The following is a 72,089-nucleotide window of genomic DNA, read 5'->3' on the forward strand; positions in this document are numbered from 1 at the left end:
GGGGCCTACTATGGAAGTGGAATTAAGGAAAATCATCAGCTCAATGTAAATTTCCAGTCACGGCCCATATCACAGGTCCAAACCATCCGATCAATTCTCATGAGAAGGAACTCGGCGGATTGGATGCCTGCTAAGTTAACTCTAGCTAGTACATCTCATCAGGCAGGTCTACAGTAGGTGGGCCAGACAAGGATGAAAGAGGTGGATATTCAAAGAATTTCAACCAACAGACCATATCAATATACATTTGTTGGCTTCCTGATACATCTTGCTGTGTCCCTAAAAAAAGTGTCTGTTTTGGGCCTGGCCCACTTTTATGGGCTTTGAAACTTTGATTTGGGCCACGTTTGATCTTTGCAAATTGCATATACTTATTGGGCCAAATCTGGGCTAAAATTCCTGACCTGATTAGTGTATTGATGGGCTCAGCCCAGGCATGCAAGCCCAGACCCAGGGCATTGATCGTGCTCTTGATTGTGCCCAGTCTCACTTGCCCTTGCTGTATTTTTAGGCCCAGGGAACATTCGTGATAGGGAAACCCTATATATAAACTTGCCTAATGGATTTAAACCCATTAGTCAATGGCATGCAGCCTGTGTTCCAACGTTGAGGTCGTGAGCTCATGTATGGCCCATGAACCAGAGCAGTGAACGGCCCAGCCTACACATGTCCAAGTCTAGCCCATGAGCTATGGACATGTCTAAATTAGGGCTGAAAGTTGGCTGGGTTGGGCTGGGTTTGTGCTCAACCCAAGGTTCCTATACCTCAACCCTAACCCAACTCAACCAAACCTCGGGTTAGGAATTCTCAACCCAAGCTCAACCCAAGTGGGCTCAGTCGGGTTGGCCGGGTTGGTTGGGTAGATATATGCTGATATTTTCATTATTACATTAGTTTATTATATTTTCAATACAAGTCTTATTTTTGTACCTATAATTTTATTAATTATATATGTAATTATTTATAGTAAAGAAGTTTGTTTTTTCTAAACAGGTAAGCTAGAATATAAGACAACTACTCCTTTAAAAGTCATATTGTGTATCAAGCAATTTATTTGGGAGAGAGAAATCAAGCGTATCTTGTTGGCTTGAGTCATCGGAAATGACGTAGACCAATGAAACCTGACGGCATTATAATTTCCGGTGCCTTAAAGGAAGATGATCAGCACTCGATTATAATTAATTTATAAGGAACTTATATATTGATCAGGTTCGGGATGGGTTGGGCAACCCGTGACCTCGACCTGAGCCTAAACCAAGTTTTATTAGGTTGGTGTTTGTATGGCCCAAGCTTGAGACCAAACCCGATACATCCCGTCCAAGCCCAACCCAATGTTGGGGCAATCATGTATGGGTCGGTCGGGTTGAATCCGCCCAAATTTCAGCCCTAGTGTAAATGCCTAGCATTACCTGAATTGGGCTTCAATAACCATTTTAGTACATGAGGTTACGGGTTTGGCTACTCTAACATGATAGAAATGTATTAGACTGCTAATCTTAGTACACACCTGACCTTAGATTTGAAGTGGTGAACAACACAGAACATGAAATCAATTGAAGGGCATAGAGGCATCCTTTTAAGAAATCCATAGAGTTATATAACATTATAACCAAATCAAAGGACATAGTACAGGAAGACCTTCCTTAAAAAAATCCACTATAACTATTGAATAAGGTACAAAAAAGGTAGTTTTCGACCAACCATCATATATAATGTCATAGCATCTTAAACCTCTAATTATATTAACAGATGAATGGGTGTCCTGTTCATGTATTTGAGTAGACAATGTGGTGGTAGTTAATATCTTGCTGAAAAACATGTTGAAAAAGTTATAGAAGACTTATTATGACATGATTGCTACAGAAGTAACAATTATTGATTTTATTGGTATAACAAATGTTAAAGGATTTTATGGATTGAATTAACCCTCGGAAATAAGAAAGCATTAATGGCTTTCTTTGTAGTGTCGTTGCCATCAAAGTATAATGCTCTCCTCGATGAGACCGGATCCATGCGAAAGTCTGCATGCCTTTATCCTTTCATCAATTCCTTATATTTTGTAATAAAGGAAATGTCGAATTGGTTTTGATTAATAATAAACCATTTCGTGCAGAGTCCAACACATCAGAGGCTTACCTCTACGAAAACGATTTTGAACCTATAATTTTCATAAGTCGAGATTGATTAGGTCAACCAATTGGAGTTTCAGTATCAAAAAATATGATGATTAAGATAAGAGATATAAGTCTAACTTTCAGTAAAGAATTAACTGCGCCGAGAACATTAGTATAGCCTTAAAGAAAAAGCAAAAAAGTAGCTGAAATCATCCAAAAGCTTAAGCTGTCAGAGTGGGAACTCTGCATGAGAACATACTGATAAGGGTGGAGGGACGTGTACACCATAAATAGGCCGGGCTTGATTTCCCGATCCTTGGGCTGGACCTTATTTTCATCACCTGTGAGTTTTAATTGGCTTTCTTTGACTAGATGACTAGTTCCTCATGAGAGTTTTTAACCCATAATTTTATGTATGGCTTGTGTCAAACAACCATTTACTCCAAAAGCTTAAGTTGTCGGAGTGTGGTGTATCAATGTATATCAAGGGACTTTATTACTTTAACAAAGCGGACATCTAGGATCCATTTATCGAAGTTAATCTAGGAGATGACAATTGGCTGCAATCAACATACGTCAGTGGTTATTTATAATTGAAAGAGCACAAGGTAATGGTCGAATTGCTATAACTATTGTCTTGTGTGGGATTATCATGAAATGTCAAGCTAGTCGCGCATCGATTGCCGATTAAAGAAGGGTTCAGACTAGTCAAGCAGCCCTCACAAAGAATGACTATGAAGGTTACAACCAAATTCAAAGAAGTGGAAAGACTCCTAATTATGGTCGGCTTCATCCAGCTAATCAGGTTATCCGAATGTATCTCTAATATAGTTCTGGTGGTAGAAAAGAATGTAAAATATGAATATGTATTGATTTCAGAAATCTGAATCATGCCACCATGAAGGATGACTATCCCATACTCATTGCCGAACATCTAATTGATCGGACAATAGGCCACAAGATAATACTATTCATAGACGGCCATTTGGGCTATAATCAAATTTATATTATGGAAAAAAATGTTGCAAAAATGGCTTTCTAATGTTCAAGAGATAACAATACGTTTTTCTAGAAAATAATACTGCATAATTTGGACTTAAGAATGACGGAACAACTTATCAAAGAGCCATGAATGCTATATTTTATAATATGATCAGTCATATACTAGAAGTGTATATCAATAATGTAGTTATCAAATCATGTGATTTGGTTGACCACCTTGCTCATTTGCATTAGCCATTTGAGTGTATGAGATTGCACAAATTGAAGAACACCTTAAAGTGTGCATTTGGTGTCTCGACAAGAAATTCCATTAAGTTTTTAGTGCATTAAACAGGTATCGAAATAGAACGAAATAAGGCGTGGGAAATTTTTGAGGCATAGTTTCCAAAGAACAAAAAGAAAGTATATAGATTTATTGGTCAAGTTAATTATCTTCGTGTATTTATTTCAAATTCGATAGGAAAGACTAACGTTTTTCTTTTTCCATTGATTAAGCTAAAAATAGGAGAAACATTTGTATAAGAAGAATGTCACCAGCAGGCTTTCGATAAAATAAATGAGTATTTAACAAAGTCGTTAGTTATGATCTGTCATGTAAAGAAAGATCTCTTTGGCTTTACATATCAGCCGCCAAAGAATCAATTGGAGTTTTGTTGGCACAGGAGAATGATGATAAAAAAGAACAAATTGTTTAGTACCTAAGTAGATGATTGAACGATGCCGAAACTCGATATTAACAAGTAGAGAAGCTCTGTTTGTCTTTGTATTTCGCATTTATTAAATTATGGTACTAGTTCTTGTTCAACACTGTTCATGTAATCACCTCTACCGACGTCCTTAAATATGTGTTAACACAACTTATACTAAGATGTTGAATTGGAAAATGGATTATGACTTTATCAGAGTTTAGTTTTAGTTATTTTCCCTATAAAGCTGTTAAAGGACAAGTTATAATTGATTTCATAGCATATCTAGTTAAAAATATATATGTTCATTCCACAAGAGATACCTGAGATATGTCATATTAACATATTATCATGGAAACTCTTTTTTTGACAATTCCAAAAACAGGTTGCCGCGAGAATAAGAGCTAGATTAGGTTTTATCTAGCAAGTTGATAAATGGATACATTCGGAAATTCCGATCTCGATCCAGTGAATGGAGAATCGGTGTTTGACACGTTGGTACTAGGCTACCCATTCCTGTGGAGGTTTTGACTTCAATTGATGGATCTTATCTAGCTCCCAATATGTTCAATCAAGAGTTTCATGGTTGATTAAGAAATTTTCTTCCTTATCAATTGGAAAGAGCAAGGCGATGATGGAAAGATCGGGAGAAAAAGTGGAATGAAAAGTGGGCCTAAGATAAAAATAAAAATTAGAATCTTCAAAATTGGATGATAAGATTACCTCTGTGGAAGAGAAATGGAAAAGTGGCTTTAACAAAGTAATAAAAGAAGAGGTCGATTATATTGCACCATGCTGCTCTTAGCTAGGTCGATGATCCTGTTGTATTGGTAAGTTACAAATCTTTTTTACATCCATCTCCAACCTTTTTCATTCGACCACACAACTATTGTACATTTGAAAGTCCTTAAAATTTTAAGGTAAAAAAGAGCTCATTGGAGAAAGAGCCCCAACTTCCATCAGTCACTTGAGTAACGAGCACATGATCGTTAATTGAATAGATGAACGATCGAACTACAACTGAACACTCATTGGAGAAAGAGCCCCAACCTCTACGAGTCACTTGAGTAACGAGCGCATGATCCTTAATTGAATAGACGAACGGTCAAACTACAGCCGAACACCTCTCTATCTCGATGTTAAGGATTGGTGTTCACAGTTTGAATAAAACCCAATCAATTCTTGCACACCCATGAACCTCACATGTGTTCCACATGGTTGATTTTGAGACTAATAATGACATGCACAATAAGTTCATGTTATTATCTTGTATAAGTGGTCCCATTGTTCACTGACTCAGAGCATTAGTTTGTTGGGCCCATCATAGATGCACCACATCACAAATGTAATCTCAGTCATAAATCTTTGGCCATTTTAGCTGAATGTGGACAACAACTGTATTACTCACAACTGTTCATCCAAAGGCCACAAGCTACATGGTTAGCACTGTCTCAACGAGGAGAAGTTGTCCATCGATGGATAGTCAGGATGGAGGGATATTGTACCTTACATTGGTAGGTTCAATCCATACAAGTGGGGCCAATGGCTCATGTATCCTCACCAGTGTATAGGGCTGAAAGTCGGGCAGGTTGAGTTGGGTTGGGTTGGTGCTCAACCGATGTAGAGCGGGTCATGGGCGATTACATGGCCAAGATGGATCGAAAAAGGCCCGGTCGGACGACAGAAGTGATCGAGACCATCAAACCTTAAATCGGGCGTATCTCGCAATCCGAATGAGTTATCTAACGTAAAATATATGATTTTGGGGTAGAGCGAGCTATTGAAGCTAACCAACCCGGTTATGCCGGGTTGCGTGAATTGCGAAAAACCTCTGGATCGACGGTCGTTTTCTTGTTTTAATTTCATTTTTACTATAAATAGTAAGTTTTAGTTTGATTATAACTCTTCATCCGTCGGGCTCTAGGAGTTGCGCCCAACGTGAAAAGAACTTAGAATAATTAGGAAAATGGTTTGGTGAGGCCAAATAGGACACTTAATATTTTTGGCCAAAAACCTTGCGCACTAGACATTACGACCGTCTATAAAAAGTAAGTTTACTATTTATAGTAAGTCGCGGATTCTAGAAGTTTGAGTTATAGTTTGATTCTAATTTCTTTCCCATTGCTTGGTACCCCTATTTAAAGGGTTGTGAATTGGTTTTTATGGAGCAATTAATCAATTTCGAATATCTTAGAATTTATTTCTATTTTCTGCTTTCTTTCTTCGTGGATTCAAGAAGTGTCGTGAGGAGTCCAGAGAAGCTCTGTGGATTCGGAGTAGTTATCCTCATCGGGTTGATGCTCAACCCTAACCCAACCGAAGGTTCCTATACCTCAACCCTAACTCAATCCAACCCAACCTCGGGTTGGGAATTCTCAACCCAAGCCCAACCAAAGCGGGCTTGGTCGGATGGATACATCCAACCCAAGGTTCCTATACCTCAACCCTAACCCAACAGGACCGAACCCAACCTCGGGTTGGAAATTCTATGATTTTATTAATTATATATATATATATATATATATATATATAGTTATTTATGGTAAAGAATTTCAATTTCTTTTTTCTAAACAAACAAAGTAAATAGCTATTTATAGTAAAGAATTTCAATTTTTTTTTTTCTAAACAAACAAGCTAAAATATAGACAACTAGTTCTTTAAAAGTCATGTTGTGTAGCACCTAATTTATTTGGGAGAGAAAAATCTGACATATCTTATTAGCTTTAGTCATTGGAAATGATGTGGACCAATAAGACCCAACAGCACTGGAATTTCCTATGCCTTCAACACAAATAATCCACACTCAATTATAATTTATTACTAACTAATATATTGAATGAGTTTGGGTTGGGTCAGGCAACCCAAGACCTCAACCACAGCCCGACCCAAGTTTTACGGGGGTTGGTGTTTGTATAGCCCAATCCTGAGATCGGACTCGGTACATTCGCTCGAGCCCAACCGAATGACGGGTCGGTGATGGGTGGCTGGGTTGAACCCGCCCAACTTTCAGCCTTACCCGTGCATTGCCCATCTCATCAACTTTCTTGTCCTTAGCATGTGTCGTGGAGGGAAAGAATTCAAATAAAATGTGGGCCCCTTATTATGACTTTCAGACAGTCATGATGATCCATATTTAAAAATAATTAAATAAATCGAATTTCATGGACGCATCTTCGCGGATCATTTCCCATCTGTTGGATTTTTCTCTTGACGAGCTTTCACTTTAAAAAAAAATAAAAATACTGCCGCATGTATTCTCTGGTACGAAATTTGGGTTCACACGTTCACTTGGCCGGCTTAATGTGTACGTGTGAAGGATGACACAGACTATCGACTAAAGGTCCACATTCAAAGTACTTGTGTGATCCACAGGATGAATTCACAAGCTCATTTTTGGACCACGGAATCTGCTCGATGGGGCAAGCTTGATGACCGGCTTGGATTTCTCAACTTGGCACGTGTGGCCGCGAGTGGAGCAAGTGCACTTGGCATAAATGCCCTGCGATGAGGAATCATATAATACTCGACCCGAGGATGTACTTTCACACTACAAATAGGGAAGGTTGGATGAATATTGCAGCGATCAGAGCCACCTCAAATGTTCCGTTCTCTCTCAAATTCTCTACGTGTAGAGAATGGAGTTTCCATATTTGAGTGTTAGGGTATTTTGGTCATTTACACTACTCCATGCAATCCTTCTCAACTCCGCTTCACGGTCGGAGCTTGCTAGCCCTTCGTTGAGAAATGAGACCGATCGACTCGCATTGCTCGCATTCAAAGACGGTATTTCCGAAGATCCTCTCAGAGTCATGAGCTCATGGAACCATTCTCTCCATTTCTGTCAATGGGAGGGAGTCACCTGCAGTCGCCGTCATCATCAAAGGGTCACCATCTTGAACCTCAGGGGCCACAGCTTGGTGGGTCACTTATCACCTCACATTGGAAATCTCTCTTTCCTGAGAAGAATCGATCTCTCCACCAACAAATTCCAAGGCCAAATCCCTCAAGAAATAGGCCGTTTGTTCCGTCTTCAGATTCTCAACCTGACTGATAATTCACTCCAAGGAGAAATTCCATCCAATCTGACCCACTGCTCAGAAATCATAGCCATTCACATCGAGCGGAATCAGTTGGACGGAAAACTTCCCACTGAGCTTGGCTCTTTGTCAAAGCTCAGTGCTCTTAACGTCTACATCAACAATCTCAGTGGAAGCATCCCACCTTCGTTGGGGAACCTTTCCTCTCTCACCACTCTTGATCTAACAGATAACAATTTTGAAGGGCAAATTCCAAACCAGCTTGGTCAATTGGCACGCATTGTCACTTTTCAAATAGGTGTAAATCAGTTATCAGGTACGATTCCACCATCGATTTATAATCTCTCATCCATCCAAGTGTTTAGCGTGGCAGCTAATCGGCTACATGGAAGCATTCCCCCTAACCTAGGCCTTGCTTTTCCACACCTGCAATGGATTACCACAGGAACAAACCAATTCACGGGAACATTGCCAATTTCATTGTCCAATGCTTCCAGTCTTGAATTTGTTGATTTTAGCTCCAACAGTTTTAGCGGACCCGTGCCTATGAATCTAGGAAGTCTTTCGCGTCTCTTCCTTTTCAATATCGAGAAAAATCAGCTTGGAAACAGAGAAGGTGATGACATGAGCTTCCTCACTTCACTGACCAACTGCACCCGTCTAAAAGCTATAGGTGCAACTACTAATAATCTCGAGGGTGAATTGCCCAGCTCCATTGCTAATCTCTCGACACAGCTAAATATTCTGTTTTTAGGAGGAAACAAGATATTTGGAATTATTCCCAAAGGAATCGAGAATCTTGTCAGCTTGTATGCTCTGGATCTTGGTGGGAATTCCATGAAGGGTACTCTTCCGGACGCTCTTGGGAAGCTTAACAAGTTGCAAGCCTTCAATCTCTCTGTAAACAAATTTTCAGGACAAATCCCACCATCAATTGGCAATATCACTCGATTGAGCGCTCTATTCTTGAATGGAAATGATTTCCATGGAAACATACCGTCAAGTTTTCGAAATTGGGGATTTATGGAACAATTGTTCATTTCTCAAAATAAATTCAATGGTACCTTACTCAAACAAGTTGGCGCAGCTAAAATCAACATGTCTCGTAACTCATTCACTGGTTCTCTCCTGCTGGAAGTTGATAACTTAGAGAATATTAGAGAAATGGACGTCTCAGAGAATAAGCTATCAGGTGAAATTCCAGATACGTTGGGAAAGTGTCAAAGCATGGAGTTGCTTTATATGCATGGCAACTTGTTTCAAGGAACCATTCCAGAGTCTCTAAGGAATTTAAAAGGTATCATAGAGCTAGATCTCTCGCGCAATAACTTGTCTGGGCAGATTCCGAAATATTTGGAAGAATTTCATTTCTTACAGTATTTGAATTTGTCATTTAATAATTTCGAGGGTGAAGTTCCCAAAGGAGGAATTTTTAGAAATGCCAGCGCAAATTCAGTTGACGGAAATAGCAAACTCTGTGGAGGTATACCAGAACTGCAATTGCCAGGGTGCCTTAAGCAAGCTTCCAAGAAAAGAGGAAAGCCTCTTGCTCCCAGAGTAAAAGTCACAGTCATTACTGTGGTTTTATCTTCGTTTCTCATTTCGTGTATCATTGTAGCTCTTTATTGGAGAAGAAATTCTCCAAAGAAAGCTTCTTCTCCATCTTCCACAGAGAATCAGTGGTTACAAGTTTCTTATTCAGATCTCCTTCAAGCAACAACTGGGTTTTCTTCAGCTAATTTAATTGGTGTGGGAAGTTTTGGTTCTGTATATAAAGGAATTCTAGAACGCTTTGAAACACTTGTTGCAGTGAAGGTACTCAACCTCCTACAGCAAGGAGCTTTTAAGAGTTTTGCAGCTGAATGCGAAGCTTTAAGAAACATCCGACATCGAAATCTTGTCAAGATCTTAACAGTTTGCTCGAGCATTGATTTTAATGGCAATGATTTCAAAGCTCTAGTGTTTGAGTACATGCCTAATGGTAGTCTGGAGAAGCGGTTGCATCCAAAGGTAGATGAACAACCTCAATTGAGGAATTTGAATCTTACCCAAAGGCTAAATATAGCCATTGATGTGGCTGCAGCATTAGATTATCTTCATCATCATTCCCAGACGCCAGTCGTTCATCGCGACCTAAAGCCAAGCAATGTTCTTCTTGATGATGATATGGTTGCCCATGTGGGTGACTTTGGTTTAGCAAGGTTCCTCTGTGAAGTAGCAGAAAGTTGCTCTCAAAATCAAACTAGCACATTTGGGATTAAGGGATCTATTGGGTACATTCCTCCAGGTAAGTTTTTAAATCCTTTTTTTTTTTTTTTTTTTTTTGCCTTCGCTCGTTTGTCTTACAAAATGATTGGTAATTTTCTATATATTAATATTATATATGGTGAAGCCTGTGACGAATGAAATGCTTGAAAATAATCTAATCAATGGATATTTCTACATGCATTAATACATTCTCCATATACAAGACTAAAAGCAATAATAACAAAAATAAACTCTTAATATATAGGGAAGATAGCCAAAAAGATGGAAGAATCTGAGAAATGCGATTTTAGCTTGGTGATGTTAAGCTACAGTCAGTTACAAATTGAAAGGATGGATTTCTCTCTTGGGAGTTGGGACCAAATTAGAAGGAATACCCATTAATTGTACATGACCGGCCCAAAAATATCTATGATTGGGAGATCATACGATTGAAAGTATGCAGTTTTGGGAACGGCTGCATGATTTGATGGGCATCAACAATTCCTGGTAGACCCTCTTATCCAAGGCTATATACTATGATTAAAAGTTTTTTTTTTTTTTTTTTAACACATACTTCCAATTGTTGGAAGCGGTGATGGATTTGTGCAAATCCAAAACCGTATGAGCATCGTCTGAGCTAGCTTTGCTAGCTGTGAGATTGGATTTCCTTTCTAAAATTAGATTCCTAGCTGTGTGATCTTTCTAGCTGTTGAGATTTTTTTTCTAAGTTTACTCTGCTAGCTAAGAGAAGATATACAGTAGATTTTTTCTAGATTTTTTTCTTTCTCTAGCTGCCCCTGGGATGTATCTGGACAGGGATAGATTAGTCTTTTCACGTAACAAGAAAAGCCTATAACAGCACCGTGTATTCATCTCCGTTTGAATACGATTCTAACACAGCAGCATATCACTGTTTCTTTTTTAAAAGTTTATTTTCTGTTTTGAGGTGGCTGCAGCCACTCGTCAGCAAAGGATTGGGTTTACAACCCAACAAAGTGGTATCAAAGCCGACGATCCTTGGGCCTCATCAGCAAGAGGCAGATCCTGCACTCCCGGTTTTAAAAAAAAATCAGCTTTTTTCAAAAGAAATCAGATTCCAGCCGCAGGTCTTCAAAAAAAAAAACTGTTTTGAAAAAAATCAGATTGCAGCAGTTCTGATTGAAAAAATCTGTTTTTAAAAATCATATTTTAAGCAAAAAAATAAAAATAAAAATAAATCAGATTTCAGAAGATTTTTTTTAAAAAAAATTTGTTCTTTTAGTTCATCCCTCTCTCCTTAAAAAAAAAAAAAAAAAGATGGCTAGCACAATCCATCTGCGAGTTCCTAAGTTGTCAAAGGACAACTATGAAAAATGGTGCATCCAAATGAAGGCGTTGTTCGGGTCGCAAGAACTATGGGAGATCGTCACCGATGGGTATGAAGAACCCACTATGGAAGAAGAAGCTGCCTTCACCAACGAAGAAAAGACTGCTCTCAAAAATCAAAGGAAGAGAGACAATAAGGCTTTGTTTCTCCTCTATCAAGGGTTGGATGAATCCACCTTCGAAAAGATTGCCGAAGCAACATCAAGCAAGCAAGCATGGGATACCCTTGGCACCATCTTCAAGGGTGTAGATCGAGTGAAGTGGGTTCGCCTTCAAACATTGATAGCCGAGTTCGAAGCAACTCATATGAAGGAAGGTGAGAATGTTACTGATTATTTTTCGCGTTTGCTTGTAACTGTCAATAATTTGAAAAGAAATGGTGAAAAGATTGAAGATGTCCGAGTTATTGAAAAGATACTTCGATCCCTCACAACCAAGTTTGAGCATGTGGTTGTGGCGATCGAAGAATCAAAAGATATTGAGAAACTCTCCATTGAGGAGTTGATGGGATCGTTACAAGTTCATGAGCAACGAATGTAGAAGAATGCCAGTTCCATACCGATGGAACAAGCTTTGGAGTCAAGATTGACTCTGAATGATAACAATGGTAGACGTGGAAGTTCACAATGTGGTGGACGTTTTGCTAACAATCACGCTAGAGGCAGAGGGCGCGGATACCAACAAAATCATGCCCAAAACCAAGAGAAAAATACCAATTTCCGTGGAAAAGGAAATGGTAGAGGTAGATCTATGCATGGACGAGGAAGTACAAAGAACATCCAATGCTACAATTGCAATAAGCTTGGCCACTATGCATCTGATTGCTAGAGCAAGCCGGTGACTCAAGACGAGCTATCCAACTATGTCGAAGCATTAAGCCATGAACAAGAAAGCTCCACACTTCTCCTTGCACAAGAGAAAGGTAGTGATCAGCATGATGTATAGTATCTCGACACAGGTGCAAGTAATCACATGTGCGGCGACAAGAAACTTTTTGTGGAACTCACAGAAGGAGTTCATGGTGATGTAACGTTTGGAGACTCATCAAAAATACCTGTGAAAGGTAAAGGTAAAATCCAAATCTTTCAGAAGAATGGTGTTCCAAACTATATCTCCAATGTGTACTACGTGCCTAACATGAAAAGTAACATACTGAGTCTCGGACAACTCCTCGAAAAAAGGTATGTCATACACATGGAGAACTCTTCTCTTTCCATTAGAGATATGCATGGACGTTTGATTGTAAAAGTCCAGATGGCGAAGAACCGTATGTTTCCTCTCCATATAAACACAATGCTTGAGAAGTGTTTTTATGGAAAAGTAAAGAATGATTCCTGGATATGGCATCTTCGCTTTGGCCATCTAAATTTCAGTGGCCTGAAACTTCTGTCCTCATCAAGCATGGTGCATGGTTTGCCTACTATTGAAGCTTCAGAACATGTGTGTGAGGCGTGCACACTTGGGAAACAACAAAGGAACTCCTTTCCGAGTGGAGTATCCCGAAGAGCAAGAGAACCGTTGCAGTTGGTTCACACTGACATCTGTGGACCATTAGATCCAATCTCTCTTGGAGGTAATAAATACTTTATTACCTTCATTGATGATTTCAGTAGAAAATTATGGGTGTATGTAATCAAAGAGAAGTCTGCTGCTTTTACTATTTTTAAAAATTTTAAGGCCCTTGTTGAAAAAGAAAGTGGTCTTAAAATCAAAACTCTTCGATCTGACAGAGGTGGGGAGTACACCTCAAATATTTTTCGAGAATATTGCAGGGAACATGGTATTAAGCAACAACATACTGCAGCGTACACGCCACAACAAAATGGAATTGCGGAACGGAAGAACCGCACCATCCTCGATATGACGAGGGCTATCTTTGAAGGAGAAAAGTCTCCGCCAAAGAATTTCGGCGAGGCGATTGCATGTACTGCCTATCTACTCAATAGGTGTCCGACCAAGACTGTCAGATTCAAGATATCGCAGAAAGCATGGGGTGGATACAAGCCGAGCGTAGCACACCTTAAAATCTTTGGGTGTGTTGCCTACGCTCAAGTTTCAGAAGCGAGAAGAAAAAAGCTTAATGATTGTGGCGAGAAGTGTATCTTCATCGGCTACAGTGAAGAGTCAAAGGCATACAAGCTTTACAACCCACTAACCAATAAGCTGGTGGTGAGTTGAGATGTGGTATTTTGTGAGCAAGAAGCATGGAAATGGAACGAGAAAAACTCAGCCAAAGAAAAGTAGGTCGAGGTTAAAGAATACGAAGAAGAGAGACATGAGAAGCAAGAGCAGACACCCACATCACCCCCTTCGGATCGCAGAAGTCCAGGAGTACGCTCCATCTCTCCTGGAAGTACTTCATCAAATTAGAATTCATCCAACACATCTTCATCCGATTCTCCTTCACCCTTGGCTCCTATTAAAATGAGAAGCCTCAACGACATTTATGCAGAAACTGAGGAAGTGAATTTACTCTGCCTGTATGTAGACCACGAGCCTCTCACATTCGAGGAGGCTGTGAATGAAGAATGTTGGAGAAAGGCTATGGAAGAAGAGATTCATGTCGTCGAGAAGAATCGAACATAAGAGTTAACTTCACTCCCCAAAAGCCAGAAGACCATTGGTCTCAAATGGGTGTACAAAATCAAGCGAAATGCAGATGGTAAAATCGAACAATATAAAGAATGGCTCATAGCAAAAGGTTACAAACAGAAATATGGGGTAGACTATGAAGAAGTTTTCGCCCCAGTTGCTCACCTTAACACTGTAAGAATGATTATCTCCCTTGCAGCTCATCACAGTTAGATGATTTACCAACTGGATGTGAAATCTGCATTCTTAAATGGGGTACTTGAAGAAGAAGTATACGTTGACCAGCCTGAAGGCTTTGTCGTGCAAGGGGAGGAACACAAGGTGTATCGGCTGAAGAAAGCCCTGTATGGGTTGAAGCAAGCTCCCCGTGCTTGGAATGCACGGATCGACGGTTATCTTCAAGAGAATGGTTTCGTCAAATGTCCATATGAGCATGCCGTCTACACAAAGAAGAATGCCCATGGTGATATGCTTATCGCTTGTTTATATGTTGATGATCTGTTGTTCACTGGGAATAGCCAGCGATGTTTGAAGAATTCAAGCTGGCTATGTTCAAAGAGTTCGAAATGACTGATGGTGGATTGATGTCTTTCTTCTTGGGCATTGAGGTGAAGCAACAAGTCGGCGGCATTCACATATCCCAGAAGAAGTACACAAAGGATCTCCTTGAGAGGTTTCAGATGGTCGACTGTAAAGCGGTAAATACACCTATTACAACAGGCCTGAAGCTCACGAAAGATGGAGAAGGAAAAAACGTCGACTCAACCCTATTCAAGAGCCTAATCGGAAGCTTAAGGTACCTCACAATCACTAGGCCAGATATAGTCTACAGTGTTGGGCTTCTAAGCCGGTATATGGAAGCCCCAAAAGAATCACACTGGCTAGCTGCAAAACGAGTACTGAGGTATATCAAAGGGACTATTGAGTTTGGTCTTTTTTATCCGTACAATGATGATGCGATGTTGTATGGATACTCTGATAGTGATTGGGGTGGTGATCAAGATGAAAGAAAAAGCACCACAGGCTATGTTTTCTATCTTGGGTCGACAGCATTCACATGGAATTCGAAGAAGCAGAGTGTGGTCGCCCTGTCCACATGTGAAGCAGAGTACATGGCAGCATCGTCCACCGTCTGTGAAGGAATTTGGTTGAGAAACCTGCTAAAGGAGCTGAAGCATCCGCAGGAAGAATCCACAGTCATATATGTGGATAACAAGTCGGCAATCGAGCTAGCTAAAAATCCGGTGCAGCATGGAAGAAGCAAACACATTGATACCCGGTACCATTTTCTGAGAGATCATGTGAAGCAGAAAACGATGAAATTAGAGTATTGTCATACTACGGAACAGGTGGCGGATATTTTCACAAAGGCATTGCCGACAGATGCATTCAAACGACTAAGAACGATGCTCGGAATGAAGCCGGTTTTGGTTTGAAGGGGAGTGTTGGAAGCGGTGATGGATTTGTGCAAATCCAAAACCGTATGAGCATCGTCTGAGCTAGCTTTGCTAGCTGTGAGATTGGATTTCCTTTCTAAAATTAGATTCCTAGCTGTGTGATCTTTCTAGCTGTTGAGATTTTTTTTCTAAGTTTACTCTGCTAGCTAAGAGAAGATATACAGTAGATTTTTTCTAGATTTTTTTCTTTCTCTAGCTGCCCCTGGGATGTATCTGGACAGGGATAGATTAGTCTTTTCACGTAACAAGAAAAGCCTATAACAGCACCGTGTATTCATCTCCGTTTGAATACGATTCTAACACAGCAGCATATCACTGTTTCTTTTTTAAAGTTTATTTTCTGTTTTGAGGTGGCTGCATTTTTATAAACACACGCACCCGTCACGCACACCCATGCATGCCGTAGTGGGATTTCACGACCTATGGGTATCAAACCCAAGACCTCGTGTTGAAACTCCTCGGAGTCTACCACTGAGGCAAGGACTGGAACCTTTACGATGATTAAATGTCGGCTAGATTGGGCCCCACATGGATTCAGCTGTAATAAGATACAGAGAATTGTTACTTAGATTATTTTTCAAGTGATGAAACAATATTCAACAAACAAAACCAAAAAAAAAAAAAAAAAAAAAAAAAGAGAGGAAAGAAAGAAAGAAAGAAAGAACCAAAAGGAAAGAAAAGGAAAGAGAGAAGAAAAAAAGAAGAAACATATTGGATTCTTGTTCAATTTATATGATATTTTTTTAGGACTATTTGTAAAGATTGACTACACACTCATAATGTAGGGATTTAAAAAATTTGTTACGCCTAATTTCTTTGTTTCAGAAATTCTAAATTTTGGGAAAGGCATAAATGTTACCCCCCTCTCTCTTTCTCTCTCTCTCTCTCTCTCTCTCTCAATCTCTTGCCACTATTTTAATCTTTCTTTAAATAGTTGCCTAACATTCAAATATGTGACATTTCTAAATGGTAGAGTATGGGATGGGCGGTAAGGCGTCCACACATGGAGATGTATATAGTTATGGGATCCTTCTCCTGGAGATGATCACTGGGAAGCGGCCATCAGATGACATGTTTAAGGACAATTCGAGCCTTAGTCACTTTGCAAAGTCAGCTTTTCCCAAACAAGTAATGGAGATCATAGATGCAAGACTTCTCTTAGAAGATTCTGAAGCTACTCAAGATCGCGAAAATCATAACAATGTGAGAAATAGGATGCATGATTGTTTGGTTTCATTGATCCGAGTTGGTATATCGTGTTCTGCAGAATCTCCAAGGGAGCGAATGAAGATGAGAAACATTGCCACAGAAATGCATGCTATTAGAGACTCATATCTCAAAGTCGGGATTCAGTGACAGAGACAAAATATGCCTTATCTTTAGGTGAAGGTTCATCTAAGATTAGATTAGTAGTTACAATGAAGAAAATTCCGACATAAAATAAAAGTGCTTGATATTTTTCTAAGCAGCTCTACATATATATTGTTCTAGTGTTGAATGTATGGGAAAGATGTTTGTTTCCTTTATTTTATCTTGTTTTAGACAGTGTGATTGTATTATAAATATCATAAGATGAAATACTTATCCGAATAAAGAGAATATTGAGTGTTAAGACATTGGATCCTCACAATTTTTTTTTATAATCCATTCTAAAAATGCCATTTTAATGTTTCCATGTACTCGCCGATGAGCTTAAGCCTATATATATATATATATATATATATATATATATATATATAACTATCTTACGCTATGGTCAATTAATAGTCAATCACCATTGTTTCCTACACTGTGGTCCACCTGATAATTGGATCTATTTCATTCTTGGGGTAATCTCAAATGATCTGGAAAAATGAATGGACCACATGGATACATAGTACATACATCAAGGTAGGCCCCATGGTAGGGGCCACATCGTGTTGGGTGAGTCCAGGGTCTCACCTAATCTGCTCCCCACTGATTACACGGTCTGACACACGCTACCTCGGTGGTATGTTGACAAGTTTTGTGAGCCCAACCATGATGTTTGTTATATCCACATCATCTATCCATTTGGCAAGATCATCTCAGGGCATAAGCCCGTAAATGATGTGGATCCAAAGCTCAAGTGGACTACAGATTAGATGCCAAATAAACATCATGGTGGACTATAGGAAGGTTTCAACGGTCTGCGTCATTGTCCTATTGCTTTCTATGGCGTGGTCCACTTGAGCTTTGGATATGGCTTATTTTTTGAGCTCATGCCCTAAAATGAGCCCATAAAATAGATGGACAGCGTGGATGCAACACCTACATTTTAGAGGGACACACAGAATATGGTGACGTGAACACATCACTGAGATCGGTGGTCTGTGGATCGCTTCCGGGCCAAAGAGACCTTCAGCCCCACTCTTCTGTTTACCTTTTTCTTAAATCTTAAGCCCCATCTCTTTTTTAACATGAGTCAGAAAAGTCCTTGTCATCAACGATATTTCGGGCCCACATAAGAGCTCTCGGACGGCCATTATGACTCGTTTAAACAAAAGTCCGTGGACACATCCCTACGGATCATTCCAGTTGGAATTTCTCTGTTGGAAGGTGCATCAACGAGCCACATGGCAGCCTTTCATATCACACGTAATACACTGGAAATTCAATGTCAAAGGTAATATTAGGCCAATAGTATAAGGCTGACAAACATCTTTATTATAAGAAAGAATTTTGAGTTAATAAAGACTTTCAAAAAAAAATAAAAAATAAAAATAAAAACGGGCACCCACCTGAGAATATATTGACAAAGGAAAGATTACAGCCTGGCTATTCGTGGAGCCCCCAAAGACGGGCCCACCTATCATATAGGCAAAAGGATTGCCACCCCAAAACATATACACCACCCTAAAATGAACAACTCTACGAGGACAACAACCCCAAACCTCCAAAGCCTCCCCCAGCTGGAGACCTCTAGGCCGGAAGGCCCAAACACCGAGGGAAGGGGCTAGCACCTCCCTTCGCTTCTCACAGCTCCCAACCCCACTTGATCCAGGAAGAGAAGCCCCCTGACAGCACACAGAAGATCGGCCCTGGCAATGAACTGGGTTGAGATTTGACAGCCGCTGCCCGGTCCGGCCATCCCCATCCGCCGGCCCATTACCTTCTTTAAGGATGTGGGCGAATTTGACCCGGCCCAGCGGAGTTAGTAATGACCTTCAACACTATATATTTCTTGCAAAATCGTAAGGGTTTTGTCTTTTCCTAATGAATTTCTAGTATTCGAACAGTGTTTGAAATGATCAAACATTGGTTGTCTACTTTCCTTTCTAAAAAGTGGTGGGTCTAATATTGTGGGTCCGCCTATGTGGGGCGTGTACGGCATCCTATATGAAAAGGAGGTGACGGAAATGTATAGCCTAATAAATCAGCAATTGAGATGTCCTTAAAGAAAGCCCATTGCTTGCAATATCCCCTAATGTGGGGCCCACTGTGATGTAAGTGTTTTATCCATGCCATTCTTCCTTGATCATTTTTAGGCTCCAGCAGATCCAAAGCTTAAGCAAACCACACAAAAGGAAACAGTGGTGGTTGAATGTCCACTATTAGAAATTTCTTGGAGCCATAAAAGTTTTGGATCAAACTGATATTTGTGCTTTTACCTTGGTTCAGTTACATGCGTGAACTTATGAATATGTTAGATGGCGAATAAGCATTATGGTAGGCTGTAAGAAGTTTTCAATGATGGACGTTTAATTGTCACTATTTCCCGTGATACGGTCATTGAGAGATTTGTTATCTGTTTATTTTTGAGCTAAAGCCCTGAAATGAGCTGAAAAATCCAATGGATAGTGTGGACATACATTATGGTGGCCCCGCAATCATGTAAGTCAGTGGTTCTCCGGATACTGCACGGCCTGATCACCTCAAAGCAACTTTTTTGTTGTCCACTTGTGCTGTGGGACTCACTCAAGATAGTACGGCCCTGACCGTGGGACCACCTTGATGTAAGTATTATGTACCCGGATGTCTATCCATTTTTCCATATCATTTTAGGGTATTATTCCAAAAAAGAAACATATTCAATTATCAGGTGGACCATGTGATAAGAAGCAGTGGTGATTGACCATTAATGTGCCACAAAAGTTTTGAATCAAGCTAATATTTATTTTTTCCCTTCATCCAGGCTTATTTGACCTATTCAACAGATTGGATGGTAAATAAACAGCATCGAGACATTAAAGTGTGCCCTAAGAAGTTTTTAATAATAGGACAGTCAATCACCACTGTTTCTTATAGTATGGTTCAATTGTTAATTTGATCTACTGCAATTTTTGAGATAACACTCTAAAATGATCTAGAAAAACGGATGGATAGCTTGAATACATGATACAGACATCTAAGGTGGGCCCCACGGTAAGTGCCTCACCGTATTGGGTGAGGCCGGGGTCTCACCTGATCCGCTCTCGTTTTGTGGAGATCCAATATATATATATATATATATATATATATATATATATATATATATATATTTTAATAATATGTGTGGGCACTTTGTTATGGTTATCTGACGTCTTGACGTGCTTTAACAACCTCTCCTTGCGTTTGCGATTTCAGATCACGGAATGGAGGTCTACATTCAAAGTAATTGTGTGGCCCACAAATCATTCAACCTCCTCATTCTCAGATCACGAAATCTGTTTTCTGGGACAAGCGTGATAAGCGGCTTGGATTTCACAACTTGGTACGTGTGGCTGACAGTGCAGCACGTGTACGTGGCATTTCTCTCACAGCAAATGCACCGTGACGAGGAATCATATCATACTCGACCCGAGGCTGTGCGTTCTCAGTACAAATAGGGAGGGTTGGATGAATGTAGCGATAAGAACCACCCCAAGCGTTTTATTCTCTCTCAATCTATACGTCTAGAGAATGGAGTTACCATATCTGAGTGTTAGGGTATTTTGGTCATTTACCCTACTCCATGCAATCCTTCTCAACTCCTTTTCACAGTCGGAGTCTACAACGGCTTTATTGAGAAATGAGACAGATCGACTAGCATTGCTCGCATTCAAAGACGGTATTTTGGTAGATCCTCTCGGAATCTTGAGCTCATGGAACCATTCTCTCCATTTCTGTCAATGGGAGGGAATCACCTGCAGTCCCCGTCATCAAAGGGTCGCCATCTTAAAACTCAGGGGCCACAGCTTGGTGGGCCACTTATCACCTCACATTGGAAATCTCTCTTTCCTGAGAAGAATCGATCTCTCCACCAACAAATTCCAAGGCCAAATCCCTCAAGAAATCGGCCGTTTATTCCGTCTTCAGAATCTCAACCTAACTGAAAATTCATTCCAAGGAGAGATTCCATCCAATCTGAGCCACTGCTCAGAACTCGTAATCATTCACATCGACCGGAATCAGCTCGTTGGAGAGCTTCCTGCTGAGCTTAGCTCTTTGTCGAAGCTCATTTTCCTTTCTGTCTTGATCAATAATCTCAGTGGAAGCATCCCATCTTCATTGGGGAATCTTTCCTCTCTCATGCTTCTTGATCTAGCGAGTAACAATTTGGGCGGGCAAATTCCAAACCAGCTTGATCAATTGCCAGGCATGATCTATTTTCAAATATCTGGAAATCAGTTATCAGGTACGATTCCACCATCGATGTATAATCTCTCATCCATCCAGCTCTTTAACGTGGCAATTAACCGTCTACATGGAAGCATTCCTTCCAACCTTGGCCTGGCTTTTCCACACCTGGAAGAATTTCTTATAGCAGGAAACCAATTCACTGGAACGGTACCAATTTCATTGTCCAATGCTTCAAGTCTCCAAACCGTTGATATTAGCAACAACAACTTTAGTGGACCCATGCCTGCGAATCTAGGAAGTCTTTTGGGTCTCCAGCGTTTCAATATCGAGAGAAATCAGCTTGGAAGCATGGAAGGTGATGACCTGAGCTTCCTCACTTCACTGACCAACTGCACCAATTTAAAAATCATAGCTGCTGCTACTAATAATCTCTATGGTGAGTTGCCCGGCTCCATTGCTAATCTCTCGACAGGGCTAAATATGCTGAGTTTAGGAAGAAACAAGATATTTGGAATCATTCCCAAGGGAATTGGGAATCTCGTCAGCTTGTATGCTTTGTTTCTGCATGAGAACTCCTTGAAGGGTACTCTTCCAGATGCTATTGGGAAGCTTAGCAAGTTGCAAGCCTTGAGTCTCCAAACAAATAAATTTTCAGGGAAAATCCCACCTTCAATTGGCAACATCAGTCGATTGAGCGTTCTTGAGTTGAACAAAAATGATTTCCATGGAAGCATACCATCAAGTTTTGGAAATTGGGGATTTATGGAAAGAATGTTCATTGATGAAAATAAACTCACTGGTGCCATACTGAAACAAGTCGGTGCAATTGAAATCAACCTGTCTCGTAATTCATTTACTGGGTCTCTCCTGCTGGAAGTTGATAACTTGGTAAACATTCAGGGAATTGATATCTCAGAGAACAAACTATCAGGTGAAATTCCAGATACATTGGGAAATTGTCAAAGCCTGGAGTTGCTCTATATGAATGGCAACTTGCTTCAGGGAACCATTCCGGAGTCTTTAAGGACATTGAAATCTATCCAAAGGCTAGATCTTTCGCGCAATAACTTTAATGGGCAGATTCCAAAGTATTTTGAAGAATTTCTTTTCTTGCAGTATTTGAATTTGTCGTTTAATAATTTCGAGGGTGAAGTGCCCAAAGGAGGAATCTTTAGAAATGCCGGTGCAATTTCAGTTGAAGGAAATAGCAAACTCTGTGGAGGTATACCAGAACTACAATTGCCAGGGTGCCCTAAGCAAGCTTCTAAGAAACAAGGAAAGCCTCTTGCTCCCAGAGCAAAAGTCACAGTCATTACTGTGGTTTTGTCTTCGTTTCTCCTGTCGTGTATCGTTGCAGCTCTTTATTGGAGAAGAAATTCTCCAAAGAAAGCTTCTTCTCCATCTTCCACACAGAATCAGTGGTTACAAGTTTCTTATGAAGATCTCCTCCAAGCAACAGATGGGTTTTCTTCAGCAAATTTAATTGGTGTGGGAAGTTTCGGTTCTGTATATAAAGGACTTCTAGAATGCTTTGAAACACTTGTTGCAGTGAAGGTACTCAACCTCCTACAGCAAGGAGCTTTTAAGAGTTTTGCAGCTGAATGCGAAGCTTTAAGAAACATCCGACATCGAAATCTTGTCAAGATCTTAACGGTTTGCTCGAGCATTGATTTTAATGGCAATGATTTCAAAGCTCTAGTGTTTGAGTACATGCCTAATGGTAGTCTGGAGAAGTGGTTGCATCCAAATGTAGATGAACAACCTCAATTGAGGAATTTGAATCTTACACAAAGGCTGAATATAGCCATTGATGTGGCTTTGGCATTAGATTATCTTCATCATCATTACCAAACACCAATTGTTCATCGGGACCTAAAACCAAGCAATGTTCTTCTTGATGATGACATGGTTGCCCATGTGGGTGACTTTGGTTTAGCAAGGTTCCTCTCTGAAGCTGCAGAAAGTTGCTCTCAAAATCAGACCAGCACATCTGGGATTAAGGGATCTATTGGGTATATTCCTCCAGGTAAGGATTTTAGTCCTTTATCTTTTTATTTTTATTCATTTATCTTGCAAAATGATTGGTAATTTCCATATATTAATATTATGGTGAAGCTTGTTAAGAATGAAGTGCATGAAAACAATCAAATCAATGGATATTTCTACATACATTACTGCATTAAATACAATAATAACAGAATTAAACTCTTGATAGGAAGAAACCCAAAAGATGGAAGAATGTGACAAATGTGATTTTAATTTAGTGGTGATAAGCTACAGCTAGTTACGAATTGAAAGTATGGATTTCTCTCTTGGGACCAAGTGGTCCCACTTGTCCCACTTATGATGAACAAAATAGAAGGAATGCCTGTTGATCATCCATGACTCAAAAATAACTTTGAATGTTACAATTGAGATCATGCACTTTTGTGAATGGTGGTGATTATCCCATCAAACTGATTTAGTGGGCATCAACAATTCATGATAGACCTTCTTATCCAAGGGTAAATGATGATTAAAAGTTGGCTAGATTGGCCCCACATTGATTCACACTATAATTAATAAAGTATGAAGAATAGTTACTAGATTATTTCTCTAGCCGTGATAATCTGTGTGAAAACAGAGGATTCTTGTTCTATTTATAGGATATTTTCTTGTAAGGACTATTTGTTGGGTCAAACCATACACTGATCATAATACAAAGATTGAAGAAATATGTTTAGCCAAATTCCTTATTCTCAGATATTCTAAATTTGGGGAGAGGCATAAATGTTAATTATATAAATGAAATATTCCCTCTTTCTCCCTCTCAATATCTAACCACTATTTTTATCTTTCTTTAAATAATTGCTTAACATTCAAATATATGACATTTGTAAATCGTAGAGCATGGGATGGGCAGTAAGGCGTCCACACATGGAGATGTATACAGTTATGGGATCCTTCTGCTCGAGATGATCACTGGAAAGCGGCCAACTGATGACATGTTTAAGGACAATCAGAACCTTCATCACTTTGCAAAGTCGGCTTTTCCCGAACAAGTAATGGAGATTATAGATCCAAGACTCCTCTTAGAAGATGCTGAAGCTATTCAAGACAGTGAAAATCGTAACAATTTGAGAAATAGAATGCATGATTGCTTGGTTTCATTGGTCAGCGTTGGCGTATCATGTTCTGCAAAATCGCCAAAAGAACGAATGAAGATGAGAGACGTTGTCATAGAAATGCATGCAATTAGAGACTTATATCTGGAGGTTGGGATTCACCAACAGAGACAAAATAGGCCCCTACTGTTAGGTGAAGGTTCATCTTACCTCAGTAACTACTAAGACTAGTAGTTACATTGAAGAAGATTCCGATATAAAATAGAACTGTTTGATGTTTTTCTTAAGAAGCTCTAGATATATATTGTTCTGGTGTTGAATCTAGGGGATGACGTTTTATTTTTTTTCTTGTCCTTTCCTTTCTTTAATCTTGTTTTAAACAGAGACTTTGTCGCAGATACAATTATTAGAATCGGCAAATAAAAGGGCCAAGGTGCTTCCCTGTCTATCATGGTTACGATGATTCCGACGGTTTAATTTAGTTACATGATTGCCACGTGTAGAAATGAGTTTTTATCTAAGAACAGCAGGATTCAAGGTGCAACTTGTTGTTTTTTTTTTCACGCTATTTCAGGGTGGGCTTCTTGATACATCGTGCAGTGTTGCCTAAAAGAGCATCCAAGCTGTTTTGGGCCTAGCCCACTATTTGTGGGCTTTGAATCTTTGATTTGGGCTAGCATGAGCTTTGCATATATATACTCATTTGGCCAAATCTGGGCTAAAATTCCTCCGATTAGTGTATGGTTGGGCTCAGTCCAGAAACGCAGGTTGCCCAATGGGTTTGAACCCATAGCTCAATGGCATCCAAGTTGAGTTCATGAGCTCAAGTTTAACCCATCAATTAGAGAAGTAAATGGTCCAGCCTAAGTTGTCCAAGTTTAGACCATGAGCAACCCTAATTTGGTTTGAACAACCATTTGACTTTTAGTAAATGGGGTTAAGCTCATCGCATAAATTAACTGGCATGGTAAATGGGCCGAGCAGCCTTATTTAGATGCTTTTGTAGCTTACATGAGGAGCAGGGCAGCCTAAATTTTTGGGTCACACAATATTCACAATTGGACCACTTGGCATCTCATCTATGGAAATATGTCTCTTCTTCACGTGAAACTATAACTTTTGCTCTTTTATTGAAAATAATATCTGACATAGGGAAGAGCATGAAGGGATAAAGAAAAAGATCACCATCTTTCTCAAGTGAACAAGACCTTAAATCCACAAGACATTATGGCTCTAGAATCCTCGAGAGTTAAGAAAATTTGAAAATACTTTGCAATCGGTTTCTCTTTCAACCAAGATTATAAAGCTTTAAATAATAAATTGAAATCCTAATTAATATTGCTAATACAAATAAATTGAAACTTTTTCAAAAATAGTAAAATTTACCAAAAATAAAAGATTTTAATTTAACTACACAGAATGATTCATGGCATGATAAGAAGCAAACTCTAAGAAAACACCAAATACTAAAACTCTAAGAATAAAAAGTTACGTCCGAGATAAAACTTATTAAAAATAGTTATTTTTTCAAAAAAATGGGAGACTTGAGTAGGAATGAATTGTTTTCTCATGAATTAAACAGAGTGACGTCAGTTAGCCCCATAACGAAATTTCAGTTGAAATTCCTATAACTCATTTCAGATCAAAAGTTATGATTGATTTACGATTTGTGCTTTGAACTGCATTTTTCTTGATCTAGAATGAATTTCTCCAATCCGGATGTGCTTGAGGCCCAATTACATCATGCCCCACGTAAGACTGGGCCCAAATCTGATGGATTACGTCCACTTCCATTTGGACTTTTTTTTTTTTTTTTCGGTCCATCTAAGCAAGAAATAGGTCTGCATCTGCTCTACAACAATATCTCAGCAATGAATTTTACTAGTACTGCCATCTAAAAATACCTTACCATCTATGTTAGCATTTAGGCTCCAAATTGCAATTTTCTTTGTAAGTTGCATTCAAAAGTGACACAATTTCACATTTAGGCTGCTTGCTCAAAAACCAACACAAGAAAGCATTTGCCAGTTCTCCTGGATTTAACTAAATGTTTGCAATTCAACATACATGTTCTTGCAACAAAATGCAGCCTTGGGTTTGTAAGTGAACTTACAATCTTATTAGAAATTATTTTTGTATCTATGGTAGAGTATGGACCGGGCGGTGAGGCATCAACACAACACAAAGGAGATGTCTACAGTTACGGAATCCTTCATTGGAGATGTTCTCCAGAAAGTAGAGGCCCACCGCTGACTCATTTAAAGATCATCTGACCCTTCATCAATTAGCTAACATGACATTTCCCGAACGAGATTGCAGATAAACGGTTGCTCTCAGAAGGAGAAACTATCGACACAGGAAGCAGGTGCTAGGAGTGCTTGGCAATCAAAATCAGTTTATTTTTCTTAGTGGATTTGGCAGACCTGCAATTTGTATCTGCTTCATTTTTGAGACTATGCCCTAAAATAAGCTGTCAAAATGGATGGACGTTGTGGATGTACAACACATACATTTTGATCGGCTCCACGGTCAGGTTCGCGCTCACCTGGTTGGATCCTGGGTCCCAGCTAATCTGCCTCCTGTTCACGACCCGGATCCAGCCAAGTGGGTGTGACACTGACCGTGGGGCCTACCTTGATGTATATCCATGCCATCCATCCACTTTAATAATTTATTTTAGGGCCTGGTCCAAAAATAAAGTAGATAAAATAACTCAGTTGAACAACACTACAGAAATTAGTGGTCATGGGACGTCTGTCATTAAAAACTTCCCGAAGTTGACACCGTAATATTTATGTAATATTTATTTTCCATCCAACCGATAAAGTCATACATAAGGAAAATACAAATACCAGCATGATTCAAAACTTTTGTCGCCTTCAAATGGTGGGAATTCAATCCAATTGTGTGGTCCACCTGAGATTTATATCTGATTCATTTTTGGGAAAAAAAAAAGCTGTGAAAAAGAATGGACGGCGTGGATGTACAACGCATAAATCATGGTTTGCCCTACGGTCAGGAACATACTGACGTGTCTGGATCCAGCCGGGACGCAGCTAAACCGCTTCCCCCAGACCCAGTTCCCATCACAAAGAGTCCATGTGTGATCAAGCTATGGTTGTACATGGAGACTATGGGGAAGTCTAAATTCTCCACTGGGTTTCAATCACAAATTGCTTATGTGTCAAGCTATGGTTGGATAATAAGACCTTAGATTCCAAAAATAATAATAATAATAATAATAATCGAAGGCAGTGACAACCTCTTTGGTCAGAACACTTCTTTTTTTATTACGTAGAACGTGCCATGGATACATTCGTAACATGATTGGACCAAAAGAAGGTGGACTGTAAATTAATCGTAACTTTTGATATGGGTAGCATTATGGGACGTGCAACCTCTCAATCATTACTGAAACGGGTCATCCGAGGTGAACCGACCCATAAAGTGGGTCGCATATGTCCGTTTCGTCATAAAACACACGCTTTCAGATAGAAACAATTTTTTAAGGAAAGTTACTATTTTTAGTAATTTTGAATTTTTTAATATTTTCTTATCTTTAGAGTTTTAGATTTTTCTTCTTTTTTAGAATTAACTTGTAATCATGCTAGGACTCTTCTAGCAAAAGTTTATTTAGAATTTTTATTTTTAGAAATTAGGCTTTAAAAGAGTTTTATTAGAATTAAAATTTTTATTAGACTTAGAATGTTGCTATTTTTGGGAATTAGGAATTTTTTTTACTATATTAATGGTGTAACAGGGACATACATGTCAGGCAATCAATCAATTTATTACAAATTTCTAAAAATTATTCTCTTTTCCTTGTGGTTTGAGGCATATCTATGAGGAGTTCAGAGAAGTCAGTAAATTCAAAATAATTATCTCCCAGAGGAAGACGGTGCTCAACCTCAACACATTGCGTCATTTTCACACTTGATGAAGATGGCAAGCGACTTAGAAAAGCTAGTCTAGCCAACCGTCGACATCTAATGAGAAAATTCTTCTTAAATGGATCCTCGCAATAAGAAAATTGTATATCCACTCATGCAAGCCACGTGTATGGTGGTTAGTGCTAGTTAATTTATATTCTATTTCTTAGAAATTTTACAACACTTGTATGATTATCTACGCCTACCTTGTGAGAGGACTGTTCTCCTGCAAGTCCCTGGTACTAGAATAAGCTTATTTGATAAGGGTTATGCAGGAAGCCAGTTGTAGCCTGTCCAGCAGGGTCTCTTTACGTTGAAAGTTGGACGCCACGAAAACCTGGCTAATCCAACCATTGAGTGAGCCATAGGCAAGTTGGGGGTTTTAGGTTTTGAGGAGTGGTTCATTTATTTTTATTTTTATTTTTTGGCGTGGCTCACATATAGGCTTGATTTTTTGTGCATCTGATAATTCTGGTGGGACCCACTTAATGCATACATTGGATGGGATATATACACCACTGTGGGCCCCCAACAGGCAATAGTATATAAGCAAGCGAATAACTAATTGTACATAAGAGAAAAACTTGTAGAATGGGTTTATTTTACAAGGACCTGTAGAGGCATTTGCATCAACAAATATGTAGGCCATTTTAGAACCTTTTGTACGTGGTCATCCAAAGATTTTATATATATGTGTGTCAACGATGCTCTGATGGACTGCACAAACTCGAACAAGACCATCCGATCAAATGTAGTTTTCAACCCTTTTACCATTCAAAGTGGGGTAAACAAGTTCAATGGTCTCATGGATCCATCATCATTCCACATATTCCAGGGAGGGACGGCTGTAGCATGAGCTATACAATATGATCTCAGGATTCTCAATTTTGAGCAGATTGGTCTTAAAACCATTAAATTTAGTTGACAAGGAAGCATTCCAGTGATTTATGAAGGAGATTGGGCATGATGATGACATGGAGCAGCAAGAACTGGAATATGGTAGAGCCATCTCTCTACAGTACACATGAAAGGGTGATTTACCACTGGTGCCCGACCATATGCAGGCCCAAGCATGGGTAGTTCATGTCTCAAAAGTCACACAAGTTAGACAATCCTATTCATTTGATCAGTGGCCATTATACACTCGTTTGATTAGTGGCCATTAAACATTATTGATGTCTTAAATATGTAAGCAACAAGGTGTCGATGCCATCTAGTAGTTGTCGATGCGATTAACAGATGTTCAATGCCATAGGAAAAATCCAGAAAATTCAATGTTTGTTGTTGGAACGTTTTGGTGTTTTACTCCATGTCATCGAAGGTGTTCAATGCCATTGACAGATCGTCGATGCCATTGAAGTCCCATTGAAAGTGACATCGAGCGCGAAAAAATGCATAAGTGCTAGATTTGTTTCCTATTCCGATTGTGATACTATGTTAACAATGTTTCGGACGAGGGGATATGTACTTCAGTGTCAGAAGACAAAAAGATTTGGCTTAACACTACCTCGAGAGAGTTCAGTGTCAGATCTACCTGACATATGTCTAGATCGCCTAGGGAAAACAAAGCATGGGCAACGTGGGTCTGGCACCCAAAACTTCCTCCAAAACTGTCGTTGCTTGCTTGGAAAATTATTCTCACGGCCATTCCAATCAACATTAGGACCCAAGCCAACGGGATTCACGTGGCTTCCAAATGTAAATGTTGTCGGGACTCTATCCCGAACCAATCGAAAACCATTAACTAGGTTTTCTCCTCGGGTAAGCTGGCATAGATAGTGTGGAACCACTTCTAACCCCCTTCTCCAAGTCCACCCAATCCCCATTGTTTCAGCTGTTGGCAGGGCCTTAATATGGTGGGTGCCAACCAAGCAATCTGACTGACCGCATATTTTAAGGGGCCTTCTTCCCATTCTAATTTTTTGGGAACTTTGGATGTCCAGAAATGAAACCAGATTCAATGATTCCACACCTTCTGCTTCAAAGGTGATTGTCAGAATTCACCGGTGGATTTACTGGATTGGCCCCACGCTTCCCCCAACCAAATATGCAAACAGAGCTTCGAATACAACTTTAATGGGGCTAGGAATGGTCAGCGATAGTCCTTGAGGTCAGTCCGGGTGGTCAGGTGGACGAATCCTAAGAGGGGTTGGATCAAGATTAATGTTGATGGGATAGCCCATGGAAATCCTGGCCTATCAGGAGGAGGCAACGTGGCTAGAGATTGCACAGGTGCTTTCTTTTTTGCCTTCACTTCAAGGTATGAATTCAAATCAAATTCCCGGGCTAAGATTAGGGTTGTCTGGGAGGGCCTGTCCCTTTGCGTGGAGTGACGCTTCTCTAAGGTGGAGGTGAAAAGTGATTCCAAGGCAGTGGTTGAATTAATCAAGGGGAAATCCTCCCCTTCATGGAACATGTGCTACTAGTGGGCAAGGATTAAACACCTCATGAGTCAGTTAGAGGTGTCCATCTCGTACACTGTCCTAGGGAAGCGAATGGGGTGGCTGATGGCTTGGCTCGTAGGGGTAGTAACGGCCAAGCCCATTCTTTGGTTATGTCCACGACAATCATCCCTCAGATGACTAAAGGGTTGTTATTTCTTAATAGAGTGGGGTTGGGAAATCTGAGGGTGGTATGATTGCTTCATTTTGGTCGCGTCTAGTTTTCACGTTTAGTGTGTATTTCTCACGGTAGACGGGCCTTTCCCCTTTTTATTGTGGGGTCCACCCAAAGTTCCTCCTGTAAAGCTTTCATTTTTTTGAATGAAAGATGAGATTTACACACACACACACACACACACACACACACACACACACACACACACACATATATTGCAAGGAATTTATGTGCGAGACTTCATGGAAGCCATAAGATGAGAAGAGCGGCTGGGATTCAACTGCATTGAGAGAGGAAGAGTCTTTAAAAAAAAAACTCTCTCCTACACTCACGTAGACACTCCTGGAATTGATTTCACGCAAAAGCCTTTGGTTGGAAGATCCTACACAAAGATTTTGTGTGGGGCCCACTATGATGTTTGTGATAAATCCAACCCGTTCATTTGTTTTTCGAAATCATTTTAGTACATGCAACAAAAAATGAGGAGGATACAAAAATTAAATGGGGCACATGAGAGGAAACAATGAAGATTTAGTGACCACCATTGAAACATTCATATGGCTACAAAAGTTTTGTATCGGTTTATGTTCTTGGTTTTTTAATTTCATCTCAGTGAAAATGACATTATAGACGGTTTGGATGGAATATAAACATTAAGGTTGAGCCTACGAAGGTTTCAAAGGTAAGCATTCCTTTCCCCACTACTTCATCTGGTATGGCTCACTTGAATTTTGCATCCTCCTCATTTTTGGTATAATGTCCTAAAATGATATCTAAAAATGAATGGACGGGTTGGATTTCACACAAAGATCATAGTGGGCCCCACAAAATCCTTAGGCAGATATTCATGTGAAAGGTTTTAGCAAGAAATATGCCTCCCCGGGTTTGGGTTTGGGAAACAGATTGGCTACTCCCCGGCCACCGGCCAATGGGAGGTGGTAGGTGCTATGTGGGCCCCACCATGATGTATGTGTTTCATCTATGCCGTCCATTTGTTTTTCCATCTAATTTAAAGGGTTGAGCCCAAAATTGAAGCATATCCAAATATCAAGTGGATCATGCCAGGGGAAAAAGCGAGGAGAGTGATTTCCACCGTTGAAACCTTGTTAGGACCCCATAGTGATGTTTATTTGTCATCCAACCTGTTCATAAGATCATATAGACATGGATGAAAGGAAAACAAAAATATAAACTTGATCCAAAACTTATGTGGCCCCCAAGAAATTTTCAACAGTAGAAGTTCAATTCAATTGTTTCATGTGGTGTAGTCCATTTGAACATTGTATATATTTTATTTTTGGGATCAAGCCGTAAATTTATCTGGGGAAAATGGATGGACAAAGAAGATAAAATACATAAATCATAGTGGACCTCACACAGTTTACTCAGTAAGCTAAGCAATCCCCTTCCGTCTAGGAGAAAAGCGAATTGGCTAGTGTACCACACACCAGCTATATAGCTGGTGTAGATACGTATCGCGCGAAGACAAGCGCCGACCCTTCTCGAGCTCCAAGTTGCACTAACGATACAAAGGAGATCAAAGTTACATGGCCCCACAATGATTTATTTATTATATCCACACCGTTCATACATTTTTCGAGATCAATTTAGACAATTAAACAAGAAAAAGAATTATATAGCGAGGACAATGATTTTCCCGGTTAAAAATTTCGTAGGGTCAACCATAACGTTTATTTTCCATCCAATTTATTAATAAGATCACAAATATATAGATGAAGAGGAAAAACAAATTTCATATTGATCAGAAACTTATGTGACCCCCAAAAGGGTTTCAATGGTAGACGTTCAATCCCCAACTATTTTTTACGGTGTGGTCCACTTGATCTTTATATATGTCTTATCTTTCGGCTCAAGCCTTAAGACGAGCTTGCCAAACAGATGGACGTTTTGGATATAACACATACCTCTTGATGGGACCCACAAAACTTGTTGATGTTAATACACCAACTATATAGCTAGTGTGTGGTACACCAGCCAATCCGCTTCCATCTAGGAGTGGGACGTGGATTACCTAATGAGAGGTTGAGTAGCTGAAGTGACGTCACCAAGTTATGTGGGTCCCACCATGATGTATGTATTATATCCACACTGTCCATCCATTTTGAGAGATCGTATTATGGCATTATCCAAAGAATGAGGCAGATCAAAAGCTCTAGTGGACCCCACCATAGAAAAAAGTGGGGAGAGTGATGCCACGGTTAAAATCATCCTAAGGCCCCACTATACTGTTTATTTGAAATCCAATTTGTTAATTAGGTCATATAGACCCATATGAAGGGAAAAAACAAAGATCAGCTTGATCCAAAATTTTTATGGCCCCCAAAAATTTTTTAATGGTTGACGTCCATTCAAAATTGTTTCTTGTAATGTGGTCCGCTTGAGATTGGGATATACCCCTTTTTTGGTCTCATACCATAAAATGATCTAAAAAAATGGATAGACGGCATAGATGAAACGCATACATCATAGTGGGGCCCACATAGAACCAACCACCCCATTGGCTAGTGGCGGAGGAGTAGCCGGTCCGTTTCCCAAACCCAAGGGACACGGATGTCCTGCTAAAGCCTTTCCCACATTGATCCTGTGGAAGGATTCTATGTGGGGCCCATTGTGATCTTTGTGTGAAATCCAACCCGTCCATTCATTTTTAAATATCATTTTAGGACATTATACCAAAAATGAGGAGGATCCAAAATTCAAGTGGGCCATACGAGATGAAACAGTGGGGAAAGGAATGCTTACCATTGAAACCTTCGTAGGCTCTACCTTGGTATTTATATTTCATCCAAACCCTTTATAAGGTCATTTTCACTGAGATGAAATGAAAACACCAGGAACATAAACCAATACAAAACTTTTATAGCCATATGAATGTTTCAACGGTGGTCACTAAATCCCCACTATTTCCTGTCATGTGGCCCATTTAATTTTTGGATCCTCCTCATTTTTGGTCGCATGTCCTAAAATGATTTCGAAAAACGGATGGATGGGTTGGATTTATCACAAACATCATAGTGGGCCCCACACAGAATCCTTGTACAGGATCTTCCAACGAAAGGCTTTTGCGTGAAATCCTCTTGCAATTCCAAGAGTGTCTCCATGAGTGCAGGAGAATCCTTAGAAGGGTCTCTTGCGGTGGGAATTGGACCGCAACAAGGTATCTTGCGAGATGGATCGCAGGAGACCGTTACTCTCTCTCTCTCTCTCTCTCTCTCTCTCTCTCTCTCTCTCTCTCTCTCTCTCTATATATATATATATATATATATATATCGTGGTATATCATGGATGTAATCAGAATTTGGGTAGGTAAATAAGTGTTTTAGGCTTTCTAATTTGTTCATAAGGATTTCAAGGGCATAACTTGGGCTTGTGGAGTATATTTGAAGCTTGTTTGAATCAATAATCTCTATCTCTTGTAATTTCTGCTTTCATAGTGTATTACTTGTCGTTTTGTGCATTGCTTTTTTCACGTATAAAATTTAAATTGTTTGTGTTTGAATTTGCTTGTGAGATTGGTTGTACTTTGCTTGATTCAACTCTACGTACCTACGTGGTTCCCCAACATTAAATACATGGTGGAAAAGAAATACAGTGAACGGTCAAATAGGCAGGGGATGAACATTTAAAAAAGAAGAAGAAGTAAAGATAGGCATATCTCATGGGTTTTATTTTTAAAATGTGAGCCAACGGTAGCATTGCTAGTAGGGCAGACCCCACAAATACATCACTCTACCACATGGCTTCACCATATTCCAGGACTTCAAGCTCTACTATAGTATTTCCCTCTTCAACCTCGTTCCATGGATGGAAATTTTAAATCCATACATAAATGTGACATTGTTTATCTCTAATTACTCTGTATACGTGTTACATGTCACAACATATATACCACATGTGCCCATGCGCTTACGTGCACCTGTGCCACCATTCCCTTCAACTACCAACTACCACCATTATACCTTCAACTACCACAGTTATTTTGATTGGTTGACTTAAATGCAAGCTCTTGAAATTTTCCGTGAAAAATGCCCAACTATTCAAGGAGTGATGACGACCTATCTAAAGATAGAACGAAGAATGAGGTGGTAAGGGCCCCACAGTAACCTCATGGTAAGGGCCCCAGCGCCGTGGGTGAGGACTGGGTCTCACCTAATCCGCTCTCAGACGCGACTTAGCTACGCCCGAAACCAGCAACGTGGGTGGTATGCGATTTGGCTATTGATGGTGTCGGTGTTGTGGGCCCTACCATGATGTACCTGTTTTATCCAGTCCGTCTATTCATTTTTTCAGATCATTGTATGGATTGATACCAAAAATGAGGGAGATCTAAATCTCAGTGGACTACACCACAGGAAACAGAAGTGATTGAATGTCTACCGTGAAAAACCTTGAAAGGGTCCACATTATTTTTTATTTGACATCCAACCGGTTGATTATGTCATACAGAACTGAATGAAGAAAAAAAAAAAACAAATATTAGCTAATCCAAAACCCTGAGAGGTTTTTAATGGTGAGCCTTAAATCAACATTGTTTCATGTGATGTGGTTTACTTGCTATTTAGATTTACTTCATTTTTTGAATCGGACCATAAGATCATGGGAAAACATAAATGGACGGCATGGATGAAACAAATAGATCATGGTAGGGCCACATAGCACCAACCATTAGCCATTGGCCAGTCGGAGGGAGATTAGCCAGTGCTAGTCGGTGTTCGTCTGTAGTGCCTTGACGGCACTAAGTTCTGTGAGTCCTACCATAATGTATGTGTTGAAATCGGATTGCGTACTGAGTTACTCAGTACATTAAGTACTTAGTAAACTCAATTGGGCCTACCTTGAATGTACGTGGTCTATCCACCCCATCCATCTATCCATCCGTTTTTCCATCTAATTTAAGGGGTTCTTCTCAAAATTTAAGCATATTCAAAGATCAAGTGGATCATACCACAGGAAACAGTGGGATAATGATTTCCACCATTGAAACCTTTCTAGGCCTCACAGTGATGTTTATTTGTCATCCAACCTGTTCATAAGATCATGTGGACATGAATGAAGGGAAAACACAAATATAAGCTTGATCCAAAACTTTTGTGCCCCCAAGATTTTTTCAAGGTATACGTTTCAATTCAATTGTTTCCCATGGTGTGGTATATTTTAACATTTGATATGCTTAGATGTTGGGGTCATGCCTAAAATAATCTGGTAAAATGGATGGACGGAGCTGATAAAACACATAAATCATGGTGGACCTCACAAAGTTTACTCAGTAAGCTAACTCATTTTTTAGGTATGAACCCATCAATGAGGCAGAACCAAAGCTTAAGTGACCACCAGTAGAAAGCAGTGGGAAGAGTAATTCGTACCGTTGAAAGCTTCTTATGGCCTACTGTGATGTTTGTTTACCATTCAATCTGTTACTAATCACATAGGCCTTGATGAAGGGAAAAAAACAAATATCACATTGATCCAAAACTTCTATGACTCCAATAAGTTTTCAATAGTTAACATTCAGTCCAATTGAGATTCAGATCTGTTTTAGTTTCAGGTTCAAGCCCTAAAACGATTTCTCAAAATGGACGGACGGATTGGATATAATATATACATTATGGTGGGACCCACGGAATCTAGTGACGTCAACACACTACCATGCAATCCGCTTCCGTCTACAAGAGTTACGGATCCTCTGTTTGCGTCAAGTGTGGTTGTTGCAATCTAATTGTACCGTGTGATTGTGTATCGCTGACTGAGATTGACCAATCAAGGAGGAAAAAAGCAGGAAAGTCGTGGTTTTGGCAAACAGAGGATCTGTATTCGAGTTACAAATATTGTGTGTTTTTTTCTTCTTCATCATCCCATCTCCTATCTACGTAATGGAATTCCCACGTTCCAATCTCAGGGTATTATGGTCATTTATCCTCTTCCATGCAATCCTCCTCTCGTCTTTCAACCCCTGCTTCCTCGGCATTTACATTGAAAAACGAGACAGATCGACTCGCATTGCTCGCATTCAAAGATGGTATTTCTGAAGATCCTCTCGGAATTTTGAGTTCATGGAACGATTCTCTCCATTTCTGCGAATGGGTGGGAGTCACCTGCAGTCGCCGCCATCATCAAAGGGTCACGAGCTTGAACTTCAGGGACCACAGCTTGGTGGGCCACTTATCACCTCACATTGGAAATCTCTCTTTCCTGAGAAGAATCGATCTCTCCACCAACAAATTTCGAGGCAAAATCCCTCAACAAATCGGCCATTTGTTCCGTCATCAGATTCTCAACCTGACTGATAATTCACTCCAAGGAGAAATTCCATCCAATCTGAGCCACTGCTCAGAACTCATAGCCATTCACATCGAGCGGAATCAGCTCGTTGGAGAGCTTCCTGCTGAGCTTGGTTCTTTGCCAAAGCTCATTGCTCTTAACCTCCGCATCAACAATCTCAGTGGAAGCATCCCACCTTCGTTGGGGAACCTTTCCTCTCTTACGACTCTTCTTCTAACATCTAACAATTTCGATGGTCAAATTCCAAACCAGCTTAGTCAATGGGCACGCATTATCTTTTTGCAATAGCTGCAAATCAGTTATCAGGTACGATTCCACCTTCGATTTATAATCTCTCATCCATCCAAGTGTTTAGTGTGGCAGCTGACCGGCTACATGGAAGCATTCCCCCCAACCTAGGCCTTGTGTTTCCACACCTGCAACAGATTTCTGTAGCTATGAACCAATTCACTGGAACGCTGCCAATTTCATTGTCCAATGCTTCAAGTCTCGAATTAGTTGATTTTAGCTCCAACAGTTTTCGTGGACATGTGCCTTTGAATCTAGGAAGTCTTTCGGGTCTCTACCTTTTCAATATAGAGAAAAATCAGCTTGGAAGCAGAGAAGGTGATGACCTGAGCTTCCTCACTTCACTGACCAACTGCACCAATTTAAAAGTCCTATCTGTTTATTTTAATAATCTCTCTGGTGAGTTGCCCGGCTCCATTGCTAATCTCTCGACACAGCTAGAGATTCTGTTTCTACGAGACAACGAGATATTTGGAACTATTCCCCAAGGAATTGAGAATCTTGTCAGCTTGTATGCTCTGCATCTGGGAGAGAATTCCATGAAGGGTACTCTTCCAGATGCTATTGGGAAGCTTAACAAGTTGCAAGCCTTGAATCTCCGTCGAAATAAATTTTCAGGGCAAATCCCACCTTCAATTGGCAACATCACTCGATTGAGTATTCTCCTCTTGGATGGAAATGATTTCCATGGAAGCATACCGTCGAGTTTTGGAAATTGGGGATTTTTGGAACAACCGTTCATTTCTCAAAACAAATTCAATGGTACCATACTCAAACAAGTTGGCGCAGTTAAAATCAACATATCTGGTAACTCATTCACTGGGAATCTCCTGCTGGAAGTTGATAACTTGGAAAATATTAGTGAAATGGACGCCTCAGAGAACAATCTATCAGGTGAAATTCCAGATACGTTGGGAAAGTGTCAGAGCCTGGAGTTGCTTTATATGCATGGCAACTTGCTTCAAGGAACCATTCCAGAGTCTCTAAGGAATTTAAAAGGCATCGAAGAGTTAGATCTTTCGCGAAATAACTTGTCTGGGCAGATTCCAAAGTATTTGGAAGAATTTCATTTCTTACAATATTTGAATTTGTCATTCAATAATTTCGACGGTGATGTGCCTAAAAGAGGAATCTTTAGAAATGCCAGCACAATTTCAGTTGTCGGAAACAGCAAACTCTGTGGAGGTATTGTTATATTTTGTTTTAAAATAATATTAAAATTTGAATTTTTAAATTTTCGGTCATTTCCTTCCGCATTTGAAAAGTTTTGGTACTTTTAAGTTGTGGGTTTTGTCCCACATCAGATTTGACAAAGTAAATTATCTTGTTTATAAGATAGTCTTTTTGCCTAGAGCTTAAGCCCCTTTCAGGGGACATGTGAATTTGGTCTTGTGGGGGGCTATGCCAATAGCTTTAATCTATGCCATTGACCACACGCGCGTGCGCGTGTCGAGCCGAGTCCGTGGGCGCGGGTGCGGTGTGAGTGTACTCGCATGGGTGTGTGTATGGGTACTCGCAGGACTGTATGTGCGAAAGTTTACTCGCACTTGCGCTTTTTCGTTTTAAACCAGAGATACATCTCTTCCGGTTGGTCGCTCCTGTTGGGTTTAAACCCAACGGACCTAACCTTTTGTAAAGGGTGCTTATGCACCACTTTAGAGTCTATATAAATACTACCGATTCCAGTTTCAAACATAAGAAAAATTCTTCTCTTATAAAACGCTATTTGATATTCGGTTTTAAGCATTTTTCTATTGAGTTGATCGCTGAGTCAAATCAGCACTTTCAAATTAAATTGCAAGTGGTTCAAGCCCGTGTACAGTGAGTGCACCGGTGGGACCGGGTCATAGTCGTTGTATCCTAGAGGTCGATTGCTTTGGAAACCTGTTACACTTGGGACGCTGTTCAAGGGGAGCAAATTTGGTTTCAAGCCGAGTGACTCAGTCACACCTTAACTCAATTTAATAAGTTCTTCTTTCTCAAAATTTTATTTTTCTTTTTCGGTTCTCGATTTTAATAGTCTATTTAATTCAACCAAATATTTAAACAATCTTAAAATCGAATTTTTGTTGAATTACATAGACTATGGCTACAGTAACAATAAATGCTTCTGTTGAGTTAGCCAAAATCGAACCGTTCTTTGGGCAATCATTTAAACGGTGGAAACAGAAACTGATGTTCGCTCTGACCACCCTAAAAGTTTCATACATTTTATCTGAATCATTTACTATAGATCCAGCAAATCAAACTGAAGTAACAGATGAAAATAATTGTAAAAACTATATTCTAAATTCTTTATCCAATGAACTATATGATGTGTATGCTTCTTACGTGTCTACTAAAGACATATGGACTGCTTTGGAAAAGAAATACATATTAGAAGATGCAGGCGCTAAGAAACATGAAATTGCTAATTTTCTTCATTATGAAATGACAGACGATATACCTGTCACAAATCAGATTCACGATTTTCAAAGTCTACTTCACGAACTATCGACAGAAGGAATTAAGTTGGATGAAGTGTTTCTGTCAGGAGCGCTAATAGAAAAGTTACCGCCCTCCTAGAAAGAATATAAGAATAGAATGAAACATAAAAAGAATGGTGTTTCTTTAGAAACCACTATTGTACACATACGAATAGAGGAGGCCAATAGAATCATGGACCAAAAAGAAAATAAAAATGAGACAGATTTAAAGGCGAATCTTGTGGAATCAAGTCGGGCAAATAAAAAAAAAAAAAGGGCAACTGTCATAATTGTGGAAAACCTGGACATTATGCAAATGAATGCAGGCTCAAAAAGAAGAATGCAAACAATTAATTCAAGAAAAAAAGAAACTGTTACAACTGTAGAAAACATGGGCATCATGTCAAAACCTGCAGGCTTAAGAAAAACAAAGATAAGCCGCAAGCTAATCTTATAGAAACAAGCGATGAGTCTGACATGGTAGTAGCTGTGGTGTCAAAAGTCTTCCTTGTAAACAACTTGGAGTGGGTACTAGACACTGGTGCAACTAGGCAAGTGTGTAAGGATCGTAGCATGTTTACCTCCTACCAAGTATCAGGAGATGATGAACAGGTGTTCATGGGTAATGTTAGAACGTCTCCAGTTGTAGGGAAAGGGAAAGTACTTCTGAAACTCACTTCTAGAAAGACTCTAATGTTGAATGATGTCTTACATGTGCCTGACATTAGAAGAAACTTGGTCTCTGGTTCACTCCTCAATAAGGCTGGTGTTAAGTTAGTATTTGATTCAGATAAGCTTGTAATGACTAAGAATAGAACCTTTGTTGGTTAGGGGTACTGTAGCGATGGTTTATTCATTATAAATGTATCTAATGATAATAATAAGAAGACATTCAATTCTATTTATATCGTTGAACCTTTTTATCTATAGCATAGTAAATTAGGTTATGTGAATATAGTATCTTTAAAGAAAATGAAAAGATTAGGTTTATTACCTAATATATCTAATGAAGGATTCGATAAATGTGAAACATGTGTCGAATCAAAATTCATTAGAAAACCCTTTAAACAAATAGAAAGATCATCTGTTCTATTAGAGTTAATACACAGTGACTTAGGTGATTTTAGAAATCACATGTATAGAGGTAGAAAAAGATAATATATAACTTTTCTAGATGACTACTCTAGGTTCACTAGAGTATATTTGTTAAGAAACAAAGATGAAGTTTTAGATGCTTTTTCTAAATACAAACTTGAAGTTGAAAATCAGTTAAATATAAAAATTAAAAGACTTAGAATAGATAGAGGAGGTGAATATGAATCTTCTCAATTTAGAGAATTATGTGAAAAGAATGTAATAGTTCACGAAACTACAGCTCCTTATACACCAGAACAGATTGGAATAACAGAATGTAAGAATCGAACTCTAAAAGATATGATGAATGCCATGTTAAACAGTTTAGGCTTACCCTCAAATATATGGGGAGAAGCAATTCTATTTGCTTGTTATATCCTAAATAGGATTTCTTCTAAATCTTCTGAACTAACACAATATGAACTTTGGAAGAATCATGTTTCTAATTCTAAATATATTAAAGTGCGGGGGTGTCTTGCTAAAGTAAGATTGCCTGAAACTAAGAAAAGAAAGTTAGGTCCTAAAACGACCGACTATGTATTTATAGGGTACACATAAAACAGTGCGGCCTATAGGTTTCTAGTTTTAAAAACTAATGATAATATTCTAGATCCTAATATAATTATAGAAGCTAGGGATGTAGAGTTCTTTGAGAACGTATTCCCTATGAAATCTAAATCTATAGGAATAAAGTAAGTCAATGAATCAGATATCGCATCTACTAGTAAAAATGCTTACGAGAAAGTAGTAGAAGAGATACAACCAAGAAAAAGTACTAGGGTTAGAAGAGAAACTAACCTAGGAGATGGTTTTTTCACCTTCTTAGTAGAAGATCATCCTACTGAGATGATCCTACAACCAAGAAAAAGTACTAGGGTTAGAAGAGAAACTAACCTAGGAGATGGTTTTTTCACCTTCTTAGTAGAAGATGATCCTACAACTTATATAGAAGCAATTAACTCTCCAGATGCAACCTTTTGGAAGGAAGCAATAAATGATGAGTTAGAATCTATTATATCTAATAACACTTGGGAACTTGTAGACCTACCACCTGGAAACAAACCAATAGGCTGTAAATGGGTGTTCAGAAAGAAACTAAAACCAGATGGAACTATTGATAAGTTTAAGGCTAGGTTGGTAGCGAAAGGCTTTAAACAAAAGGAAGGAATAGATTACTTTGATACATATTCCCCTGTAACTAGGATTACAACTATTAGAGTCTTAATAGCGATAGCCTCCATATATAAACTAGTGGTACACCAGATGGACGTTAAGACGGCTTTCCTAAATGGAGACTTAGAAGAAGAAATATATATGGAGTAACCTGAGGGTTATAAGATATCAGGTAAAGAAAATAAAGTATGTAAACTAATTAAATCACTATATGGTTTAAAACAGGCTCCTAAACAATGGCATGAAAAATTTGATGGTGTTTTAAAATCAAATGGTTATCATATAAATGATGTAGATAGATGTGTATATAGTAAAATTTCTGAAAATGATTATGTTATTATATGCCTTTATGTTGATGACATGCTTATTTTTGAAACTAATATTAAATTAGTTAATGCAACTAAGAAATTCTTGTCATCTAAGTTTGACATGAAAGACTTAGGAGAGGCTAGTGTAATCTTGGGTATTGAAGTAACCAGAAAAAATGGTGTTTTTATATTATCACAATCTCATTACATTGAGAAGATATTGAGAAAGTTTAACCATTTGAACTGTTTACATGTTAGTACTCCTTATGATTATAGTGTGACTTTCATGAAAAATACAGAAATAGTGTGTCTCAATTGGAATATTCCAGAATAATTGGTACCCTTATATATCTAACAAACTGCACTAGACCAGACGTATCTTTTGCAGTAGGAAGGCTAAGTAGATATACACATAACCCTGGAAAAGAGCATTGGAATGCCTTGTCTAGGATTTTGAGATACCTAAAAGGTAATATGGCATATGGTTTATATTATAATGGTTATCCTACTATATTAGAATGATACAGTGATGCTAACTGGATCACTGATTCATATGAGACAAAATCCACTAGTGGATATGTCTTCACTTTGAGTGGAAGAGCAATCTCTTAGAAATCTATCAAGCAAACATGTATCGCTCGGTTAACAATGGAATCTGAGTTTGTTGCCTTAGAAAATGCTAGATCAAAAGCCGAGTGGCTTAGAAATCTCTTAACTGATATACCATTGTAACCAAAGCCTGTATCGGAATGTTTATTCATTGTGACTGTCAAGCAGTTATAGCAAAAATAAAAAGTAAAATATATAATGGAAAGAACAGACATATTAGATTCAGACACAACATACTGAAACACATGTTGCGTGATGGAGTCATATTTATTGACTTTGTGAGGTTAGAAAAGAATCTGACAGATCCTCTGACCAAATGACTATCTAAAAGGTTAGTCAATGATACATCGAAGGGAATAAAGCTGAGCCTAATATATGAGCTACCAGTGTCGGCAACCTAACCTATACAATTGGAGATCCCATGAGATAGGTTCAATGGGTAAACAACAAGACACGAGGTAAACGATTGCGCTGAATTATATGAGTCCATTCTATGGTGTACAGTGTGAGTAGCAATGCAAAAGGATGAGTTTTTAAAACTCTTAATGGATCCATAGCCATATATTTGGTGGTGTATACCTGCATACACTTGATGAAATTCACCTATATGGGTGTGAAGGTGGAGACCGCTTCTTATGAGAATTTAGGCGAATTATCTGTAGCACTTATGAAATCCAGGTAATGATGTATGACTGAAACGCACCGAACCGCATAATTACTTGTAAATGAAGAGTTGTGTGAGTGACATGTACTTGCGATTTACATTAAAATGATTCAGGTTTAAGACTATGGTGTCACCTAATTCCTGTAGACGTGTCTTGCTTACTCTGATGTCAGTTCAAGTTCATGGTGACACCGGCACCATTGTACAATTATTACGCTTTAACCCAAAAGAGTTTTTAATTTTAAAACATGTGGGAGATTGTTGTATTTTGTTTCAAAATAAATATTAAAAATTTAATTTTAAAAAATTTTCGGTTTCCCTCCACATTTGAAATTTTTTGTACTTTTGAGTTGTGGGTTTTGTCCCACATCGGATTTGAGAAAGAAAATTCTCATGTATATAGGATATGCTTTTTGCCTTGGACTTGAGCCCCATTTAGGGGGCATGTGAATTTGGTCCTCGGGGGAGGAGAGGGATTCCAATACTTATAATTTATGTCATTGACCACACACGTGCCATGCCGAGTTTGGTAGAGTCGAGTTGTGCGATCTTGACAGCCAGGCAAGAGTCCCGAGTCCGAGTCCGAGTGTCCGTGTCCGTGGCGCGCGCGACGCGACGCGACGGGATGGGCTAGCCGTGGCTATAGGTGCGGGTGCAAGTGTGGCGTGAGTGTACTCACGTGGGTGTGTGTATGGGTACCCGTGAAACTTTATTTGCAAGTGTGTACTCGCACTTGTGCTTTTTCGTTTTAAACCAAAGAGATGCATTCCTTCCGGTTGGTCGCCCTTATTGGGTTTAAACCCAACGGACCTAACCTTTTGTAAAGGGTGCTTATGCACCACTTCGAAGTCTATAAAAAGACTACCGATTCCAGTTTCAAAAATATAAAAAATTCTTCTCTTATAAAACGCTCTCTAATATTCGGTTTTAAGTATTTTTCTACTGAGTTCATCGCTGAGTCAACTCAGTACTTTCGGATTAAACTGCAAGTGGTTCGACCCCGTGTACAGTGAGTGCACTGCTGGGACCGGGTCATAGTCGTTGTATCCTAGAGGTCGATTGCTCTGGAAACCTATTACACTTGGGACGCTGTCCAAGGGGAGCAAATTCGACTTCAAGCCAAGTGACTCAGTCACGCCTCGACTCAATTCACTAAGTTCTTCTTTCTCAAAATTTTATTTTCCTTTTTGGTTCTCGATTTTAATAGTCTATTTAATTCAACCAAATATTCCAACTGGTATACCAAAACTACAATTACCAGGGTGCCTTAAGCAAGCTTCCAAGAAACGAAGAAAACCTCTTGCAACCAGAGTAAAAGTCACAGTTATTACTGTGGTTTCATCTTCAATTCTCTTGTCGTGTGTCATTGTAGCTCTTTATTGGAGAAGAAATTCTCCAAAGAAAGCTTCTTCTCCATCTTCCACAGAGAATCAGTGGTTACAAGTTTCTTATGCAGATCTCCTTCAAGCAACAGATGGGTTTTCTTCAGCTAATTTAATTGGTGTGGGAAGTTTTGGTTCTGTATATAAAGGAATTCTAGAATGCTTTGAAACACTTGTTGCAGTGAAGGTACTCAACCTCCTGCAGCAAGGAGCTTTTAACAGTTGAATGCGAAGCTTTAAGAGACATCCAACGTCGAAATCTTGTCAAGATCTTAACGGTTTGCTCGAGCATTGATTTTAATGGCAATGATTTCAAAGCTCTGGTGTTTGAGTACATGCCTAATGGTAGTTTGGAGATGTGGTTACATCCAAATGTAGTTGAACAACGTCAATTGAGGAATTTGAATCTTACACAAAGGCTGAATATAGCCATTGATGTGGCTTTGGCATTAGATTATCTTCATCATCATTACCAAACACCAATTGTTCATCGGGACCTAAAACCAAGCAATGTTCTTCTTGATGATGACATGGTTGCCCATGTGGGTGACTTTGGTTTAGCAAGGTTCCTCTTTGAAGCTGCAGAAAGTTGCTCTCAAAATCAGACCAGCACATCTAGGTTTAAGGGATCTATTGGGTATATTCCTCCAGGTAAGGATTTTAGTCCTTTATCTTTTTATTTTTATTCATTTATCTTGCAAAATGATTGGTAATTTCCATATATTTATATTTTGGTGAAGCTTTGTTAAGAATGATATGCATGAAAATGATCTAATCAATGGATATTTCTACGTACATTACTGCATTCTTCATATATACGACTAAATAAAATAATAACAGAATTAAACTCGTAATAGGGAAGAAAGCCAAAAGATGGAAGAATCTTGTGACAAATGTGATTTTAATTTCGTGGTGATGAGCTACAGTCAGTTATGAATTGAAAGGATGGATTTCTTTCTTGGGACCAAGTGGTCCCACTTGTCCCACTTATGATGAACAAAATAGAAGTAATACATGTTGATCATACATGCAGAGATAACTATGAATGTTACAATTGAGATCATGCGCTTTTGTGAATGGTGGTGATTATCCCATCAAGCTGATTTAGTGGGCATCAACAATTCATGATAGACCTTCTTATCCAAGGGTAAATGATGATTAAATGTTGGCTAGATTGGCCTCACATTGATTCACACTATAATTAATAAGATACGAATAATTGTTATACTAGATTATTTCTCTATCTATGATAAACTGTGTGAAAACAGAGGATTCTTGTTCTATTTATAGGATATTTTCTTATTAGGACTATTTGTTGGGACAAACCATACACTCATGAAATTCCTTATTCTCAGATATTTTAAATTCTGGGAGAGGCAGAAATGTTAATTATAGGGATGAAATATTCCTTTTTTCTCCCTCTGAATATCTAACCACTATTTTTTTCTTTCTTTAATTAGTTGCCTAACATTCAAATATGTGACATTTGTAAATCGTAGAGTATAGGATGGGCGGTAAGGCGTCCACATATGGAGATGTATACAGTTATGGAATCCTTCTACTTGAGATGATAATAGGAAAGTAGCCAACTGATGACATGTTTAAGGACAATCAGAGCCTTCATCACTTTGCAAAGTCGGCTTTTCCTAAACAAGTAATGGAGACTATAGATCCAAGACTTCTCTTAGAAGATGCCGAAGCTATTCAAGACAGTGAAGATCGTAACAATTTAAGAAATAGAATGCATGATTGCTTGGTTTCATGTAGTGAGTGTTGGTGTATTATGTTCTGCAGAATCACCAAAGGAACGAATGAAGATGAAAGACGCTATCATCGAAATGCATGAAATAAGAGACTTATATCTGGAGGTAGGGATTCACCGACAGAGACAAAATAGGCCCCTACTATTAGGTGAAGGTTCATCTCATCTCAGTAACTACTAAGATTAGTAGTTACATTGAAGAAGATTCTGATATAAAATAGAATTGTTTGATTTTTTTCTTAAGAAGCTCTAGATATATATTGTTCTGGTGTTGAATCAAGGGAAAGATGTTTTCGTTTTTGTTTTTGTTTGTTTCCTTTCCTTTCTTTAATCTTGTTTTAAACAGAGACTTTGTCTCAGATACAATTATTAGAGTGTGCAAATAAAAGGGCCAAGGTGCTTCCCTGTCCATCATGGTTACGATATTCGAACGGTTTAATTTAGTTACTTGATGTATTCTGGATTTTGAGATTGTCGTTTGAAAGTCTTGTTCGGTCTGAATTTTTAGCTTTACACATTGCATCTAAATGTTTAAATGGCACTTATGCTTCTAATCTTCGTTGAAGAGTTCTGTAGAGAGAGAGAGAGAGAGAGAGAGAGAGAGAGAGAGAGAGAGAGAGAGAGAAGGAAGGTGCATCTTGTTTTTCTCACACTATTTTTGGGTGGGCTTCCGGATACATCGTGCAGTGTTGGCCAAAAGAGCTAGGGCTGAAAGTTCAGGTTGAACTAAAGAGCTAGGGCTGAAAGTCCAGCGAGTTCAACCTGACCAACCTGTCACCGACCTGACATTGGGTTGGGCTTGGGCAGGATATATTAGGTTTGGTCTCGAGCTTGGGCTATATAAACACCAACCCGATAAAACTTGGGTCGGGCTCGGGTTCAGGTCTCGGGTTGCCCGAACCCAATTGATATATAAGGTACTTATAAATTGTAATTGAGCGTCGGTCGTTTGTATTAAAGGCACATGAAATTCCAGTGCCGTCAAGTCTCATATTGGTCCAAGTCATTTATGATGACTCAAGCTAACAAGAAAAGCCCAACTTCTCTCTCCCAAATAGATTGTGTGCTACACAACACAACTTTTAAAGGGGTAGTTGTCCTATATTTTAGCTTGTTTGTTTAGAAAAAATGAAGTTCTTTACTATAAATAACTATATATATAATTAATAAAATTATAGGTACAAAAAAAAAGATGTGTATTGAAGTATAATAGATTAATGTAATAACAAAAATATTAGCATATATCTACCCGACCAACCTGACCGAGCCTGCTTGGGTTGGGCTTGGGTTGAGAATTCCTAACCCGAGGTTGGGTTGGGTTGAGTTAGGATTAAGGTATAGGAACCTTGGTTTGGGCTAGGGTTGAGCACCAACCCGACCCAACCCACCCGACTTTCAGCTCTAAAAAAGAGCGTCCAAGCTCTTTTGGGCCTGGCCCACTATTTGTGGGCTTTAAATCTTTGATTTGGGCCAGCATGAGCTTTGCATATATATACTCATTTGGCCAAATCTGGGCTAAAATTCCTGGCCTGATTAGTGTATGGTTGAGCTTAGTCCAGAAATGCAGGTTACCCAAGTTTGAGTTCATGAGCTCAAGTCTGACCCATCAATTAAAGCAGTAAATGGCCTAGCCTATGTTCTCTCGAACAACCATTTGACTTTTAGTATATGGGGTTAAGCCCAGCCCATAAACTGCTATGGCAAATGGGCCGAGCAGCCTGCTTTAGGTGCTTTTGTAGCCTACATGAAGAGCAGGGCAGCTTGAGATTTTGGGTCACACAATATTCACAATTGGACCACTTGGCATCTCATCTGCAGAAATTTGTCTCTTCTTCACGTGAAAATATAACTTTTTCTCTTTTACCAAAAACAATAACTGACGTAGGAAGAGCATCAAGGGATAAAGAGAAAGATCATTATCTTTCTCAAGTGAATAAGACCTTGAATTCATGTCTCCAGAAGAGTTAATTAAGAAAATTTGAAAATACGTTATTGCAATAACTCTCTCTTTCGACCTAGATTACAAAGCTTTAAATAATAAAATAAAATCCTAATTAAGAGTGCTAATGCAAATAAACTGAAACTTTCCTAAAATAGTAAAATTTATTAAAAATAGAAAGTTTTAATCTAAGTATACAAAATTATTCCTGGAATGATAAGAAGGAAACCCTAAAAAGACACCAAATACTAAAACTCTAATTAAGAATAAAAAGTTACGTACGAGATAAAACTTACTAAAAATAGTAAGCTTTTCGAAAAATGAGAGACTTGAGTAGTAATGAGTCGTTTTCTCATGAAACGAAGTGACGTCGGTTAGCCCCATAATGAAATTTCAATTGAAATTCATAAGTTGTGCATCCCGTAACTCAGTCTGGATTAAAAGTTATGGTTGATTTACGGTTTGTGCTTTGTGCTTTAAACGGCATTATTTCTTAATTCGAAATGAATTTCTCTAATCTGAATGAGCCTAAGGTCCAATTACATCATGCCCCACATAAGACTAGGCCCAGATCGAATGGATTACATTCGCTTCCGGTCAGACTTTTTTCAATCCATCTAAGTCAAGAATAGGTCTACAGCCCTCTCAACATTAATATCTCAGCGATGAATTTTGCTAATACTGCCATCCAAAAATACCTTAGCATTTATGTTAGCGTTTAAGCTCCAAATTGTAATTTACTTTCTAAGTTGTATTCAAAAGTGACACAATTTCACATTTAGGCTGCTTGCTCAAAACCAACACAAGAAAGCATTTGTCATTTCTCCTGGATTTAACTAAATGTTTGCAATTCAACATACATGTTGGTGCAACAAAATGCAGCCTTGCGTTTGTAGGTGAACTTACAATCTTACCAGAAATTATTTTTGTATCTGTGGTAGAGTATGGACTGGGTGGTGAGCATCAAAACACGAAGATGTCTACAGTTACCGAATCCTTCCATTGGAGATGTTATCTGGAAAGAGACCCACCGATGACTCATTTAAAGATGATCTGACCTTTCATTAATTAGCTAACATGGCATTTCCCTAACAAGTGATGGAGATTGCAGATCAACGGTTATTCTCAGAAGGGGAAACTATCAGACACAGAAAGCAGGTTCCAAGAGTACTTGGATGTGGCAATCAAAATCACTTTACATTTCTTGGTGGAATTAGCAGGACCAACTATGTGTTTAAAGGCCTCAAGGTTCTGCAGTAATCAAAATATGCCACACTGCGCATCTGAATTTCTTTCTGCAAACCAAAGACAGCAATAGCATTTCGTACTACAAGAGTATACTGTGTGCTCCACCTGAAATTTGCATCTGCTTCATATTTGTGACTATGCCCTACAATAAGCTGTCAAAACGGATGGACGGTGTGGATGTACAACATATACATTTTGGTGGGCTACCTGGAACAAGCCAGGTGAGTGTGACACTGACCGTGGGGCCTACCTTGATGTATATCCATGCCATCCATTCATTTTAACAATTTATTTTAGGGCCTAGTCCAAAAATGAAGCAGATAAAAAACTCAGTTGGACCACACTACAGAAAATAGTGGTCATGGAACACCAGCGATATTAAAAACTAGTCTACCATGATACTTATTTTCCATCCAACCTCTTGATAATGTCACACAGACTTGAATTAAAGGAAAACATAAATAACAGCATGATCCAAAACTTTTGTTACCCTCAAATGGTGGGAATTCAATCCTAATGGATTGATGCTTGAAAGTTGCCCAGATGGGCCGCGTAAGGCACTTCGTCGAAGTAGATTTGGTAGACTCACAAGACTTTAGAACCTGTGGTTCACATGAGCCTCTATCTGCCTTTTTTCTCGGATTGGATAATAACCATACATCACGAGTGGTTCCCACACAGAACCTGCCTCAACCTATTGCCGTGGAGGCAGGGGCAGGACGCAATCGGCTACCCTTTGTCACACGTCTGATCTAAAAGACAAAGTCAATAAATCAACGTTAACAATACAGTTCCGATGATCAAGAAATATTTTACAAGGAGACAGTTCAGATATTCTATTTTTTCAGTCCAATGAAAAGACTATCTTGCGACACATGGCAAATTGCATGATCTGAGCCCTTTATTAATAGGTACCCAAATAGGTATGTCCGCTCGTCAGGTTGGCCATGTGTCATATAAAAACAAATGAACGGGTTATAAAAAAGGTTTGTGACAGGCCCATATTGAATGCAATTATTGTGTGACAATCATATGGTTGAAGGGTTATTATTATTATTATTATTATTATTATTTAACACACGCACTCACACCCTACGCACACCCACGAACTCACACCACATTGTCTGACTACAGGGGATGCGGATTGTGTCCTACCCATGCATGTCTCTAGCCACGGATGGTCAGTTCTGTGGGAGGGCCCACCGTGATGTATCTGTTTATCCATATTGTCCATTCCTTCTCTCAGATCATTTTAAGATATGTGCACTAAAATCCGATCCAACGCTCAAGTGGACCACACCAAATAATAAACTTGGATTGCATTAAATGCAATAGTCATATGTGATGTGTCCCTTCAAAACTGTCCGTTCATGGCTAGAGACGGGTGAGGTATGTAGGACCCAATCTTAGGTTGTTGAAGTTTAATCGAAAAGAAGAGGACCACTCGACTCGACTTGACTCGACTTGAACTCGACTTAACTCAGCATAATAAAAAACAAACCCTAGAGTCTCTACCCGACCGCACGCACCCCCTTCCCTTTCCTTTTCTTCTCTTTCTCTGCCCAATGCCAGCTGCACGCCCACCCCGACCACCACCACCAGTTTTCATTTTAGCTCCACAATAATATGATTTCAATCTCTTGAGATCTACTTCTTATGTATATGTAAATCCCTCGGGCCATATCTTAGATTCTAGAATTTTAAAGCAAAAACACACTAATATTAACAACCCATATGTGCCACACCACAACAAACAATGGAGATGAGATGCTAATAATAGATTGGTGTATAGGGTCACTATGGTATCTTTTATCAAACCAGTTAATTAGGTACAAGGGCTTGTTCGACATCTCTAATCTAATCTAATTAATAGGAGTTTTTCCAATAAGAGCTGCTCTTTTTTATCTAGTTCCTTTTTAAATAAGTTCACTTTGTAAATCACGTTTTTAAAATTATGAAATATTCTTCTTTAAAAAAAAAAAAAAAAAAAATTTGATAAAACATTTAAATAAGAGTTTTTTAAGGTATAGTTTTTTTTTTTTCCACACACGCGCACACACCCCACACACTCACGCCGGTGGAATTTCACCACCTATGGGTACTCGAACCCTTGACCGGGAGTTGAAACTCCTGAGAGTCTACCACCCGAGTAAGAGTACGGACCATTTTTAAGGGATAGTTGATTTCATTTTTAAATATTACAACAACTCCATTATAAAAAGCAATCAAGATGTTTGTTTTGATGAATCTCATCATAAATTGATCATACCCCAAATGGCAAGAGAATGGATAGATATAACATTCATGTTTTAAGACATTTAGGTTGTCTATTATGTTGGACTTTGAATGTGGATCATATATCATATGGAGCCCACCTTTGATGTGGACTGTCTGTCGTGTGACCCAAACCTTCAAAGTGGGTAGTCCATCATGCAAGGCTTGTCTCAGAAGTATACTATTCATCATTAGGGGTTGACCTTTGACATGGATCGTCCATTATGTGAGGCCCACTTAATGTAGGTTACTCATCATGTGGGGCCCACCATCAATGCTAATTATGCTTTATATGGCCCCTCGATGTCCACTACTCATGACGTGGAATTCACATTTAATGTGTTCATCATGTGGGCCCCACCTTCGGAGTGAGCTGTCCACCATGTGGGGGCCACTTTTGATGTCCATCAGTCGTGTGGGGCACACCTTCTATGTGGATCATTCATCATGTTGGGCCATTTTAGATATGAGTCATCCATCATGCAAAACCTTGGATGTGGACTGTCCATTAGGTAGGGCCCACTTGATGTGGACTATCCATCGTAAGGGGCCACATTTTGATGTGAGCCATCCATCTTGTCTGGCCCACTTGTCCATTATGTGGGCCACCTTGACGTGGATCATTCATTATGTGGGGCCCACCTTCAATACGAGTCGTTTATTATGTGGGCCCACCTTTGTTGTCAACCGTACATCACATGAGCCCACCTTTGATGTCTATCATCTATCATGTGGGTCCCACACCTTTGATGTGGACCATCCATCAAGTGGGGCCCACTTAATGTGGAAGGTCCATCATATTAGGCCACACTTTGACGTGGGTCATCCATCATGTGAGGCCCACTTAACATGGATGGTCCATCATAATGGGCCACTCTTTGATGTAGGCCATCCATCATGTGGGGCCTACCTTTGATGTGGACCATTCGTCATGTGGGAGCACCTTCAATATGAGTTGTTCATCATGTAGGCTCACCTTTGATGTCCACCATCTATCATATGAGTCCCACCTTTGCTATAGACCGTCCATCATGTAGAGCCCACCTGATATAGATAGTCCATCATTCGGGACCACATTTTGATGTGGGCTATCAATCATGTGAGACTAATGCACTAACATATACCCACATCACGGTGGAGCCCATACACCTTTGCCATGTCAACACATCAAGGAGTTACGCAATCTGCGTCCATCTCAACACGGTCTCCATCAAGCCTGTGTCAAGTCGCGTGACGTTTTCCAAACGTCGCAAAGAGCTTACGCGTCAAACAATGGTTGGATAAGGAGACTGTAGGTCCCACGTGATGGTCCCGTGCGCCAAGCACATCTATGCCTCCATTTCTTTCTCTTAAATTAGATAGTTGCTTTATTTATTTTGATTTGTATATATTTAAATTTGTGAATTCTATATACTTGATTTCTAATATTTAAATGGAGATAATATCGTATGTCAGACATGAAACTATCATATTAACCTTCTAACAGTGATCTCAAAAAGAAAATAAAATTAAAATTGATGCGATAGATTAAAGGTAGGTGACCTCTTTGGTCAAAAAGCATTTGTGACTGAAGACATGAGAGAGGAGTTGCGAGACATAAGGCATGTCTTTTCTCAGTAAACTTTCTACTTGTTTACTTATTGAATGAAGACGAGAGTGAACAGGAAAAACGCGCCTAGCTAACAGTCAAACATCTAATGAGAAAATTTTTCCCAAATAGGCCCCCTTAAGAGAATATTGTGGTTTCATTCATACGTGCCATCTGTACGGTAATCACTGCTAGTTAATTTATACTCTATATCTAAGAAATTTTAATCATACAATACTAGTATATATGTATCATCTGCATCAACATTGTGGGAGGCCTGTTACCCCGCATATACCTCTTAGGATAAGCTTATTGGATAAAAGTTATGTATGTCGCCCATTTTAGTGTTTGTATGGACTCCAACCTGTCCCTTAAGGTCTCCCACATTGAATGTCTGACACCTTGGCTGATCCAACCATTGAGTGAGCCACCACGTGAGTTTAGGTTGTTGGGTGGCTGTTTCTTTTTTTTTTTTTTTTTTCAGTTTGGCCAACGGAAACATATGATCATAGGCTTGTTTTTTGGTGCATTTGATTATCCTGGTGGGGCCCACTCAATGCATACGTTGGATGGGATATATACACCACTGCAAGGACCTCGAGAGGGGACGAGGATTTCCTAGGCTTCCTGCGCTAGGAATCTTGGTGGGGTCCACCGTGATGTTTCTAGAGAGATCCTTTTAGTAGACGGATCGGCTACTCCCCCTTGCACCGGCCAATGGCTGGTGGTTGGTGCTACGTGGGCCCCACCATGATGTATGTATTTCATCCATGCCATTCATCTATTTTTACAGATCATTTTACGGTTTGAGACCAAAAATGAGGTATATAATAATCTCATGTGGACCACATTGAAACAGTATTGAATGAGGGTCCACCATTAAAATCATTTTGGGGCCATAAAGTTTTGGATCAAGCTGATCTTTGTTTTTTCTCTTCATCTGGTCCTGTATGACCTAATTAACAGATTGTATGTCAAATAAACAGTATAATGGGCGTTGGGAGGATTTTAATGGTTGATATCCAATCACTATGGTTTTCATGTTATGTGGTCCAACTGAAATTTATATCCCTCTCATTTTTGGGATCAGCCAATAAAATGATCTGTAAAAATGGATGAACAGAATAGATGAAACACATACATCATGGTGGAGCCCACAAAGCACCAACCACTGGCTACGGAGCTGGTGTCAGGGGGAGTAGCCAATCCTGCTCCATCATTTTAGGACAGGCCACGGAAAATCAGTCCCATCCAAGACTCAAGAGAGCCACACAAGAGGGAAAATTGAGGAAAGAAATGTCTACTGTTGGAACTTTCCGGGACTCCAACTTAATGTTTACATTACATCCAAACCATTTATAATATCATTCCCGCTGGGATGAAGTGAAAACAAAAAAATCTTAGCCTGATTTTTTATTTTATTTTTTTTTAAAAAAAAAACCTTCTGTGGCCATGCAAAATGTTTAAACGGTGTTCCATTAATTGTTCCTCTTCTGTGGCCCCCTCAAGTCTTGGATCCGGCTGAATTTTTGTGGCCTGTGCTAAAATGAGCTCCTACAATAGATGGACAGGGGATTTCTAATAAACATAACGGTGGGCTCCACCTAGATTACCAGCCCAGGAACTTTCGTGGTCCCTGTAGAGGCATTTGCACTGGCAACTGCTTCAACTGTTGTACAAATGTTTGTATTGCGAGGTCCACTGTTTTTATGTACATGTGTTAATGATGATTTGATGGGCCACACAAACTCTAAACAGGACCATTCGATCAAATGTAGTTTTTGACCATTTTGCCATCCCACGTGACTTTAAGATGGGCCTATATCTGAGATCTAGGCCAAACCCATGGGGGCACATCTGATAGACCGGGTGGATCTCATGCGCTAAAGCAAATCACACCTCCCTAATGCCTCGAGAGTCAGGCTAATATTTCTGATGCAATGATTAAGGTGATTGGATTATTGCAAAAAAAAAAAGTTAATTGAAGGAAAACTTAGAGCCACGAGATGGGATGTCTCACCTTTTTGTCTAGAATGATCCCTAAGTGTTTCGAAATTGGGCCATAAGTTGTGATAGACCCATTACTGAAAACTGTTTAATAATTATTTTTGTGTTTCGTACCAACTTTGGGCCTCTGTAGTGGACCCCACGCACAAGATATGAGTAGGCCACCACTTGGAACCTTTAAGTTATATCAATGAATAGAGAAATTATATTTTACTTGGGCCAAATAAGACCCCACATAATTAAGGAGCGGATCACAAAATGAGGTAAAACACAGTCGTACAGAAAATTTTGTGCAAAAAATTAAAATACCTATGTTTGGTCCTATACCAAATATTATGTGTGCACAACCAGTTGGTCTCATATTATAATTTTTGAATTAAATATATAGTACCACTAAGGTCACCTCACGGAACACTGAAAGGTGGTCCCTTATGATCATGGGACATACTCAACATCGGGCCAAAACTAATTCTGCACTTTGTTTCTTGCACATTTCTTCCAAGCACCCATGTTTAAGTTTTTACCAAAAATTATATATGCATGATTAAGTAAGGTTACCTTATGGATTTTGAAGTACATATATAAATCTACCAAAAAAAAATTTTCCTTCGAAAGTAGTGGACCCCGTATAATAAGGGAGTGGATCTCAAATAGGACTGGACGTAACTGTGCAGAAAATCCTGCGGAGAAAAATTAAAATGCATAAGTTTGGCCTTATACCAAAACTTATATGCGTAAATCCAGTGAACCGAGCTATTTGTATTTTGAATGCCACGCATAGGGCTACCAAAGGTACCTAATGGAATGCCAAAAGGTGGCCTCACCTGATCATGGGACATGTTTAAAAAGGGCCAAGGGTCATTTCTGCATAGTTTTTCTACACATCGGTCCACAACCCACTCGACATCACATTTCTAGAAAATTGATCTGAGATTTTGACGCAGGGGAGGACGTGAGGTCGAGCACCATCTTCCTCAAGAGGATAACTATTCCGAATCCACGGAACTTCTCTGGACTCCTCACAGAGACTTCTCGAATCCACGAGGAAAGAAAGCAAAAAATAGAAATAAATTCTAATAAATTCGAAATTAATTGATGAATTATTAAAAACGAGTTCACAACCCTTTAAATAGGGGTACCAAGCAATGGGAAAAAAGTTAGAATCAAACTACAACTCAAACTCCTAGAATCCACGACTTACTATAAATAGTAAACTTACTATTTATAGACAGTCGTGATGTCTACTAGTGCGCAAGGTTTTCGGCCAAAAATAGTAAGTGTCCTATTTGGCTTCACCAAACCGTTCTCCTAATTATTCTAAGCTCTTTTCACGTTGGGTGCAACTCCTAAAGCCCGACGGATGAAGAGTTATAATCAAACTAAAACTTACTATTTATAGTAAAAACGAAATTAAAACAGGGAAACGACCATCGATCAAGGGGTTTTTCACAATTCCGGGCTGCGCAACCTGGCATAGCAGGGTTGGTTGGCTAAAGTAGCTCGTTCTACCCCAAAATCATATATTTTACGTCAGATAACTCATTCCGGATTGCAAGATACGCCCGATCTAAGGTCCGATGGTCCGGATCACTTCTGTCGTCGACCGGGCCTTTTCTGATCCATCTTGGCCATGAAACTGTCCGCGACCCGCTCTACATCAGTCCCCTCCACTTCAAAAGAACTCGTCCTCGAGTTCTCATCCTGCGCTGGTTCATGATACTCGGTCAGGTCCGCGACGTTGAAAGTCCGTGAGATTGCCATGTCATCTGGAAGATCAACAACATAAGCGTTGTCATTGATCTTTCGGATGATTGGTACCGGTCCAATCTTTTTATTCTTCAACTTGTTGTACGTTCCGGTCGGAAATCGTTCTTTGCGTAGATGGACCATTACTTGGTCACCCACCTCGAACACTTTTTTGTCGCCGATGCTTGTCCGCTTGCTTCTTGTATTTTTCGTTCGAGGCATGTAGCTTGGTTTGTACCTCCACATGAATGCCCATGATCTTGTCAGCCATATGTTCCGCTGCAATGCTCATGCCTGGGAGCTTGGGCAGAGGGACCAAGTCTAGTGTGTGGCGAGGTACTCGTCCATAAATAACCTGGAACGGGGATTTCCCTGTCGAGCGGTTCACCATGTTGTTAAATGCAAACTCCGCTTGAGACAAGGCCAAATCTCACTGCTTTAGTTTTTCTCCTGAAATACATCGAAAGAGGTTTCCCAACGTGCGATTTACAACCTCGGTCTGCCCGTCAGTCTGGGGGTGGATGAATTGAAGTCGTGTATTAAATCGAGTCCACAAAGTTCGCCAAAAGTGGCTTATGAACTTCGTGTCACAGTCTGAAGCAATGGTCATAGGAACCCCGTGTAACTGTACAACCTCTCTGAAAAATAGATTCATCACATATGTTGCATCGAGTGTCTTCTTGTATAGGATAAAGTACGCCATCTTTGAGAAACGATTTACCACTACAAACATCGAATTCATGTCGCGTTGTGTTCATGGGAGAACAAGCACGAAGTCCATATATAAATCCTCCCAAGAGCCGTTAGGCACAGGTAACGGGATATAGAGGCCTGTATTCTGATACTGCCCCTTAGAGGTCCGACAAATATAACAACATTGGACCGCCTTTCCCACATCACATACCAATGCGGCTAGTAATATCGTTCTTCCACAAGAGCTTGTGTCTTGTCTCGCCCAAGGTGTCCACCGAGGCCACCTCCATGTAGCTCTTGGATTATCTGTCCCTTAGCGAACTGTTTGGGATGCAAGTTGATTTCCCTTGAAAAGGAACCCGTCTTTCATATGTAAGTCAGGGTGACCTTCTTGCATCTCGACTCATGCATCCTCAAGTCGCTCATCGGCATATATGTCTTTAAGGCGCTCGAACCCGACAACCTCATTGCTCATAGTGACTAACAAAGTTGCACGACGACTCAATGCATCAGCTATTTTCTTCTGTTGCCTTGACTTATGTTTTAGTACGAATGTAAATTCCTGCAAAAACGAGATCCATCTAGCATGCACACGGTTAATGTTAGCTTGACTATTAATGAATTTGAGAGCTTAATAGTTTGTGTAAGTATGAATTCCCTTTGAATCAAATAATGTCAGCAGTGTGGCAGTGCTTGGACCACTGCGTACAACTCGATCTCATATGTAGACTGCTTCTTACGTGCATCACTAAGTTTCTCACTGTAGAAGGCTACTGGCCTACCTTCTAAAGACAAAACTCCCTCAATTCTGACATACGAGGCATCACATTCGACTTCAAATAGTTTGTCGAAGTTGGAAAGTACAAGAACTGGGGTTGTGGATAACCTGCGCTTAATTTCGACAAAGCTCTTGTCAGCTTCGTTAGTCCATTGAAACCGCCCTTTCTTCATGCAATATGTGATTAGTGACACAATGGTATTGAAATTTTTCATGAACTGACGATAGAATGTCACTAGTCCATAAAAACTTCGTACTTCGTGAATATTTGTGGGAACCGACCATTCTCTAATTGCCTTCACCTTCTCCTCATCTACCCGAATGCCCGTGGATGTTATGAAAAAACCCAGATACAATAAGCTATCAGTCATGAAGCTGCACTTTTTAAAATTGAGATGCAGTTTATTTTCAGTGAGCACTTGAAGGACTTTTTTGAGGTGTTCCATATAGGTGGTTCGTCTTGACTGTATATCAAAATATCATTGAAATAAACCATAACAACTGCCCAATGAAAGGTTTAATTTGGTTCATCAATCTTATAAATGTATTAGGTGCATTCGAAAGACCAAAGGGCATGACCATCTATTCGTATAATCCTTCCTTGGTTTTAAAGGCCGTTTTCCACTCATAACCCGATCGTATTCGAATCGATGGTAGCGCTCCTAGGTCCATTTTAGAGAATATTTTTGCACCCTCTAACATGTCCAGCATATCGTCCAACCGTGGTATAGGAAACCTGTATTTTATGGTGATTTTGTTGATGGCTCAGCTGCCGACACATACGCCAACTCCCATATCTTTCTTTGGAGTTAATAGAGCTGGTACAGCACATGGACTCATGCTCTCTCAATTAAGACCCTTATGGATCAACTCCTCTACTTGTCCCTACAGAATCTCGCACTCATTCGGACTCATTCGATAATGAGGACGATTCGTAAACTGGACCCAGGGACAAAGTCGATATAGTGTTGGATATCCCGCATAGGGGATAACCCATCGGGAAGGTCATCGGGCCAGATTTCTTTGAATTCATGTAGCAGGGGACTTAGTCTTTCAGGGATGTTGGTAGGCTCGAGTTCTTCCCATTTTACAATTAATGCATAAGTCTGTCCTGTTTCCTTTGATTCTTCCACGAAGTCCCGTATGGTTAAGAGAAAACGGCCCTCCACTTTAAAAGTTTTAGGTGGTCCCTCTAGATCCATAGGGGCCAATATGGTCTTCCGGCCGTCCTTGACAAAGATATATATATTATCTCACCCTTTATGAGTAGCGTCACGGTCAGATTGCCAGGGCCGATCGAGTAGTATGTGATATGCTTCCATGTCAACCACATCGCATACTACTTCATCCTTTTAATGTTTGCCAATTAAAAAGGATATAGTGCACCGTTCAGTTACCTTTGTTTCGCTGACCTTCTTGATCCAACCGATTGTATATGGAGAGGGATGACGCTCTGTTTTCAATTACAATTTTTCCACCATGACCTTGGAGACGATGTTCTCGCTGTTCCCATTGTCAATGATCACGTCACAAACCTTTCGATTCATCGTACACCTAGTGCGGAAGATGTTATGCCGCTGTGGATGAACTTCTTTTCTTGGCGCATATAATAGTCGCCTTACGACGAGCGACTCACCGTGATCTTGCTGAATCTAACCTGAATCATCCGCCTTGTCCTCGGTGGTATGCTCTAGTTCCTCAATACTTAGATCTTCATAAGCGTTTTCAACACTACCATCATTGATGACAAGGTTTGCCACTTGTCACAGGGGACAAGTATTTGACAGGTGACCCGGTTGGCCACAACGAAAGCAATAGTCTTCCCTTGGCCGAGCATAGGGGTTCGGGATCCTTCTTGGGCTAGCGGCAGTCGATACGCCCCTTTGAAGCCTAATTTGACCATTTCTTTGATCCCGGTTCATGGGTGTATGAGATTGAGTGCGTGCTTCTATGAGCACTTTCTCCTTGGGCTGTGGAGCTCCCTGGGGCGGACCTGCCGTAGCGACCCCTGTGGTAGGATAGGTCTGTGTGTTAGGACATTCAAGTTACGCTTCCTCCTTTGTAGCCAACTTGATTGCATCATTCATCATCTAGATGAACTGCATCTGTACCCGATCCTGGATCGCCATATGCAATCCACCATTGAATCGGGTGACTTGCTGCAATTCAGTATCGACCAAATCGTTAAGCGCTGCTGGTTGGTAAAATTCTTTTACGTATTCTCTCACCGACCAACTACCCCATCGACAATTTTAGTATTGTTGGAATAATACCTAATCATAGTCGCTAGGGAGGAATCGGGCATGTAGTAGTTGCTTCATCCGCTGCCATGTGCGGATTAGTGCTTTCATCTGCCCGGCTCGTGCGAGTTGCAGTTGTTCCCACCAAGCTGAAGCTCTGCCCTTCAACTCGTAGGCCACAAGCTTAACCTTCTTTGCTTCAGGGATGTCCATATAGTCGAAAAATCGCTCAACTTCATAAAGCCAATCAAGGAAATTCCCAATGTGTAGTTGGCCATTGAAGCTAGGAATATCAACCCTCATCTTGAATTTTCGATCCGTTCGATCTACTCAATCCCCTCCATGTCTGGGGTATTGGAAGATTATGTCGTCGATTTCCTCCTCACTGAATCCCCCTTCCTCAGAAATGACCCTTGGGTGCACTGCCGGTACTATCCTGCGATCAGGGCGATTAATTGGGGGTAGAGGATTGCCACCAGGAACACGGAGTTGTCTTAGGTTTTCCGCTAAGAGATCTACTATGCGGTCGATGGAAGCTTGCAGCCCTTCCATGGCTTACTGATTCTCTCGCTGCGCTGCTTCGAAAGCTACTACTGTTAAAAGTAAATTCCTTGGAGCACCGTCTATGGGATTGTTGCTTGACCCGTCATTAGAAGCCATAAATCCAAGGAAAAGCCTCACTCTAATACCAAACTGATGCAGAGAAGGACGTGAGATCAAGCACCGCCTTCCTCAAGGGGATAACTATTCTGAATCCACAGAACCTCTCTAGACTCCTCATAGAGACTCCTCAAATCCACGAGGAAAAGAACAATAAAATAGACAATAAATTTTATAAAATTCAAAATTGATTGATCAATGAAATAAATGAGTTCACAACCCTTTAAATAGGGATACCAAGCAATGGGAGAAATTTTAGAATCATACTTTAACTAAAACTCCTAGATTTTGCAACTTACTATTTATAGACGATCGTGATGTCTACTAGTGCGCAAGGTTTTCGACCAAAAATAGTAAGTGTCCTGTTTGGCTTCACCAAGCTGTTCTCCTAATTATTCTAAGCACTTCTCGCGTTGGGCGCAACTTTTAAGCATAACGGATGAAGAGTTATAATCAAATTAAAACTTACAATTTATACTAAAAATGAAATTAAAACAGGGAAACGACCGTCAATCAAGGGGTTTTTCGCAATTCCGGGCTGCGCAACCTGGCATAGCGGGTTGGTTGGCTAAAGTAGCTTGTTCTACCACAAAATCATATATTTTACGTCAGCTAACTCATTCCGGATTGCGAGATACGCCCGATCTAAGGTCCCAAGCATCCATGTTTGGGCCTTTACAAATACTTGTGCATACATAATTAATGAGAACTGAATTTTAGTTTTTGATACCTATACATATAAATATTATATGAATATTTTTCTCCTTCGGAAGTGGGCCCTGAAAGGAAACAGCCTGGCAACAAGAGAGAGGGCACCAACATGTTAATCAATGGACCCTAACTATAGGGGTGACACTAAAAATCGACAAACCACTTCTATGTGCAAACTATCACCCTTATTTGTCAATTATTAAACTCATGCCGCAACTAATGGTTTATGTAGTGAATAGATGAATGTATGATAGTTAGTGTTGATTTATGAATGCGTAGACAGATGCATGATAACCAGTGTCGATTATTGATTTGGGTAATGTATGGGCTTATGCATGATAATTAGTGTTGATTTATGATGGTGTAGTACATAGACGGATGCATGCTAACTAGTGCTAGTTACTATTGGTTGCGCATGGATGTATATGTGCTAATTAGTGTTGATTGATGATTGAGATACTACGTAGATGAATGCTTGCTAACCAGTGCACTTGAATGCCTTTTGTTTGCCCATATTAGCTAGAATATCTTAAGATACTGATGAATTTGGTTGCTTATTCTTGAGTAGAATTGTTTGTGGCATGTTATAAAATTTTAGTCTAACGGTAATGGGGTGACTAGCAAAATCAGAAAAGATTTGCAAGGGTAGCCTTACTAGATCGGTTGCCTTCGGCCAATCCACTGATTCAGGCCGACGACGGACAACCAACAATAGTTGGACTACATGGGATGCTTGCACCCAGTGCCGGTTGTGCTGTAGTTTGCTTAAGTTAACCGAATTAGTCCACTAGTTGGTCAACCATATATGTTCACCATGTATGGTCACGCCTGCCTAAATTTAAAGCACCTCATACTTATGAGAGGCCTACTAATAACCGTTAGTAATACGATCCCACTAAGACTCATGATTCAGGCATAGTGGAATGGGACATCGTGTCCGAGCTGTCAGCTTATGTTGGGGTGACGGGCCTTCCCATAGTGATCAGTGAGCAACCAAGTCTTGAGAGCTGGACATGGTGGAATGAGACACTGTGTTCATACTGTCGGCCTACACTGGGGTGACGAGTGCCCCGTAGTGACCAGCGAGCACAAGAGGTGATAGGTCCTTGTTCGAATGGCCCCCGTCAAATTACCCAGCCGATGGTTTCGTGCCATATTACCATTCAAACAACCTGGGCATGAATGGAATTGGGTGACGAGCCATTTTTCTTGTGGTGATTTGATTAAGTGACAAGTCCGCACCTTGGAACTAAGTGATTATATTCGGTGTTTGGGTAACGACCCATACCGAGTTGATCTTCATACCTTTGGGTATCATGCCTTACCTTTGGAATTATTGATCTGTGAGACAAATGGATAATACCTAAATTTGGATCATGGACGTAGGCTCAATGCATTAAGGCCGCCCTAGGCCAAGTGATTTGGATAAGACCATTGATTAAATAAAAGTGTTTCAGCTTCCCTAATCTTACTGGATGAACGGATTTAATTAAATACTCAGCTAATATGAATATTCATGGCATTGCATTAGCATCAGTTGGCGACTTGGCAGTCGAGGTCGCATTGAGGGAGTGTTGGGTATTACGAATATTAAATGGTGTCGCTTGAGGAAGTGTTGATAGTGAAGGCATGCATCATATTATAATATCACGCATGTGCATTAACAAGATTGTCTAAGAACTATATGCTTACTTTGCTTTTCATTAATTGTGCATGTGGATTTGATAACTTGTGTAACTTAATATTAATGGAACCACTGAGTTAATCACTTACTCCCACTCTGGGACGGTATTTTAAAACACCAACTAGGCGATATTATCGATGCAGGTACTTTCGAGATTTCAGATGGATAGGCTTAGAGTGGCTTGCACCACCGACATTGTGTTTTAGAGGATTGGAACAAAATGAAAACTTGCACTATAATCATTTTGGGTATGTATATCGTGTCTTATATAATCTTCATTTGAGCGGATATCATATTTTAATTATATTGTTACTGTTAGTTCCATATTTATTTATTTTTGTTATCTCTACCTCGCTTTGGGTCTACTAATTTGAATTGTGCTACTCTGATTGCTCGTGTGAAAAGCGAATGTGAATGTGAACGAGGTCATACATGCATTTTATTTGGTTAACACCCGAAAACTCGAGATCGGAGTCTTTACACTCGGGTGCCGATTTTTGGGGTGTTACATAAAGCCTTGCGTTTGTAGGCGAACTTACAATCTTAATGGAAATGATTTTTGTATCTATGGTAGAGTATGGAATGGGTGGTGAGGCATCAACACAAGATGTCTACAGTTACCGAATCCTTCGTTGGAGATGTTCTCCGGAAAGAGGCCCACCAATGACTGGTTTAAGGGGTCCTTTGGCACCATGGATTTGGGGGGATTTCAAATCTCCTGTTGTTTGGCACCATAAAGCAATGGGGGGTGTAATGGGGGGTTTCAAATCCCCTCAAAGAGGGGGTTTGAAATCCATAGTGAGAGCTTTGATTACATTTAAAATCCTTCCAATAGTTGCATGTGTAACATGTATGTTACCGGACTATTATTCTATTGGGCACATGGCCTAGACCACTAATGATGTCCCAAAACAATTAGATTATCAATTGCATCACTATAATACTTTAATATGATGATCAGTACAAATCAACGGTTAAAAATCTTTGGTTAATCACTTGGACATGATTTTGTGCTTCTAGCCCATCCGAGACTTGGAATTTCATCATTTTCAGGCAAAACATATATTTTGGTGGGCTTATTGCAACATTGTGTTAAACATTACATACATTCACTAATTAGAGATACTAACGTTGATTTAGTAATTAACTTAAGTCCATGTAAATATATCATGCATAGTTACTTAGGGTGCCAAACACAATAGGAGGATTTCAAATCCAGGGGCTGGGTTACGAATCTAGGAGTTCCAAATCCAAGCTCCCAAACAGGCCCTAAAGATTATCTAACCTTTCATCAATTAGCTAACATGGCATTTCCCGAACGAGTGATGGAGATTACATATCAACGGTTGCTCTCAGAAGGAGAAACCATTGACACATGAAGCAGGTTCCAAGAGTGCTTGGTTTTGGCAATCAAAATCAGTTTATCTTTCTTGGTGGAATTGGCGGGACCCACTACATGTTTATGTGCATTTGAATTTCTTTCAACAAACCAAAGACAACAGCAAACCACAGACAGCAATACAATAGCATTTCGCACTACAAGAAATTACTATGTGTTGCACCTGAGATTGTATCTGCTTCATTTTATGCCTACAATAAGCTGTCAAAACGGATGGACGGTGTGGATGTACAACACATACATTTTGGTGGGCTCCACGGCCAGGTTCGCACTCACCTGATTGGTCCCAACTAATCTGCCTCCTCAATTAGAGGTGTGCATCGAGTCGAGTCAGATCGAGTTAGGGCTGATCTGACTCGATCCAGTTTTGAAATAGTCCTGACATGAACTTGATCCAACTCGGTACCAAGTCCAGCATGCTCGACCTGATCTGAGTCCGGATCTAGCTTGGAATAATTCGGACCGAGTCTGACCCAGTCACAAGTACCGAGTCGGGTTGAGTGCATCGATTATTCACGGGCTGAAATCACAACTCAAAACTTAGATTCACTTGTTAGAATTGCAACCTCTCCCTAAGATTCAGCTGCATGGCATCTCAGATCTGAAACGTCTTAACTAAGTTTTTTTTTAATATATATGTATGAGTCGAGTTTTAGATCGAATCGAATCAGTACGAAGTTGGATTTCGGGTCGAGTCGAGTCGAGTTATTGGGTGACTCCAACTTGACTTGGTTTGAGTTTGGATTGGACGAAGTTAACTCAATTCATCTGGACTCACCCACTCGGATCAAATTGAGTAGGACAAATCAAGTTAGCTAAGTCGAGTCGTCCCGTGCCTGAATCTGCTCCTGATGGTGACCCAGATCCAGCCAGGTGAGTGTGACACTCACCGTGGAGCCTACCTTGATGCCTATCCATCCATTTTAATAATTTATTTTAGGGCCTGATCCAAAAATGAAGCAGATAAAAATCTCAATTGGACCACACTACATGAAATAGTGGTCATGGAATGCCTGCCATTAAAAACTTCCTTGAGTTCACCATAATGTTTATTTTCCATCCAAGCTCTTGAAAACTTCACACAGACCATAATTGTTGAATGAAGTGACTGAGAGAGTCTACCTTCTTGACACCGTTTGCGCAGCAGAGAGCTTACGTGTCAAGCTATGGTTGGACATAGAGATTGTGGGAGAGAAGGTCACAATCTGTGTTGGTATCAACACGGTTTCCATCACAAAAAGCTCACGTGTCAAGCGATTGTTGAACGAGGAGACTGGGAGAGTCTACCTTCTTACACGGTTAATTTGCATAGCAGAGGGCTTACGTATCAAGCTATGATTGGATATAGAGATGGTAGGCCCCACATGAAAGCCCCACGCGCCAAACACTTATATTCCTCCACATCTTTCATCTTTAGCTTAGATAGTTCTTTTCTTTATTTTGATATCTATATATTTAAATGAAGGTAGTGTTGTCTATTCAGACATTAAATCATCATATTACTCATCTAATGCTGGACATGAATTACGTGAGGAAAGGAAAGTTGTGGTAGTGGACGATTAAATTATCATATTACTCATCTAAATGGTAGGTGACCTCTTTCGTCAAAAGCGCGTGGGTGCCTAAAGAGTAAAGACCACAAAGAGGAATCATGAAGCCCGGGACTAAAGGCATTCAAAATGGACGGACGGTTTTGATGTAACAGATATACATTATGGTGGGACCCATGGAACCTAGTGACGTCAACACACTTGCATGCAATCGGCTTTCGTTTCCCGTCATATACATTAGCTATTAGCTACGAGAGCTATTTGTAGGTGAGTACAACTCATCCCTGCATTCGTGTTGTTTTTTATTCTTCATCATCCCATCTCCTATCCACATAATGGAATTCCCACGTTCCAATCTCAGGGTATTATGGTCATTTATCCTCTTCCATGCAATCCTTCTCTCCTCCATCAACCCCTGCTCACCCTCGGTATTTACATTGAAAAATGAGACAGATCGACTCGCATTGCTCGCATTCAAATATGGTATTTCCGAAGATCCTTTTGGAATCTTCAGTTCATGGAACGATTCTCTCCATTTCTGTGAATGGGTGGGAGTCACCTGCAGTCGCCGCCATCATCAAAGGGTCACGAGCTTGAACCTCAGGGACCACAGCTTGGTGGGCCACGTATCACCTCACATTGGAAATCTCTCTTTCCTGAGAAGAATCGATCTCTCCAACAACAAATTCCAAGGCCAAATCCCTCAAGAAATAGACCGTCTATTCCGGTTGCAGCATCTCAATCTGTCTGAAAATTCACTCCAAGGAGAAATTCCATCCAATCTGAGCCACTGCTCAGAACTCGTAGCCATTAACCTCACGCGGAATCAGCTCGTCGGAGAACTTCCCGCTGAGCTTGGTTCTTTGTCAAAGCTCATTTTCCTTTCTGTCGCTTTCAATGATCTGAGAGGAAGCATCCCACCTTCGTTGGGGAACCTTTCGTCTCTCACGACTCTTCTTCTAGCATCTAACAATTTTGACGGGCAAATTCCAAACCAGCTTGGTCAATTGGCAGGCATTATCACTTTTCAAATAGCTGCAAATCAGTTATCAGGTACGATTCCACCATCGATTTATAATCTCTCATCCATCCAAGTGTTTAGCGTGTCAGTTAACCGGCTACATGGAAGCATTCCACCCAACCTAGGCCTTTTGTTTCCACACCTGCGTCAGATTTTTGCAGGTAGAAACCAATTCACTGGAACGCTGCCAATTTCATTGTCCAATGCTTCAAGTCTCGGACATGTTGATTTTAGCTCCAACAGTTTCAGTGGACATGTGCCTTTGAATCTAGGAAGTCTTTCTGGTCTCTACCATTTCAATATCGAGAAAAATCAGCTTGGAAACAGAGAAGGTGATGACCTGAGCTTCCTCACTTCACTTACCAACTGCACCAATTTAAAAGTCATGTCTGCTAGTTTTAATAATCTCTCTGGTCTGTTGCCCGGCTCCATTGCTAATCTCTCGACACAGCTAAACATTCTGTATTTACGAGAGAATGAGATATTTGGAACTATTCCCCAAGGAATCGAGAATCTTGTCAGCTTGTATGCTCTGCATCTGCGTGGGAATTCCATGACGGGTACTCTTCCAGATGCTATTGGGAAGCTTAACAATTTGCAAGTCTTGAGTTTCGGTCGAAATAAATTTTCAGGGCAAATCCCACCTTCAATTGGCAACATCACTCGATTGAGCATTCTCCAGTTGGATGGAAATGATTTCCATGGAAGCATACCATCTAGTTTTGGAAATTTGGGATTTATGGAAGAATTCTTCATTTCTGAAAATAAACTCAATGGCACCATACTCAAACAAGTTGGGGCAGCAAAAATCGACATGTCTCGTAACTCATTCACTGGGTCTCTCCTGCTGGAAGTTGATAACTTAGAAAATATTCGGGCAATAGACATCTCAGAGAACAAACTATCAGGTGAAATTCCAGATACATTAGGAAATTGTCAAAGCCTGGAGTTACTCTATATGTATGGCAACTTGTTTCAAGGAACCATTCCAGCGTCTCTAAGGAACTTAAAAGGTATCGAATTTCTACATCTTTCGCGCAATAACTTGTCAGGGCAGATTCCAAAGTATTTTGAAGAATTTCTTTTCTTACAGTATTTGAATTTGTCATTCAATAATTTCGAGGGTGAAGTGCCCAAAGGAGGAATCTTTAGAAATGCCAGCGCAATTTCAGTTGTCGGAAACAGCAAACTATGTGGAGGTATACCAGAACTACAATTGCCAGGGTGCCTTAAGCAAGCTTCCAAGAAACGAGGAAAACCTCTTGCTACCAGAGTAAAAGTCACAGTTATTACTGTGGTTTCATCTTCAATTCTCTTGTCGTGTATCATTGCAGCTCTTTATTGGAGAAGAAATTCTCCAAAGAAAGCTTCTTCTCCATCTTCCACAGAGAATCAGTGGTTACAGGTTTCTTATGCAGATCTCCTTCAAGCAACAGATGGGTTTTCTTCAGCTAATTTAATTGGTGTGGGAAGCTTCGGCTCTGTATATGAAGGACTTCTAGAATGCTTTGAAACACTTGTTGCAGTGAAGGTACTCAACCTCCTACAACAAGGAGCTTTTAAGAGTTTTGCAGCTGAATGTGAAGCTTTAAGAAACATCCGACATCGAAATCTTGCCAAGATCTTAACGGTTTGCTCGAGCATTGATTTTAATGGCAATGATTTCAAAGCTCTAGTGTTTGAGTACATGCCTAATGGTAGTCTGGAGAAGTGGTTGCATCCAAATGTAGATGAACAACCTCAACTGAGGAGTTTGAATCTTACCCAGAGGCTAAATATAGCCATTGATGTGGCTTCGGCATTAGATTATCTTCATCATCATTCCAAAATACCAATTGTTCATCGAGACCTAAAACCAAGCAATGTTCTTCTCGATGATGATATGGTTGCCCACGTGGGTGACTTTGGTTTAACAAGGTTCCTCTCTGAAGCTGCAGAAGGTTTCTCCCAAAATCAAACTACCACATCTGGGATTAAGGGATCGATTGGGTATATTCCTCCAGGTAAGGTTTTCAATCCATTTTTTTAATTCATTCATCTTGCAAAATGATTGGTATTGAGGATTCTTCGATGTCATTGACTGGTTATTGATGGTTGGTGATGTCATTGAAGGTCCCATCAAAGAGGTGCGCAGAATTACTTAAGTGTGCTTAGTTGCGGTAGTATATATACAGGGTGTAATTAAAATTAGGGTATAAATTAGGGTTCTCTAAACGTGCTTAAGGGTTTGAGAGGATTTTTAAGAAAAAAGGTTTGAGCATTTCTTCTTGGAGCTTTGATTGCTAAGATTTCATCTCCTATAACTTCATTTTTTTACAATGCATTATCGCTTTGTGTTGTAGTCTTTTCCCGCATAAATTTGGATTACTTTATGATTGAATATGTTTGTACAATCATGATTATCTTGTTAAATTTCTCTCTTAGTGCTTGATATGAGTCTAAAATATGAACGGTCCATGTGATGTAACACCCCATGAAACCCTCAGCGCGCAACTTTTACCCTGATCCAAAATTTTGGTGGGCCATGGCAAAAGAAAACAGTTTCCTTTCTTGATATACATCTCTCTTTGCTATGGCCCACCAAAGTTTTGAATCAAGGTAAAATCTGGTCCTTAGGAGTTTCATGGGGTACTGCATCACATGGACTGTTCGGATTTTGGGCCCATGATATGTGTGTAAAGGTGTATATGTGCGCGGGTGAGCATGTGATTGAAAGCATGCACTTTTGTGAATGGTGGTGATCATCTGGTCAAGGTGATTTGATGGGCCTCAACAATTCTTGGTAGACCCTCTTATATCCAAGGGTACACAATGGTTAAATGTTGGGTAGATTGGACCCCACATGGATTCACACTGTAATAAGGTACCAACAATTGTTACTAGATTATTTCTCTAGCTGTGATACACTGTTTGTGTATGTGTGTGATAACAGTGGATTTTTTAATCTATTTATAGGATATTTTCTTAGGACTATTTGTTATGAGAAACCATACACTCATTATACAAAGATTGAAGAAATATATATGTTTTGCAGAATTCCTTATTCTCAGATATTCTAAATTTTGGAAAAGGTAGAAATGTTAATTATTTAATTGAAATGTTCCCTTTCTCCCTCTCAATATCTAACCACTATTTTTATCTTTCTTTAAATAGATGCCTAACATTCAAATATGTGATATTTGTAAATCGTAGAGTATGGGATGGGCGGTAAGGCGTCCACACATGGAGATGTATACAGTTATGGGATCCTTCTACTCGAGATGATCACTGGAAAGCGACCAACTGATGACATGTTTAAGGACAATCAGGGCCTTCATCACTTTGCAAAGTCGGCTTTTCCAGAACAAGTAATGGAGATTATAGATCCAAGATTTCTCTTTGAAGATACTGAAGCTATTCAAGACAGTGAAAATCGTAACAATTTGAGAAATAGAATGCATGATTGCTTGGTTTCATTGGTCAGCATTGGTGCATCATGTTCTGCAGAATCGCCAAAGGAACGAATGAAGATAAGAGATGTTGTCATGGAAATGCATGCAATTAGAGACTTATACCTCGAGGTTGGGATTCACCGACAGAGACAAAATAGGCCCCTATTGTTAGGTGAGGGTTCATCTTACCTTGGTAACTACTAATATTAGATTACTAGTTACATTGAAGAAGATTCCGACATAAAATAAAATTGTTTGATATTTTTCTTAAGAAACTCTAGATATATATTGTTTAGTGTTTGAATCTAAGGGGAAGATGTTTTCTTC

At 39.7% G+C, this 72,089-nt stretch overlaps 5 protein-coding genes across 5 annotated transcripts in view; all 5 read left to right on the top strand.

Moving 5' to 3' along the window:
* Nucleotides 1–6,847: 6,847 nt before the first annotated feature.
* Nucleotides 6,848–16,929, top strand: LOC131252622 (probable LRR receptor-like serine/threonine-protein kinase At3g47570). Its single transcript, XM_058253256.1, has 2 exons — nucleotides 6,848–10,126; nucleotides 16,474–16,929. Exons 1-2 carry the CDS (start codon nucleotides 7,438–7,440, stop codon nucleotides 16,854–16,856), a joined length of 3,072 nt encoding a protein of 1,023 aa, XP_058109239.1. The 5' UTR covers nucleotides 6,848–7,437; the 3' UTR covers nucleotides 16,857–16,929.
* A 3,470-nt stretch (nucleotides 16,930–20,399) lies between these two features.
* On the top strand, nucleotides 20,400–24,577 carry LOC131253789 (probable LRR receptor-like serine/threonine-protein kinase At3g47570). The gene is made up of 2 exons (XM_058254928.1): nucleotides 20,400–23,085; nucleotides 23,946–24,577. Exons 1-2 carry the CDS (start codon nucleotides 20,400–20,402, stop codon nucleotides 24,386–24,388), a joined length of 3,129 nt encoding a protein of 1,042 aa, XP_058110911.1. The 3' UTR covers nucleotides 24,389–24,577.
* A 12,074-nt stretch (nucleotides 24,578–36,651) lies between these two features.
* On the top strand, nucleotides 36,652–38,175 carry LOC131253790 (LRR receptor-like serine/threonine-protein kinase EFR). The gene has a single exon (XM_058254929.1). It carries the CDS (start codon nucleotides 36,652–36,654, stop codon nucleotides 37,294–37,296), a length of 645 nt encoding a protein of 214 aa, XP_058110912.1. The 3' UTR covers nucleotides 37,297–38,175.
* Nucleotides 37,446–39,413, top strand: LOC131253791 (putative receptor-like protein kinase At3g47110). The gene is made up of 2 exons (XM_058254930.1): nucleotides 37,446–38,481; nucleotides 39,379–39,413. Exons 1-2 carry the CDS (start codon nucleotides 37,446–37,448, stop codon nucleotides 39,411–39,413), a joined length of 1,071 nt encoding a protein of 356 aa, XP_058110913.1.
* A 28,200-nt stretch (nucleotides 39,414–67,613) lies between these two features.
* The window catches only part of LOC131252623 (probable LRR receptor-like serine/threonine-protein kinase At3g47570), a 4,585-nt gene continuing 109 nt past the window's right edge, over nucleotides 67,614–72,089 (top strand). Inside the window, exons 1-2 of the mRNA XM_058253257.1 lie at nucleotides 67,614–70,334; nucleotides 71,524–72,089. The exon at nucleotides 71,524–72,089 is cut by the window's right edge and continues 109 nt beyond it. Coding sequence (XP_058109240.1) covers nucleotides 67,646–70,334; nucleotides 71,524–71,966 — 3,132 coding nt within the window. The 5' untranslated portion in view covers nucleotides 67,614–67,645 and the 3' untranslated portion in view covers nucleotides 71,967–72,089. The remainder of the gene's footprint in view (nucleotides 70,335–71,523) is intronic.

The sequence above is a fragment of the Magnolia sinica genome, chromosome 8, assembly GCF_029962835.1.
Source record: "Magnolia sinica isolate HGM2019 chromosome 8, MsV1, whole genome shotgun sequence".
Lineage (NCBI taxonomy): Eukaryota > Viridiplantae > Streptophyta > Magnoliopsida > Magnoliales > Magnoliaceae > Magnolia > Magnolia sinica.

Coding starts and splice junctions, on each gene's coding strand:
- LOC131253789 (XM_058254928.1), top strand. CDS start 20,400: ATGGAGTTACCATATCTGAGTGTTAGGGTATTTTGGTCATTTACCCTA. Junction 23,086..23,945: donor TATTGGGTATATTCCTCCAG/GTAAGGATTTTA, acceptor TGTAAATCGTAG/AGCATGGGATGGGCAGTAAG.
- LOC131252622 (XM_058253256.1), top strand. CDS start 7,438: ATGGAGTTTCCATATTTGAGTGTTAGGGTATTTTGGTCATTTACACTA. Junction 10,127..16,473: donor TATTGGGTACATTCCTCCAG/GTAAGTTTTTAA, acceptor TCTAAATGGTAG/AGTATGGGATGGGCGGTAAG.
- LOC131253791 (XM_058254930.1), top strand. CDS start 37,446: ATGAACCAATTCACTGGAACGCTGCCAATTTCATTGTCCAATGCTTCA. Junction 38,482..39,378: donor AAACAGCAAACTCTGTGGAG/GTATTGTTATAT, acceptor TGAATTACATAG/ACTATGGCTACAGTAACAAT.
- LOC131253790 (XM_058254929.1), top strand. CDS start 36,652: ATGCAATCCTCCTCTCGTCTTTCAACCCCTGCTTCCTCGGCATTTACA.